The following is a 72,089-nucleotide window of genomic DNA, read 5'->3' on the forward strand; positions in this document are numbered from 1 at the left end:
ATGCTATTCCACTGCTCTGCATCCTATTCCACAACTGTGTATGCTATTCCATTTTCTATTCAACAATTCAACATGCTCTTCTGAATTTCATTTTACAACACAACATGCCATTCCAAATTCTATTTCACAATTCAACATGCTCTTCTGAATTTCATTTGACAACACAACACAACATGCCATTCCAAATTCAGATGATTTTAACGCAGCGTTTTTAGACTTATGCAAAGTTCGCATTTCTCTCTCTGTGCGAGGGGACCATTTCGCGTCCGCCATTTTGAATCTTGTTCGATAGCCAAACACTGCCCTGCTCCGCAGAGCTAGGTCTAGAATGGGATATTAAATTGTAAAATAGGATTCGGAATGGCATGTTGTGTTGTCAAATGAAATTCAGAAGAGCATGTTGAATTGTAAAATAGAATTTGGAATGGCATGTTGTGTTGTCAAATGAAATTCAGAAGAGCATGTTGAATTGTAAAATAGAATTTGGAATGGCATGTTGTGTTGTCAAATGAAATTCAGAAGAGCATGTTGAATTGTGAAATAGAATTTGGAATGGCATGTTGTGTTGTGTTGTCAAATGAAATTCAGAAGAGCATGTTGAATTGTGAAATAGAATTTGGAATGGCATGTTGTGTTGTGTTGTCAAATGAAATTCAGAAGAGCATGTTGAATTGTGAAATAGAATTTGGAATGGCATGTTGGGTTGTAAAATGAAATTCAGAAGAGTATGTTGAATTGTTGAATAGAAAATGGAATAGCATACACAGTTGTGGAATAGGATGCAGAGCAGTGGAATAGCATGTTGAGTAGTGAAATAGAAAACGGAGTTGCGTGTCAAGTTGTAAAATCAAAGTAGTAATTTTGGCATGGATTGGACACCATTCACATTTTTTTATAAACATTTCATTTATGTTTGTCATGGCTACATACGGCTGTGAGCTGTAAAATGCTGTCTCTCCGCAAAAGGAGGGCCCACGATGAAAAGGTATGTACACAACTAACCCCGGCGGAAAGACTTAAATTTTTAGGGCACTGTTCTTCCATAAATATTTATTTTGCATTTAAGAAACTTACCGCGGGAGGCCATCTCCCGACAGACTGGTAAGTACACATCGTAATACGCACCTTTAAAGGTCGAGGAAGGTCAGGTTTCCTGTATCGCCACCACAGTAAGCCTAATACACCTGTTAACTCCACCATAAATGTTACAAAGTTAAAGTAGTTGACCAAAGTTGCTATGTCATTGAGTTGTACCATGATGAGAGTTAAAAGAGCCTAGAGGGAGAATTAATACATTATGAAAGCAATTTTATGCGACGAAAAATATCACATGATGACTACAATCTGGTATATCATAGTCATTAGCCCGTAGTTTATGGCATGATGGTGATGCATTCGTATGTACTGTCATACACTCTACTCTGGCCGTTCACGTTGTTATAGCCATACGCCTTAAAGTTGCAAGCTACGGTCGAAAGCCGAAAACATTCTAGTTACTTTTATGGCAAGTTATTAACGACATATTTCCAACAATATTGTGTTCTTTAATCCGTACTTTTCGCATTCTTCAACATCATACAGGTGATCTACACATGTGCCCAACGACATTGTCGTTACCAAGTGACGGGCAAAGCAAAGTCGTCGGCTGCACAGCGCAGTGCACACGGTAAGCGCACGCACATGACCGGATATGACATCAGTTGATAGCGTAAACATAAGTCAACAATGCGACACAAATAACAAAAATAATCTGGGTATCCTTTTTCTTGATGACGAATGTCTCCGGTAATTTATTTGCGGGTGCTCATTATGAAGTTTGTGGGGTAAATAAAGTTTTCCCCCGACGTGGTTTTGTAAATTTCGGGAATTATATACCCCCGCCCTCATAGAGGTAATACAGTGATGGCTGCCATTTTAACTGCAAATATTGATAAATATTGGGTTATTTGTTTCTCCAGTACTAAAATTTCGACGGTAGTCCTCTAGGTTTATATTCCTGATTTTGAAAGAGAATCGTTGAAAATTTGCTTGAGGAAAATTTGACAAAAAGTTTAAGTCTCTCAATTTCGAGGCACAAACTAACTTATCAAATGAATTCTGACCCAGAATATAATTCAGTCGCAAACAATTATCCCTCTGGACATCATACTAGAGTCTATGATTGTAAAAACACCATGTCCATGTGTCCTGGCAATTCGAATGCTAGAAATTTCGAATATGATCTTATATCGTCTAGAATAACAAAACTGATTTTCCGTACAGAACAAAAGTATCAGAAAATATAATATAAAAAGTTACTGTTAATATAGCTTTACCGATGATATACCTGATCCGAGATAAATTTCCGACAATATCATGGCATATCATCATTTCAGCAGAAAGGTGGAAGATTGCAGCAATCCTTTCTCAAACTACGTATTTTTAGAGACAAGATGGGACACAAATGTCACTCACCGCTTCAGTCGCCCTACGTGCACGTGTTTTTAATAAGGAGCAAGTGAAGAGGGCTCCCATGGGAATATACTCACATTAAGAATGAGAGCTGGTATTGGTGTCAATCTTGTGACGTGTATCATTCCGATCAAATCAGGAAGCTGACCTTCTCGTGCTCCCGAAAAATTAACCCTAATTAAACAGGGAGAAAAGTTATTTCAAAAATTGGCTTAATCTGTGCAAAAAAGACTCGTGTATTTCAATGTATTCTGATAGTAAATTTTGGATGTATAGCAATCGAATGAACATGTTTTGTGGACGGTAAAAATATCATATCAGATCAGATCATAGCTAGAAGGACAGCGAATAATCGATGAAGTTTTGCCACCGAACAATATCATATATGGACGTCAATTTTGAGTAAATAAAAGTGGCCCGTGTAGGGTATAAAACATCACCCCGCCCAGATAAGGACGTTCTTATAAAACTTTGGCAATTGATCAATTCCTTATTGATTTGCTTTTCACTTTTCAATCATAAATTTTGTTTGGAAGTAAAAATAAGCTCAGTCAAAATATAATCAACCGAAGACCTTTCAAGAATTTGTGTAGATGTCACTACGGTATCGTGACGGTGTATAGATCAGCAATTGTGCTGTAGTCATTATAACCCAAGCTGTTGCGGTGTGTGATATATTAAATTGTGTTTGTTCTATTCGATATGGTTCATTGTTAGGCCAAAAAGTGTTTTATACCGCGCTAGCATCGATATGATTCGTCACTCGTAATCAACTGACCTGCCCGAAGAAAAAAATATGGCACCAGCCGAACCGAGGGTAGACAGCGCCACAAACAATGGCATCGTCCATGCCATAACGCCAAGCGTTGAGTCTGCAAATGTCTAGCAATAATGACAAAATATTAAGAGTTTGCTCTATAAGTATGAATGATATAGTATGTATTAATTTACAAAGTATCACTGTGAACAGGTTCGTGCCATAAAGGTGGTTACTACGTTCGATGGTGTGATGCGATACGATGTGAGATATGTAGAGATATAGCGATTATAGTATTTTAAATGTGTTGGGACTTAATCCCTAGGGTCCTGCCACACACCTGTGGAACAGTTTACTTCTTTTCCTGTCTGGTTAGATGCATTTGTCAAAATATATCAAAATTTAAGATTTACATTTTTGCCATAATAAATAATTGGTCGTATAATATTTGAAGGGAGATTTGAATATTTTGATCATTTAGAGGCAATTTGATGACTTGAATGTGAATTTCCTAATTAAATTATGAAGCTTTTATTAACAAGGAAGCCTAGTTTATCGGTTATAACAATTTACAAACCGGAAGACATACACCATTGATGAATAGGACGCGTTGGCGCAAGACGACAAAACGTGTTCTTGTTACCAGAGCCATCCCCCGTTAAAATCGAATTAAACAACGCAAACAAGAAGCTTCGAATACCCTTTTCTCCGTCGAATATATTATGTTATTTTACATCCCCTTTGTACAGAAAAAAATAACCAACTGCCATGTAGACAGTTAAAAAGACAAAATTTTATAAATCTTTGCGTTTCTTCTTCTTTTGATAATTCAGATCAATTTGCTTTTCCTCAGAAGAAAAAAGCTTAAACCACGGGCGCTAACGGAACAGATATACTATCGAAGATCTCGCACCCCAAAAGGGTGTTACCGTCGGCAGGGAGGGAAAGGCGAATCCCAGGTCGTAATGCTATTGCTAAACCTTATCTCCAGGTCAGAGCCTGGTAGCCCCAGCAGGAGACTGTCAGGTCGTGCCTGGGATACGCCCGACTATCGCCAAATACACTAGGTGCTTCTCTGTATTTACATCACCACGTGAACAGCAAAATACTTTCTTCCTTTAAAGACATAAAGTCGGCCATTTTTCATGAACTTTGTTTGATACGAGACACTATTTATATTGTTTGACATGTTGAAAGATACTGAATGAATGTGTGACCATGCATATATTCCATCCCGGGTTAAGAGACGATAAATAAAACCATCACGAGAAGGAATAAATGGTTATGAAATCTCCTACGACAAAATACCGAGATATCTACACTGTATTTATTTATTTATTTATTTACACTTTCTTTAAGGAGGGTGGTCTGATTTACAAACTGATTTTAATTTAGAGCCCTCAGAAATATACATCATCACTAGAAAATAATCTGTCCTGTATACACATGACACAAGCTGTTGGAAAAAGATATTGCAAAATTTTCAAAAAAGGGGGCAATTATTCTCACTGGAGATTTCAATGCACGTACTAAGAATATACAGGAGGTTGCAATTTATGAACAAGACGACTATCATTTATCAAATGCAGACATTGCATTCAAAAAACGAAATTCACAGGATATTTCAATGAAAAATTATTATGGTGACCAACTTTTAGATCTGTGCATGGCCACCGATATGGTAATTCTTAATGGGAGATGTATTGGAGACAGTATTGGAAAATTCACCTGTCACCAAAGGCATGGCAGCAGTACTGTGGACTATAGTATCGTCAGTACTAACTTATTTAGCAAAATTCTATTTTTTAAGGTTCACCCACTTAACATTTCTATATCAGATCATTGCCAAACTGAATTTCAGTTACAAACTAACGCCTACTTAAATAATGTAGATACTAATATAAAAATTAATCAAGATAGACGTAGCAATGATTTTACTTTTGTATGGGATAGCGACTCTAGGTATTACTTTTATGAAGCATTACATAATCCACACATTGCATCACTCATTAATAATTTTAACAAAACAAATTTTGATGCCACAATACAGTCAGTTAATACAGCTTGTGCAATGTTATCAAACATATTCCTACAAACAGCAGGAGCTAGTCTCCATAAACGCATTATAAGGAAAAAAAGGAACAAAAGGGCAAGAAGTTAAGCACCTCTAGGAAACCAAAGTGGTATACCAATGATCTTGGTAATTTAAAAAATGATGTTTACAAATTATCAACTAAGTTGAGCAGAGACCCATATAATACTGAATTACGGAGCTCGTGCTACAATTTAAAGAAACAATATAAACGTCTAGTTAAAACAAAGAGAAGAGAATTTAAAAGTCAGATTTTAAACAAATTAGACAGCTTGGGGAAATCAAACCCAAATAAGTACTGGGAGCTGATTAATGAGTTGAAATCAGATTCACAAAATAATAGCAGTGAACACACACCAATTGAAAAAGAAAGGTGGTACAGTCATTTTAAGGCACTTAATACAAAGGTAGATTTGCCATTAATAGATGAGAATGTCATGATAGATCAACAGAGGCTGGGAACACAGATCTCAGCTTTGGACAAACCCATTTCGAATTAGAAATTCAAAAAGCCATCAGTACTTTAAAGAACAGGAAAGCCCCAGGTATGGATAAAATAACAAATGAAATGATAAAAGCAAGTAGACATGTATTAATTAAACAAATCAAAACTCTTTTCAACATAATCTTAGCTAGCGGTCACTTTCCTGATGCATGGAACACAGGCATTACTGTACCAATATATAAAAAAGGAGACAAAAATGACCCGAGAAATTACAGAGGGATAACATTGCTAAGTACAATTAGTAAACTTTTACTTCAGTTCTAAAACAAAGACTAATTACTCATATAAAAATGAAAACCTTATAATTAGGGAACAAATTGGCTTTATGCCAGAGTTTAGTACATGTGATCATATATTTGTTTTAAAACAATTACTTACAAAGTATCTGAGTAAGGGGAAATATATTTTTGGCTGTTTCATAGACTTTCAGAAAGCCTTTGATTCAATTTGGCATGTGGGGCTTCTACACAAACTAATAAAGTATGGTATCACAGGGAAATTTTATAACATCATTAAGTCAATTTATTTAAATTCGAAGGGTTGCATTAGGGTGAAAGAGGGACTCACTGAACAGTTTCCCATGGAGAGAGGAATAAGGCAAGGTGACGGCTTAAGCCCACTGCTTTTTAACCTATACATTAATGACATAAAAGATTCGCTTAATTGTGTCACCAATGACCCACCAACTTTATTACGGAGTAGTACTTTATCATGTCTACTTTATGCAGATGACTTACTTCTACTATCTGAGACACCTACGGGGCTACAGAATGCTATAAATTCAATAGGGCATTATTGTGAAAAATGGCATTTAGGCATAAACATTCTCAAATCAAAAATCATGGTTTTCAACAAATCGGGGAAAATTTTCAACAAATTTAAATTACTATACATGGTAATGAGTTGGAAAATGTGTCAACATATACTTACCTTGGCATAAAGTTAAATATTACAGGAAAACTAAACAGAGCACAAATTGATTTGAAAAACAGAGCTATGAAGGCATGTTTTAAATTGAGACAGTTACTCTTTGCAGAGTCAAATATTCCAATTAAGGTCCATTTACAAATGTTTGATGCCATGATAAAACCTATTCTGCTATACTGTACAGAAGTATGGACTGCAGACATATGCACAAATGCAAAAACCATACTCACAAACTTAACAAACACAATTGAAAAGTTGCACATTAAATTTTGCAAGCACATACTTAAAGTGAATAACAAAGCATCCAACATAGCATGTTTAATGGAACTGGGTAGATATCCTCTAATTGTTTCAAGCATAACACAAATGGTCAAATATTGGTTAAAAAATAAGTAAGAAAGCAGATACAACACTGACTCGTGAGGCTTATGATCTGGGTTGTCAACTGGACAATGCACATACAGATAATTGGGTGTCAGGAATTAAACAATCGTTGCTGCTCGTAAATATTGGAGATGCCATGAATGTAAAGATAGAAAATGACAAACAGTTTAAAACTAATTTTAATGTAAAAGTTAAACAGCTATTTGAAAAATGTGCATTTGAATTGATTCATGATGATACCAGACAAGGGCACCATAAAAATAAACTTCGCACATACAGAGAGTTGAAAAAAGATTTCTCTCTCGAAAGCTACCTTCATGTTATAAAAACCCAGATCACAGTCAGCCCTGTGCAAGTTACGCATTAGTGCACACATACTACACATAGAAACAGGTAGATATAGAAACCTTGATGTCATAGACAGAGCATGCCCAATTTGCCAAAACAAACAAGTAGAAGATGAGATACATTTTCTTTTTCATTGCAAAGGATACACAAACATTAGGCATGATTTTTTCAGTAAACTAAACATTTGTAAAAACGCATTCAGAGGCACACAAGACCTTGTAAGCATCTTTTCAAGGACAGATAAAGCATCACTATGTGAATTGGGAAAATACATACATACATGTTTTAAACTCAGACAAGACAAAATGAAAAAAGACAAAGTAAACTATTTATGAACCTTTAATATGTTGACCTCATGTATAGATATTTATATTTATATATATATTATATATACTCTTTCATTGTTGTTTTTGCAAAACCTTTATTGTACTTTATGATCAAGATCCCAACTGGGATACGATTTCAATAAAGGCTTACTTTACTTTACTTTACACAAATCTAGTGAGTTTGTTACTTCTGTCTACATATGAAAACTAGAAAGGAGAATCGAAAGGAAAACGTTGATAATAACGTTAAATGAGAAATTTTGGGTCAAACTTTTCTTACGCAGCGTTCATCATCAGCTGAACCTTTGCATACATCTGCATAATAGTCGTAAATTTAGCCAAGACCTTCACACACCGCAAAATTAACACCCAATTATCGAACACCTCGAGTAGGGTGGTGTGGGGACTGTGGGTCAACATCTTTCCAAAAATTATCATTATCATCCTATAGTCAGTATTGCAGGTCTCCGGCCTTTTATACAATAAGTGACAAAAAGTATACAGACAAAAATTATGATATCAAAGGAAAGAAAATAAGGTAAACAAGATCACCATGCGGCCACCTCACCATTTGCATTAACTGCCGATTTATTTACCATAATTTATTATATTTGTAAAATACTCTTGCTGGTTCTAATCCCACACTTATGATAGAAAAAAGTTCTTGTTAGTATCAGAGTTCGTCTTTCCTCATTAGAATTGCTTATTATAAAAAACGCGTTCTATCTGCGTTAAAAAGTAAAAAAAAACACACCAAAAGTTGTAGCTTCTGGCCCATTAATGCTTGGTATTTGAACAAGCCACAGGCGGCCCAGACGTATTGAGTTTTTCTAACTGTTTTCTCTACCAGAGTCTCTCCTTTTCTTCATGCTCTGACTGATCGGAGAAATGATTCTATAACCTATAACTTGTTGATCAACATTGCGGAAGATAGGAAAGTCACTAAAAGGGGCATTTCTATCTTTTGCAATGTTGACCAACCCATAAAATCCCTGATAAGTACACGGATTGGCATAAAAATAACGAGATTTTCAAAAATTTACAGCTGTAATTCAGAGACGAACATAAATGATAACCTTTGATAGAATGTTGAGAATCGAGAACAAACAAACTTTTGACCCTGCATTAGTTTTGATTATAGAGTGGTTTAAAGTTGGCACATAATAACGACGATTCTTGGGGCGCATCAAATACCACAAACACCCGGAAGGCAATATTTGAAACTGATTAAAATACGAGAAACCATACAAGATTGTGATTGTTGACTTTCTCTATATCTACCTGTACTATTATGATGAGTGATTATTTTTGTAAAAATGTAAGAGTTGGACGGTGTTTTTCGAACTATGGAGGATCAAATATATCTAAAAACCAACAATTCACCTTGTCAACAAAGCCTGTTATGATGTATATGCTATTGTTGATGACAATACGGTGTAAAACAAAAGGTCGGAGTTAATACAAAGAGTACGATTTTGACAAAAATCCCAAAATTTTAGTTTAAGATTGTTTGCTTACGTTACGCTAACGTTTGTGATCACACAGAAGGGTGAGACTTGAATTTTTGAGAGTATATTGGAAACTCTAAGACCAATTACGATATAAATCGCGATTCCTCCAGCGACCCCCTCCCCAAGTATCTGGGAATGCAGCCTTATTTGATGTGATGGTGTCATACGGCACGGTATGGCACGGTTAGTTTTACAGTGACATGACGGCATGAAACTGTATAGATGTACTATATTAGTATTTTGCGATTTTTATTGAAATGTGAAAATCCGCCTTTTGCATGTAATTTTGTAAGGCTTGAATTGTGTTTCTACATGGTACTCGAAGTGTAAATTGGAAAAAATGGAAAGTGTACTTCAATACTATGAAGGGCGTCAGTTGTCTTACGCACCTACCAATATTTTCCATCAACGCAAGGGCGGGGGGATGCAGGGCAACAGGGGATATTGATAGCACATCGTGTCCCGGCAGTAAGGAATTTGATCACTACGGGTGATGCCAGACAGAGGGGATTTGACAATGTAGCAAATTGTCATTTTTGTTTTGCGATATTTTACATGTACCAACATCCCCTCCGACGCGCATTGTAAAGTGTAGAGAATAAAACTATGCTTGCAATGTTCCTTTCAGTTCAGTATAAATTACGTCTCGGCATGCACATTCTAGCAATTCGATTTTGGTGCAACAGTGTGATACGATATAATTATAATAGTTGTCCGGTGAGTGTTCTCCTGGAATTTTAGCGTAACGTTGTCGGGCCTGACAATGATGACAACATCCTGTCACTTCACTAGTTCCATACTTCAATCGATTCGGAATTTACATGTGTACACAAATGTACATAATAAAGCCCATCATTCTCACGGTATAAAACTGACTCCGTTTTCTTGGCTTTGATTTAAGCGTTCAAAACATAAACGGTTCATAGAAGTTATGTTGCCCCTTAAGTAATTTGAGATTTCATAGGAAAATACTCATGCCAAATGCCACTCGCGGAAATGAATGCATAATTTCCGATCAAAAAGTTTTGCCTGAGCGATTGCTAGGTCTCATGGCCCTTTGAAAGCTTAAAATAATTCAAATTATTCTAAAAAAATTTGACAGACACTCGATTAGTTCATGGTACCGTAAAACCTTAAAAGACTATTTTTTGTCACATTTGGTCCTACGGTCCACGATGACAGTGACTTTTGCATGTCTGTCGTAAAATGGTATCTGTCGTAACATCAGTAGCCCCCTTTTCGGCCTCTGAGCCACGTAACTGTTACGATAAGGTCGCTTTGTTTTATGAAAAACACGATTGGAACTAATTTGGGATAATTGGATGGTGAAGTAATGCCGATTTAATCTGCAAATGTAATCTCATCTGATTTTCTTTTTACATTGCACACTTTTTTATTCGTTATTTGTATTATAGCAACTTTCAACTCCCTGGCACCTAATACTTTTGAGAAATTTTAAAAATATGAAAATCCAATCATCCAAAATTAGTTCCAATCATGTTGAAATACAAATTTGTTATCACGCCGATACAATCGGACCGGCGAACTTTTGTTAACGACCAACGAGCAAGCAGGATGTTTTAGCGGTCCATAAACAACTGTCGGTTGCTAGTAGCAAAATGCTGTGTAAAATCTGGTCCTTGTATCGGGCGCAGTTCAAAACCATGTTCAAAAACAAACATGTTTTGTCCATAGCGCTCTGTTCTCGTACTAGGTTTTTGTATTAATGTCAATTTATGTAATATGTATACCGTATACTATTCTGAAACGACTTGTATGAAAAAAGTAAGAAAATGTTACCACTTGTCCTTTTAAAAGTATAACTTCATCTGTTTCTGCAACAGAGGCCGCATTTAAGAATATTGTTTGAAAATGTTGAAAATAATCTATACATCATATCAAAATACAATTTTCTCCCTTCTTTATTACATTACAATAAAAGACATAGTGATTAATGTCTACATAAAAATATTCTCAAATTCTCCTTACTTTTTTCAGAGTACTGAGCTATTATACGTTCACTATCCTACCACTCTCGTGGTCAATTTTTTGGAGAGCGACTTTCAGTTCGCCAGGCATTTTCAAATCACATACCGTGGTGTATGTGTACGATTTTACACAGTTATTAGAGAACACCGTCCTCCATAGAAAGTCACTGTTTAAATCTGTGTTGAGACATATTTTCTCACTTTCATCATCCACATGGAGCCAGTGCATAAGCCTCTATCCGCCCCATCCCAGGGTATATGACATCATTTTTATAGCCCAATGAGTGGGAAATTTGACATGGCTAGAAAAAAATGTCAAATTCTCCTTTAAGTCCCGGACTTTCCCCGCCGATGTAAAACATTGATAGATGTACAACTATTTATAGGAATTGCACTATTTGTTGCTAACAATCAGTTCATATTGAAAAGATTTAACGAAAATGCATTGTAACTTACAACAGCTACTGCTTCAGCTGAAAGCATTTCTTCCGGTGTAAGAACAGCAAAGTAAGCAAATGGCGGTTACCAGGGTAACGGATATGATGATAGCTAGAGGCAAATTCCTGAAGCAGAAAAAAGCAAAACAAAAACAATGACTACTTTTGTTATCGGTGTGTGATTGGTGTATATTACCGGATAATCAAAATTGTTCAGTCTGGTATGAAAATGCTTGAACTTTAATTACAGACATTTCAAACTTTGGCCTCTCCTAGTTCTTCCAAATATCCATGTACATTCTTGATAGGGAACCTTACCTCGGAACATTCTTAATCTCTTCTGTTACGCTGTTCAAATTGGACCTAGGGGAAACAATACAACAATGGTGCTGAATCGCAAGATAACATCGTGAAGGCGATAACTGAGTGAGAGATGAGTTCGGGAAAGTCACGATTGAGATATTCCGAAATAACTTTTAAGAACGCGGTATAGGGAATTACGTATGAAAGTTGTATATTCTGTAGTCTTTTCATGGAGTTGTAGTACTGTATAAATGTCTTCTTTCCTAAATAGTGTATAGACACCTGGTATATTCGACCATGCACGTCGATCTAGATGAATTGGTCATACTTTTTCACAAAGTTACCGAAACACACTATCGACAGATTTTGCAACAATTTTAAATAATTTTGACTTCAATTACTGAAATGACGACGGCAAAGGCTGAGAGGAAAATTGCATCTGTATTACATCTTGACGAGAAACGTCTGGGTCCTAGATTTTGGTGTGTGTTTGTATTTTGGTTTGTGTTTGTATTTATAATTGAAGCATATACTGAAGCAGTAAACCTACGATCCAGTGTACGCCCACAGTCCGGAGTACAGAGCCAAGACTATGTTACCAACGGAAGTTGTACTGTCCGCAAAACCATCTTCAAAATTTTCGGTATGACCTGTTAGGTAAATTTAAAAATTGAAATTTTAAACTATTTGTGAGAAGCATACCGTCAGTGCAATCGATATGTCGTTTATCTTTCTTTATCTCAGAAGTGTAAAATGAAGAAAATCAGATCAAAACAAACACGTCAGGTTTCTTGAAATATTAAGTGCAAGAAATGTGTTTATTAATCATTCTTAATTATTTTTCAATTTTGCTTGCTCAGACGAGCAAGTTTTTGAGGGTTGATACCGCCCCTTCAGTGTGTGTCTACCCACAAGGCAGACTTCGATCACACATAAAACTGGACACCTGAAGGCCATCTTGGTGTTGGTTAGGTGAAAAACCATCAACGCGATTGGAACTAATTTGGGAAATTGTTCAAATTTATCAAAAGTGATAGGTGCAATATAGCTGGAAGTAGAGATATTACAAAACTCATAAAAATAAGCGAATTGCAAGAAAAGAAAAGTAGATTGACTTACATTTGCTGATTAAACCAAAATTAACACGATGTTCAAGTATCCCAAATTAGTTCCAACCGTGTTCATTGGAATAGGAATTCAATTGTTTGCAATATTTATCATTTAATGGTAAGATATTACATGTTAGACGTAGCGGGCCGTATAATCATCATTTGACCGAAATTGACCGAGAACTATTGTCCGCTTCACAAACTTTGGAATTTAAAATGATCTAATAACATGGGAAATCCGACTTTTACAAAATAATACATAGAATTGGATAGACCGCACGACAGTGATTTAAACATATTCATATTCGATAATCAATATCGTTCTAATTTTTCTTTCCGGATTATCGTCTCTCATGGAAATAAAGCATATAATTGTCAGTTGCGTATAAACGTATAGTTTTGGCGTGAGAGGCACATAATAAGCACTTTATCCCAAACACGGGGCAACGTACCCCTCGAGACAAAAGACCATTTTCCAAACGTCAGGAGGGCAAATGTTCACCTGCACATAGTCCCTTGTTTTGGCTATAATGTGTACTGTTGACTATTCTCATTATGTGACAGTTACACAATGCAATATCAGCAGAGATTTACCGACACCTCGTATAGCGAAAAGCTTACAATCAAGGTTGTGCCAATCTCAAAATGTGTGTCTTTACGATGGTAGATTAGATCTAATCTATTAACATACCTGTCGACAGGTAGTAAATTCCAACACCGATAATGATAGCGGTGGCAATCAGTTTTGTGTAGGACAAGACGTTGGTTACCCTCGCACTCCATCTGACGCTTGCGCAGTTCAGGCCGGTAAGAATCACTGCCAGAAATATTTGAAAATGTTGAATGAGCAGAGCTGAAAAAATAACAACTGTTTGATGCGAGGAGCGGTAGACCTTCTTATGATTTGAGTTTGTATCAGTGTTTGTAAACAAGTCACGTGATCCTAGCTAGCCAAGACATTTTTATTAGGGCAAAGATCTACCGAACACGTACAGATAACTAACAATGCAACAAGACGACGCTGCCCTTACCTACCGTTCATGAACTCCTATTTAGTCACTATCACGAGGGAAATGCCTGATATTTTAGGATGCCATTGAGAACTGATCAGGTGGGCAGGGCATACTTAGTAAACTAACAAAACTCGAAACAAATCTCATATACGAAATAATGCGACAGACGTTACTGGATCAGTGGATGTAAAACACTGTTCATTTGAAGCTGGCAGTAACGGCATCTTATCAGTGATTTACGAGTCACAGATCTCAACTTGTGTGATGTACCTGCATGTTTCAGTGGTATTCTGTAAATTTTTATGCCCGCATTGTAAAGAAAGCAGGATACGGATAATAAATACTCATTGGCCATACACTGAATATTATTTCAAGTTCATTTACATTGCTAAGTACTGCACAGCTTTAAGTAACGTGAGTCACCCTGAGGATAATTGCGAAAACACAAGTTTCGTGAGTCACTCCGAGAGGAAATTGCGAAAAAAACTTAAGTTTCGTGAGCTTCCCTGAGGGAAATTGCGAAAACAGCGAGATTGCTGCGTCAGAAAGCCAAGGCTAAATAAACAAGCCTCGCTTTTGTGCATAAAGGTTCACATAGAACGAGTTTGCGTCTGATTTTCCGGCGCAACAAAATATCTTTATCGATTTTTTTTCTTTACTGATCAAAACTGCCGATTTGAAACTTACTTATCGCAGCTACTGCAAGCAGGCGGTTAACCATCTGTGGCACAGCGGCACAGCCTCCAAAAATTGGATGAACGATGTATTCAGCAAATACCAACAGGATAATGGCAACTGACGTAGGAATGAGTATGATAATCAACACCCAAATGTACAGGAATGCCAGTAACGGACCAAAAATTTCATATAGGTAGATGTAATGCCCGCCAAACTTCGGTATTGTCGTCCCCAACTCGGCCATACAAAGCGCTCCGAGAAGGGAGCACACTCCACAGGCTAACCAGATAATGAGAGACAGTCCTACGGAACCGGAGTAGTAAAGGACCCACGTCGGAGATATGAAAATGCCGGATCCTATGACGATACAAACGATAAGCATGGTGCTGTCGAGGAGCGACAACTGTTTCTTGATTTTGAACACACTTGAATCTTCACTGGCATTTGCCTCACACGCTTTAGGCGGGCCGGCATCGTGATGGACAGCCTGTTTTCTTGGAGATGAAACGTCAGGACGTCTGGACTTGGCAACCATTTTGTGATTGCTAGGCTTCGTGACACAGACGAGTAAAACGACTCGTGTTCGTGGCGCAAGGTCTCTTTAAGTAAGATTGTGACTATTACGACATGTGTGTGATCTAGGGTCGAAGAGCAATAGAGGTAGGGGAAGGGGCATGATACATGATTCTTTGTGAACTTTGAACCTTCATTTTCTTCAGTCTATACACACTCAAGTACCCTAAATACCCTGGAAAGACCCTGCTGACCGACAAAAGTGATAAGAGTTCTGATCAAAACGCTACCTTTAAGGTCAAGGACTCTACCGGATTCCATATTGAGGGGTCAGGGTTCGTCTTCTCCGTGTCAATTATCACTATAAAATTTTTAAAATTCGTCCTATATATAGCAACTCAACTATGCTTCCCAATGTGTCCTTACTCGTCGATTCAGAACGGGTTCTGTATCTTCAGAATTGGTGTGCGAGACATTTTTACTTTTCGAGACTCTTGAAATCTCTCACATATTTACCAGAACGATTTTTGTCCAAGGTGTAATCTTAACACACTGCGCAATGATCACAACACCAGTGTTAAAGTCGTTCCTCTATACAGCATGACCATGTGTAACATGTACACAGAACAAGATGATAGGCGATCAAAATGTTGCAATTTATTGCTAATAAAAAAGTCAATTTGTTCAATGACTAAAATAATTACAAGAGATATCTTTAATTCTTAACATCCAAAGATTTCGACAAATGCCTGTGTTTGATACATACGTGAGGCAATAAACTAACACTGTGAGTGATAGAACAATCTGATATGTTATAAATAACCTAATATATTATTGAAGTTTATACATTTCTCGCACTTTTAACTGATTGATGAATTTATGAATTAGATAATAAATGAATTCGTGCATGAATTTACATATTTTTAATTTTATCCGTATAGCCATGTAATTGTCAATCTTGCTCTGACTCGACACATCAATCCATGTAGGAATAATAAAGATCCAAGAAATAACACAAAGAGTCAAATAAATTGACACAACATTGCAATATTCTTCCAAAATGAGTTCTTCAACTTTCGACATATGGTTAAAATGCTTGATATAAATCTTCAGTATTTAGTAGCCCGGTATAAATGCTGATTAAAAATTAGATATAGAGTTGGTATGGCTGGCGACATTTTCCTATTGTTTATTCTTTGCTGTTCTCTCTAGCTGTTGCCTAGTACCCTGGACTTGGCGCATGTCATCTCTATATCAGACTGCACGATATATTCGACAGCTTTATTGAGTCAGACCTGTGTTAAATGTTCACTTAGAATACCGTATTTATGCCATAAGACTGATAGCCTTGAACATTATTCTCTGCTGCTTTTCGATGTGTCAAAACGTTGTTCAATCGCAACCAGTCATCCGATAGAGGGCGTTAAATGTTCAAATTCTGAGCATGCGAAAGTAGATGTTTGATATTTATGTTACGGGATGGTCTACTGGATGGAGTCTTCTGAGAATGTATTTCGTGTAGGTCAAGTACAGCAAATCGGCGAAGAACTGCAGAAACTCGACCATGGTGATGAAAGAAAACCCACAGTACAGACCGAGAGTGCCGCCAATATCACTCAACAGACTTTCTTCCTAAAAAAACAAACAACAAACACACAAACGACCGTTTGCTTTACAGCGCTGTTATGAATCACAAAAGTTCAGTTAACAACAAATAACTGGAGAAAATCTCTCGAGTTAATGAAACAGCTTGATGGTCAAACAGAAACAGGCACACAGATAATAATAACTTTATCGCTTTTTAAGGCCACCGGCCCATATACAAGGGGAGAAAAGAGTGAACCAATCTAAGTTCACTTAAACGCTCAGAATCATATAACTATAATATTGAAGACTGTGTAAATGAGTGAAAAGGAAAGAAACGTTGAACACATTATAGCAAGCTAATGTGAAAATAATATATTCTAAATAAGTAAATATATACCTACGTCTATACACTACATATCTTTGAGGTTCGTAGGTCTATTGCTTTGTATACAAATTTACAAAGATTAATTAATATTTCTGAGTCTACAGAATTTACAAGTCTCTGGAATTTATCAAAGTTTGGCTCAGTAAAACTCCTCTGTGGCAGATATTCAATTCTTAAATCTCTGTACAATGGACAGATTAACAGAAAATGGTATTCATCTTCAATATCGTGTGAATTGCACAGAATCTATGTCTAGGATCAATACCATAATGTCGCCCTTCCTCTATTGCCGGAGGAAGTGACGAACATCGGAAGCGAGCAAAAACTTGAATATATTTGTAGTTACAATTCAGCGATAAATATTTTTCAGGGATTAGTAAACTCTTAAAAGTTACATAGGTACGCATTTTTGGCTTATTCATAACATGGACCAACCAATCTTGTTTGCAAATATATGTAACTCTTTTGGTAAAGGAAGCAAGAAACAGTTTCTTATTTCCAACTTCCTGGGCGACACAAGCGTAGCCAAATTCGTTCGAAAATAAAATGTTTTGATGGATGTTGCCCATGTGTGTCGTCCCATGTTGTCTAAATTACATAAAATATTGTAGGCTTGTCATGGCAATCTCTCAGGAGGCATTTCTAATAATTTAAGCCAGTAACTGATGCATCTACGCATAGTTGAAACAGGCACACAGAAGATGAAGAGGAAAGAGTGTCGTATTCATTAACATCATTCATCAGCTAGTCGATCTTGAGGACTACGCAGAATCCTCTGAACTGAACTCTATGCTTGTACCTACCCAAGGCAGCAGAACGATGTAATAAAATCTGTTCTTTGAACATCAGCTTCAAAAGAAGCTATGAGATATTTGATTGTACTGCATTAACAGTCAAAACAAGTAGAGAAAGGTTGAAAGTATGACCTCGGATATTACTGCAGTAGTTAGACATTCTTTTTTACATGTTTAACATTCAGTAATACGAAGTAAAAATATTGCATTGTTTATTGAATTTGTACAAATGTCACTAAGTTTGTCAGTGGTTTAAGTATTAATCCTGGTCCTAGGTATACAACTTAAAAAGAATATATTTGTTCTTTTATTCATAGATGGGCATTGTCCTCTTGGGCAACATAAGTAATGGCAGGACTCATCGTGTGACGACATGCTGGTGTATAGTCATTTCACCGTGACCGATTTATCGTTTTCGTTTTAATAGCTAAGAAAATATTTTCTTGTAGTCCTTGACATCAGGGGAAAGCGATGCGATTAGGCAATATTTTTTGTCTTTTTGTATCCATATTGGTTGGAATATGTTAGTGCACGGTCTATTGTTTTGTTCGCTCTATCAAGTCCTGTCTTTCCCTTTTCAGCAATGTATTGTATGAAGCTAGGCATCTCCACACACTATATGCAGAAATAATTGTTTGTGTGTTATATAGTAGGTGACAAATAGATAAGTAAATAAATAAATAAATAATAAATGGATAAATGAATACAAAGATTAAATAAGTAAATGAAATAAGCAACAATTTACGTAATATGCCGATGTGAAATTACTGAAATTTCCGCTTTTCTTTCTTGTGCTCGATCAAATAGTATTAACAGTTTTGACGAAACGAAGCCGACAGAAATTTTAAATTATTCGTGCCTGGAGATTCTGGCTACCCATGGTGTGTATGACTCAAAGCTTGAGCGGAATGATATGAAAATAATTTGTGCAGGTACACAAGATATATGATAGTAAAGTTCACGATTTTATACCGCCTGTTCGGTTCGTTTAGGAATATTTTAGTGAGAAATTTTGGAAAAGAGAAAAATTCGAAGAGACGTTGACGATGACCGGAAACATTTTTTAAAACTTTATCAGCCATAAGTTTGCGATACCCTATGAAGATACCCTATGATCGGAATAAAGTGTGAAACGTCAAAGATAGAAGTAGTGCCCATAATGAGTCGAAAATCTCGTCTTCAAAGCTTACCGTGTAGGCTGGAATCTCTGTTATGCTCTCATAGTTCAGCTCGTCAAAGAACACCTCAAGTCGAATTAGATTTTCACTGTGAACAAAGAAAATGACCTTCCAATGTCATATCGAATGCAACTACGATTTGACACCAACTGTTGACCAATACAATAAACAGTGTACAGAAACTTTGCCAACCAGTTTTATTGGAAAAGCCCAACTGTGTTGTTTACTGCGAAAAAAAATTATTTAATTGGCAAATGTGCCGTGATACGACTTTTTTGCTCTATTTAGCCGTAACTTTACAGTTTAGAAGCAAAATGCAAACTGCTTGGTAAGCCTGGCGCCTACAAATCACTCAGTCTTTAGTAAAGGAGACTAGAAACCCTTCTTTATGCTACTTGCTGTCTCCAGGTAAATTACAATTAAGGAACGTAGCACAATTCTTCTGAACTTACGCGATGATCATTTCATTTATGATAGAGAAACTAAGCGGTACAAGAGAACATCATGCTTTTTTCATGAGATTTGTATGGCATGACCGGTTGGGCCAACTTACCTTACAGCTGCAAAATCGTTGATTATTCGTGTCTTATTGTTTCTGAAATGAATCTGCTTCAGTAAGTGTTTCTGTTAAGATAGAAAAGGGAATCATGCAGCTATTTGGTTGAAGTTTCTAATTAATCCTTTGAGCGCCAAAGTCAACTTTTGTCACCCTTATAAAATATAACTCAGTCAATTTTTGTCAGATTTTTTACCGAAATTTTGATTAAAACACTGTAGCCAATGAAATATTGTGTACATTTGGTCCAAAATTATCAGAAAATTACAGAAAGTTCATAAAAACTGGTAAAATGTTGCACTAAAGTTTTGGCGGGAAAAAATACAACACTCAAAGGGTTGATAAACCCCGGGTATACTTACGTGTAACAGAGGGTAAAATGATAGCATCATATCAGTGTATATATGGTTCAGTCAAAGGAAACTTTGACTGCAAGATACTCAATCATAATTTCCAGAGGTGGAAAATTTATCAGAATTAGGAAGCATTCGTTATTTACGGGGAGGGGGGGGGTTGGTGGAATTTGAGCGACAAATGAAACGTAAAAAGCGACCCCCCTCCAAATCAGATTTCTAAAATTTGACCCCCCCTCAATTCATCAATTGTAAAATGTGACCCCCCCCCCCATGAAAAAAAAATTTCATCAGATTTGATTCATTAACCCTTCGCACCCTGTGCGGCCCCGGGCTGAAAAAGTTTCCTCACATACTAGAGAATCAACATTTTTGGTGAAATGCCAAAATCAATTTTTTTGCACACACATGAACTTGTAATCGCTCTAGTCTAATCAAGTACACTAATATCAATAATCAAGAGTACATAAATACACAGATTTACCTAGTTTTATATTGGAAAAAAATATTCATAGTTTCCATATAGACAAGATAGTGAATCAACATTTCGGTGACATTCTAAAATCAAATTTCTTGCACAAACATCCACTTGTTGCCACCCTAGTCTAATCAAGTAAATTAATATCAATAATCAAGCGTACATAAATACACAGATTTAACTAGTTTTGTAATGGAAAAAAATATTCATAGTTTCCTCTGACAAGATAGTGAATTAACAATTCGGTGAAATTCCAAAATCAAATTTCTTGCTCACACATGCACTGGTAACTACCCTAGTCTTATCAAGTACATTAATATCAATAATCAAGGGTCTATAAATACACAGATTTGCTAGTTTTGATTTAAAAGAAATTATTCATAGCTTCTCATAGATTATGTATGGAGGACCTGTGTATTTTCTATTTTGCCTGGGAGTTCTTGTGTGTTATCACTGTATACCTAGGGAGTCCAAGACGGGAACTTTCCAGAGAGTGTTTTACGTTGTATGCTGCACTGGCACTGGAAGGTTTGAGTGTCAGCGTGTGCTTTTTAAATCAGATATTTCTCTATTTTGAGTCTTACTCAAGTCAGCAGATATGTAAAGAAACTGGTGAGTGGCAGAGATCGAATTTTATGCGGATCGGACTGTTTATTTAAACCCTACGCCATCCTCTACTTTAGTCGATGGAACGAACATTGCTCACACAAGTGAAAGCCGTGCCGTATATTTGCAATATGCGCACTCAGACCAGGCACGCTCAGATGATAATATCACCACAAGTTGAAAGCTGATCTTTCTGCAGCAATTGTGTGTTAACTGTGGACTTTATTCCGTTTATGAGTTCAGTCAGATGTCTGAGAATTGTCATGAGAACATTATTTGTGACCGTTCCACTGAACTTTTGTCGATGCGCGGAGTTAGCAGAGGAAACCTTCAGATTAGTTCGGAAGTAAACAAAAGATCTGGCTGCTCCCGTGGTAGCTGAACTGGACGCTGCTTAGCAGTGAATTGCGTGTGTTGTCGCTGACTTTCATGTGCAGACATTACACGGGACTTACAATTGTGCTCATCATCGAACATTTAGTTAAAGTCGCGTGTGAACTATTTGTGTTTCCCAGCCGCGTGGTCAAGTCTGAGGTACCTCTGCGGTAACGTTAAGTTTTCCATAGAAATTGTTAAGCATTTAGAAAGGGTTTGAACAGAGTTTTGTTCTGAAAGTGTGTTCGACTCCTGCCGTCGGGAGGTCGATCAGTACGGTTACTGTTACCATGGAGTAATATTTATAGTTTTGAAGTACGGTTTTACTATTTTATATGTAGACCCCGATATTTGACACAATATAGTAATATGCAGAAGTTGTTTGTTACATTATATGACTGTGTGTTGGTTCCTCATTTCATGCCCAATGCTGTGTAGCCCTGCGTACAGGTGTGTGCACGTGTGTTCCCAGCATTATATGGCCTCTACCAAAGCCCTGCAATGGTCTTTGAACAGACTTGAGGTCTCTGCGGCCTGGATCTGGACCGCAATGAAGACTAAAGGGTCTTTTGGCCAAAATTCTGCTCTATTGGGGCAAAATCTTTTCCCTGCCTACCTTTACCTCCTAACCAATCCCAGAAAAGATGCGATTGACTTCTCTTAACTGCCAAAAACGCTCATTTTCTGAAACATAACATTATCGACAAGTTGTTTACCCATGGAGATCCCCATTTTGAATCTCGCTGCAGAGAGTCCCCAGTTATCTCCACAGACCGTTGCAGGGCTGTGGTGGAGCGAGGCCGTATACGCCAGGAACACACAGACCTGTACTCAGGGCTACATGCTCTGTTGCTGCTCTAGAGAGGTTAACGTCAGTCTCGGACTAATGTTGGCCCTGCTAGAGAAATAAATTTGGCTGAGCTTCGGTCGGTTATTATTCTGCCGTCTCGAAACATCGGTTACACAAGCAACATTTCGGTGAAATTAATAATAATAATGTTTATTCCAAAAAAAAAAACAAGTGAAGATCAAATGTAAATTTACAATGATTCGATTACACAGAAGGAGGGAAAAGGAGTACGGAAAATAGTTGTCCAGCAACTAATCAAGTCAATTTTGTTTTCCATAACTCAATACAAACCTTTGTAAATTTGACCCCCCCTTCAATCATTGATTGTAAAACTTGACCCCCCCTAAAAAGCGGTTTTGTAAAAGTCAACCCCCCCTGATTTCCACCAACCCCCCTCCCCGTAAATAACGAATGCTCCCTTAGGAAGGAATCAGAATTCAAACTTACCAGAAATGTCTTAGATGGCCAGAGTGATTGAGAAATCACAGTTTCGAACCAGCTGTCCCTAAAAGTAAACGCAAAAATAGTTTTCAAGGACACCACATTATATGCAGTGGTTCATCACGATTTGCTATAATTTGGACAAAAGGGATGAAGCCAAGCGTACAGAACTACAGAGTAAAATGCCTGCTTTTAAAATTTCAGTTCAGAATAAGGTTTTTGAAATAAATAGGATTATAAAGCATTTTATTGGTACAAAGTTGCAGCTTCTATGTCTCGAGTCCAGCAATCAACACGATTTCTAGCTCGATAAGTAATCCCGGTGTAACATATCATACTTATCTCTGTCTACAGTGTTTTGTGACTTGTATATTTTCCTTCTGAGTTTACTTACTGACAAGACTGCTTGCATGTGCAGCCAAGCTTGTTTTTGTTCATAAGATAATGCATCAACTGTTTGCAGACATCTGAAAATGAAGAAATTGATATTAGAAAGAACACTCGTCACAAAAAACCGTGGCATACACGTCTCATTCCCCTGTTTCTTAATGAGTTTCTTCTTCAGACTGTCTGTCTATCTCCATTCTCATTCAGCCTACCTGTCTGTCTGTCTGTCTTCCTTCCTTTCCCTCTATTTTGTTCGGGGTAGCGGGGCTAGTAAGGGAGGTGCTGTAGGTAAGGTTTGTTGATTGGATAGGACGTTTAAAGAACATATGTGAATTGCAGTGAAGACTGGTAGTTAAAACAAAAAACAACCCAACTCCCGTTGCCCTATTTACAGGTGAAAACACAAGCAGAGTTGCTCAATCTCCAGGCAGAGTCATCATATCGCGTATTACCCACAATTCCTGATGTGTTCGATTCGGCGATAAGTTACTCTGCCACAGGTGTCCTGTTTACGTGGTAAATCACCACATACCGCTCCGCAAATCGGAAGTCAGCTCGAAAACCGACACTGTGACGAACGCGCTGAAAATACAAAGTCCATCCTCCGTGCAAAAATGTTTATCGGTTTGAAAACTAATTACTATAAGTTTATAGCAAAACATGAACTGGAAAAATATAATTAGCATTTGAACTACTTTTAAACGGTGTAATTATTCGGGAAGAAACAAGGCTTTGACCTATTGACCTTTAGGCAAATCCCCTCAGAAATTGTCTCCTGATGATGTATTTTCTTGAATTGTGACCCTTCTGCGCTCTAAATTATTTACCAAAGTCGTATATATGAATACTCAAAAGGCAAAACAATAAATAAACACTGAAAAGAGAAAATGACGTTTTTATTTGAATTTGAAGATAACTGTGCGCGTGCTGGAACGAATTCGAACTGCCGCGCGTTACTGTAGCAATACCATAGCTACAGTGCGCGACAGGTAAAAAAGTAGTTTATTGACGTTCCAATGACCTCGGGGTCACATGAATATTAATCTGCCTGTGCCAGAGATACTTATCAGCGTACGTGCGATAAGAACTCTGGTTCCGAGAGTGAGAGTAGCTTACTGCAAGAAGCAGCTGTAGAAGGTGACTCCATCAGGAATCTCTCCGGTGTTGGTAGTCTACTGAGTCAGTTGCGCGTGCTCAGGGTGACCCATGTGGCCGGGGTATGCATATTCATGTGGATATCATGTGCCTCTCTCTCTCTCTCTCTCTCTCTCTCTCTTCTCTCTCTCACATACACACCTTGTGTCCTGTTCAAGAGCATGCATCGAGTTTCTTCCATCATCATGGTGTTTACGCAGCCACAATATTCAAGCATCTTCATTTGAATACATGTTTCTTCGCATGCCTACAATTGGATTGAAAAGACCACGGTAACCAATTTTGGGTGTTTGTCACAACTTGTGTACAAGAGATATTGCGCATTAGGTAACTACGATTTACATCAAACGTGATCCACAGTCTCATAAAACTTCAATTTAGTTGAACTGCCACAGAATTCTAAAGGCAACCTAAGGAGAGCGAGGTCAGCTAACATGTGCATCATTCATCGTTCATTGAAATTGTGCAATTTAATGTGAACGGTTACAACAACGCGAGAAGTTTAAAATATCACAGACTTAAATCAAGGAAAATACCACAGACATAAGGACTGGTCAACACGTGAATATACTACTACCAGCTTGAGTGAGGGATGATATATGATTCTAGTCATTGAACCTATTTTTTCTGTATTGTATTTAATCTTCCTGTATGTCAGCTTTTTAATTTATTTCCCACTTACAGTTTCAGAATATTTGTTTCCGAATAATGATTCATAAGAAGATTCTTCTCTGCAATCACCGTATGGCTTCGGTTGTCGCTTTATTCGATTCTGAAAAGAAGGAGGAGATAAACTATCGAACGAAACTTTTCATGATTATAAGATGATGATTATCGTTGTCATTGCCGTGAAGACAATGTGAGAGTAGTCAATGTGTAGAGTGAAGTGTGTGCGTTCGCACTTCTTGCATGCTATCCGCAAATGAAGCAGTTGGCTTTTGATGTGCGGTAATGAAGCTGCGCGAAATTACAGTCACTTGTGATCGACCGAGTTTCTAACAGTATCCTTGAGTCATTTTGTGGAAAAACTACTCGAACTTTCAAAATTTGCTCCTTTGTTAAGTTTGCGCTCAATATTTGAAGCGACAATCATTTTACGCCATAAAGAGGCAACAGTCTGATCATGAGAGTTACGAACTGTGTAAATTTTGAAAAATATACAGATGAAAATTGGTATTTCTTGAGTCATCTTTGAAGTATAGCAAAACCTCGGAGAAATATTAGCTCCTCAACTCTGTACTTTGCCAGCTCCAGGTCTTACCTCTCTGATTCCAACAGAAGAGATCATACCGGGCAAAATGGTAAAACCTTCAGAAGATGGTATAGACGGGACACCTGGAGTCTTGATAACGACGCGTGCGCCAGAATCACGTCCGTACGTACTTATATATTCATTCTGCTCTGTGTAGAGGGTCATCTTCAGACCTAGAAATTTAAATCGAAATGAGGGTAGGCTATATATATATATATATATATATATATATATATTCGCGTCTGACAAGAAAACTACTGGGGGCAAGTATTTTAAAGGGTTAGTTACAATTTTAAGCGGAAGTGGTGTTGAAGGGTGACATGTGTCTAAGATATCGGAGATAAATTCACCACGTGAGCTGAACCAATCACACATCGCTCCTGGTTTTGTTTACCCTTCAGTCAATATTGCCATGTCACGTCCATAAAGTCTATACATCCAATTTTTTCAGTATCTCAGTAGGTGACGTACGACAAAATCATATGAAGACTTGGAATTTGTGATACAAATAAGCTGTCATGTGAATACGTTTCTTGTTATAATACCCTGGCGGAGTAGCATTTCTCATTCTGAGCAAACTAGTTATACGATTAGAGTTAAAATAGTTGGACGTTTCCTTACCGTAATTGACACCTGCTTTCGTGGTTACAAGTTTTTCTGTGTCAGCGTAGTTGAATTGAAAGCAGTTTCCATACTTTTCATCCTGGTAAACACGGAAATCCCTATTTTGAGAAATGAGATATGCTAACGATAAATGGATAATAGGCAACGATGAGGCCCATAGGGTGAGAGATAAAGTCATATATACTAACGTTTACTCCATACTATAAATCATCAAAAATGCCGAAGTAATTTGCGATTTGAAACCAAAAATCTTCCATTTAAGCCAAAAAAAGAAAAAGAAATGCTTCTGGTCAGCGCGCGCGTCACTTGAACAACAGCGCGTCACCTTTTTTTTTCTATTTGTGGCCGGCGGCTGTAGCTGACACCAAACCAAAATGGCTGAAGAGAAAGAGAAAATTCTTTGGGGGGCATGATCAGTGACTGCATGAACAGTATATATGTGACTATATTGATAAAACTATAAAACTGACCCTCCTCCCTCCCTTGAGGGAAAAAAATAAAAAATAAAAAAAAATAAAATGCGCGTCGCCGCACCATTTTTTTAAAGAAAGGCCTGACCAGAAACATTTCTTTTTTTTGGCCTTACTAATGATTTGTTGAAGAAAGGTTGTAGATACTTTCATAATCAAGAAAAATAAATCAAGGATCAACGCGCAAAGTTTTGGGTAAGTGAAATTCTAAATGCCCCTGTTGACTATGAAGGGGTAATCACATTTGCGAATGTTACAAAAGCATAAGGGTGAAAGGTTATTTTTCCACAGTCTTTGCAATGAGTCCATTCTAAAATTGGACGAGCGAATTATTGAAAAAATAGAGTGTCCGAAAAACTATCTACGAGGCAACACACACACCATGTACCTCACAATCACGCAGCTATAGAGCGCTAACAACTTGTTACCTTTGTAAATCACATTCGTTACCATCAAACTGACATTCAAGGATGAAGTCTTCTATCTGATGACCGAGTGTCTCGACTTCCTCCTGCTTGAGTTTAAGAACTCCTTCCAGGTCGCTGTAATCAGCGGTTTTGCTGTAAGCGATGAAACCATACCAATCTGGAGGGTCTTCGCTGAGAACTCTCCCGAACAGGTGGTCGTCGTAGTAGTTTTCAACAAAATCTTCGAACAGAGAAATGTCGCCTGACAAATGTGAAAATCTCTCCAACAACTTTTGCGGGTCTGGTGTATAACTGGCATTTCGTCCTTGAAAAAAGTAAAAACGGTGGCGGTGAGACAAGATCGGCATTTTGAGGGACTCTAAATTTCATTATCCTCTCTAACCTGATCAACTGTATGTGCGAAGTTATTCCAGTATATGGCAACTTTGACCAAACATTTACAGATCGTGAATGAGATTTTATCGATGAAAGGTTACGTTGTTCGCTGTTTCACTTATCGTGACTCTTTATATTCTGTATGCAATATGTGCATTGACAATACATGTCGAGCTTGACGCAAACTGCGGATCCTGGAGCGGACCAATCACAGTTGTGTGAAATGGACCAATCGGGTTACATTACGTAGTTACTTTAGGACCAATCAGAGTGACGCTGTAATCTTTGTAGCAATTTTCTCATATTGTTTTGGCTACAATTTTCCCGCCTAACGAGCACTGTAAGTTTTAGGAATTCAATCTTTACTTTGGAGAGTTCAGAGTACCAGTGTTGTTTGTCGTTTTCTATGCAATAAAATATGAGGGCCCGTTCTGGTCAAAATTATGTTTTATTAATTTTAGTATGTTAGAATTAATTTTATGTAGATTGGAATTAATTTACTAGCACCTGGAATTAATTGTATCTTTCTTTTAATTAATTTTTATATGCTTTAATTAATATTGTGTAGTCATACCGAATTAATTTTATGTGTTCCAATTAATTATTTCTGCTTATCTTTGCTGTAATTAATTTTATGTAGTCTAGAATTAATTTTGCTAACATTTCAAATTATTTATTTTATGTGCCGGAATTAATTTTATGTAGTCTAGATTTAATATATTAATTCCTTCAATTAATTTTGGGTTCAAAATGTTTTCACGTGCTGCAAGTTGAATGTTTGCTAGAATTAATTTCTACCAGTGTCTTGAATTAATTTTGTGTTCGGTCTAAGTAATTATCTGTGTGTACGCTCGAATTAATTATATGTGTTCGCTCGAATTAATTTTATGTGTTTGCTCGAATTAATTATATGTGTTTGCTCGAATTATTTTCGGCCGATCCCACAGTCCTTTGCGCACACTTTCTTAAATCAATATGGCGGCTCCTGACCCGGAGTGGTATTATTCAGGCGCGCTCTCGAACCGTGATCTGTAAAAATGGATATCAATAAACTGATCACAAAAACTTTTGTGGTGTCTCCTGTCTGAGGGATCTTGTATGTGATTGCCCATAGAGCCAAGCCCAACCAATTTTGTGTTTTCACCCTTTCTATCGGGCTTTGCCAATCATCATGTACTGTAGTGTAGTGCATTGTACTGTAAGCGTACGCAGCATTCAAGGCGAAAATGAAATCTGCTGAACAGATATCTACGAATATGAAAACCAATAAAGAACTTAACAATGACCACCAGGAAATGTCTCCAAGCTTGATTACTGTCAAATGTCCCTAATTATAAATATAGCATTCGGCAGTCACCCCTATCTGTATATAGGCCTATATACAGATAGACACAGAGAAACTGTCGCTATACGCGAAGCCGGCCTGTTTTCTCCTCCGGTATACAGGCCGGCTTCGCGTAGCGACAGTGTAAGCGCTAGAGGTGAAACTGCCGAATGCTATATTTGTAATTAGGGACATTTGACAGTATTCAAGCTTGGAGACATTTCCTGGTGGTCATTGTTATTATAAGTTCTTTATTGGTTTTCATATTCGTAGATATCTGTTCGGCAGATTTCATTTTCGATTGCTGCGTACGCTTACGGTACACTGCACGACACTTCAGTACACGATGATTGGCAAAGCCCGATAGAAAGGGTGAAGGTTCACGTCTGACGTAAACACAAAATTGGTCAGGCTTCGCTCTATGGGCAATCACATACACGATCCCTCAGACAGGAGACACTACAAAAGTTTTTGTGATCACTTTATTGTATGATTTCCATTTTACAGATCACGGTTCGAACGCCTGATAAACCACTCCGGTCGGGAGCCGCCATATTGATTAAGAAAGCGTGCGCAAAGGACTGTGGGATCGGCCGAAAATAATTCGAGCAAACACATATAATTAATTCGAGCAAACACATAAAATTAATTCGAGCGAACACATAAAATTAATTCGAGCGAACACATATCATTAATTCGAGCGTACACACAGATAATTACTTAGACCGAACACAAAATTAATTCAAGACACTGGTAGAAATTAATTCTAGCACACATTCAACTTGCAGCACGTGAAAACATTTTGAACCCAAAATTAATTGAAGGAATTAATATATTAAATCTAGACTACATAAAATTAATTCCGGCACATAAAAACATATAATAATTTGAAATGTTAGCAAAATTAATTCTAGTCTACATGAAATTAATTACAGCAAAGATAAGCAAAATAATTAATTGGAACACATAAAATTATTCGGTATGACTACACAAAATTAATTAAAGCATATAAAAATTAATTAAAAGAAAGATACAATTGATTCGAGGTGCTAGTAAATTAATTCCAGTCTACATAAAATTAATTCTAACATCCTAAAATTTATAAAACATAATTTTGACCAGAACGGGCCCCCATAATAAAACGTCCAGTGTTTTATATGCTTTACTTCTACTGCTGGTGTCCGAGACTCGTGACTGCCATCAAAGAACCTGCTTCTTCACTCCCCACATCACTAAGCATGCAAAGGTAGGTATATTGTTGAGCTCAGAGCAAAATTTGTGCTGTTTGTTGAACGCCTTTTACCCAAGTCATGCAGTGAATGTGTTTGTTCATCATCTTCTGCAATATTATTAGATCCGATAACGGTAATCTTTGTCCATGAAAATTACTAAATGAGCAATTTTAATTGATTTGTCGGATATCTCAGAAAAAGAAGGCACACATAAAATCTGTTCAAATACGGTTCATCCTAATACTTATCTTTAGTTTTAGCTTGAATACATTATTTTATAGCTCAGAAATATTTACAGCTATTGCTAGAGTATTGACAATCTCCGTACCACATATTTCTTCAGATTAATTACCGTCTATTCTACGTAGTCCGTCATTTTTGGCAAGTCCTTGGCGGCTTGCCGTCTCTCCCAAAATACATCCTTACCTCTTGGGCAGTCAATTTCATCACTGGCATCAACGCAATCCACGACTTTATTACAACGCTGAGACCATTCTAATTCAACTTTATCCGCAGAACACAAAAAGGTTGGAGCTGGGAACAGATTGTGTTCAAAGCAAAAAATTCATGTAACGAAACAGTATTGTCAAAATATTCAATGTATAAAATGTAAATGTATAAGTTTTGCTGCCAAATTAAAGGAATGACACAACTCAAAACAATCACGCGAGTACTTTTCAATTTCACACAAGCCAAAAGACCCATCAGAAAGTCTTTTTTTATAGAAAATATATTTATTGTTCTATTTTCACGAAAAGGTCGAGGAATTCTACGTGATTAAACATGATGCCGAACTTCGCACAAGGATTTTTTTTCTTTAGTCGGAAAGCTCCTTTACCGGATTTTTTGGAAAACTGTTGATACCCCCTCCCCAATAAAAACTAACACAGAGATAAAGTTATTACCTTCGGTCGTTATTTCTGGGTAGGATAACAGAATGTCTGTAGTGTCATCACATCCGATCTCATCAGAGCCATCTAAACAGTCAGCCATGCCATCACATTTTACTGCAGGAAACATGGACCAAGGATCATCTTCGCAAGTAAAATGGTCTGTTCCTGTTGATGCGAGAATGAAGCACACGTTGCTACCGATTCAGTCTTATTTACGGAGTGTTCAATATTTTGAAAGGGAGAGGCCCGATCAAGACATGAATTGACCATAAAAGGTTTTGAATGACTAATCCTGAAAGTACAAGATAAAATATCACCTCCACAAAAGTTTAGGACGTTTAGCATGTACACTGTTTAAACTACCAGTACATGGCTGGTGCAGATGCTATCAAATATCACGCTTCATGAAAAAGAAGCCAACACTGTCGTATCGAATGCGAATTTATTGTAAGTTTTTAACACATATTGCTGTATTTTATCCATGGTCACACTAATTTAGACTTTTTTCAAATTCCTTTATGCTGGTTGTTAGACTGAAAGATCCGTCACCCGAGGACGCTCTCTTGGCTCCCCCTCCCCTAAAGAGGGGAGAGCGTAGAGAACGCCCTCGAACGACGGATCTTTCAGTATGGCTGCTCGTATACAAAATGTCAATAAGAGATCTGCATTGAAGAAATCTACTCATGATGGAATAACTTTTATGCAAGGTTATCTCTGTTCGTTTACCCAAGTAACCGGTTACCATGGTTACACACGTGAAACTAACCAAGTAACCATTCGTCACGTTGGAAGGCATAAGTGACCTTGAACTGTATCATTAAGTCCCTCAGATATTAAGTAAAACACGGACATAGTGGACAAAATACACAACAGAATACATAACAGAGAAAAAGGTTACAAAGAAAGAAGTATGGACAACAAGAATGTGCGTCAACAAATTAACTGGTCCAGACTTTGCCTTTTTCTTTCGTTGTGATTTGTTCAAACGTTCGCATTATTACCGATCCTACCTTCACAGTTTTCGTCTTCACTGAATAGGCAATCGGGAAAACCGTCACATTGATAACTCAAGGGATAAATCATACCGTCATCACATATAAACACATCTGAATCTAAAAAGGATTCATACAGACAAACATTTTGAAACAATTAAGAATAGCTTTTAACGTTTATGTCAGAGTCAGATTACACGATTTATGATTGTTGAAAATCACTATGAACTACCCGACTGAAAAATCTACGACAGGATATTTTTGGCATCTCAGGAACGTTGAGCATATCTTACTTTTGTGTGCTCACACAAAGACAGTAAAACGTACCAATAAATTTTCCTAAGGGTGTTAAAGGTAAGCTTTAATATCATACAACTATGCTGTCGTTTTGAAAGACTGCTAGAAATGTATACATTTGACAACTTACCACCCGGGCTAGTTCCAGTGTCGTCATACTTGCCACAGATTGCACTGTCTTCGTCTGTACCGTCATCGCATTGCACTTCACCATCACAAATAATCGAGTTGGAGTAGCAATCCAAGAAATCGCATTCAAACTCACCCGTTGCACAAACTGTTTGGACCGGAAGAGAAAAAGTGGAGAAAGCGAGCAATAATGCAAAATTCAATCTGTGAAAATCCAGTGTTGTGAGCGCATTTTACCCACTGAAATGAATACAACAGTAGCAGTTACTGAAACTCTCTCTCTCTCCCTCTCCCCCTCCCCCTCTCTCTCAGCTCAGATTGTACAGATTGTATCATTAACTCGAAGACGCTGGTGCAGAATGTAGTTGATCTATAAAGTCGTGTGAGGGCGCAACATCAGCAATAAAAAGTTATGTATAGACAGCAGGGAGGGTATTGTCTGTCTCTGTAATTTTCTAACTGCACGCCATGTCTTCGTTACAATGTACATGCTATGTACACAGTAAAATAGATAGATTCTGTTGTCAAGATTTTTTCACTTAGTCCACAGTTACATGTCCTATTTTGTCTATTTTTGTAACGTGTATAACATTGAAATGACCAGCTTCAAGTTTACTCACAGGAACCCCAACCGCCATCACATGAACTTTCATCAGAACCCGTCGCACAATCTTCTTCCCCGTCGCACATCCACGCCACGGGAATGCACAGTCGAATCGCATCACATAGGTATTCACTGCTTGAGCAACCTTGTGCTCCTCCTGTATCTATGGAAGGAATGAACAAAAGACCAGGTGAAGAAGTGGTGCATTATCTGAGGATAGTTGCTGTAAAGTGGACGGAGGAAAACAGTACGTTGATGCACGAGCTTCTTTTCAGGCTAATGTAAGGCAGCTGCCAATGACTTCATAAAAATTAAATTTGATGATTGATTCCTACTTTCCGAAGTAAAATGACAAGCTACAGCTCAAGGCTATACAGAGCGGGTACTGAAAATGCCTTTAAAGTCCGATTGATTATAAATATGAAAGTATTATGTTTACCAATAAATGTTCAAATTAAGTAGAGAAATTCTCAGAAGTGAAGTTGGTGTTCATTACTTGCGATGACCACCATCAGCTATGGTCGACTAGACGTGGTATGGTCGATATGCTAACGTACTTTTCCGGAAACTGAAATATTCATAATGTTAAACATTGTATGGGCATTCGTCAATAGAAGGATGAAGTGAAAAAACACCTAAATATACGTATTACTTCGTCACTTACACTTTGAAAGACAACCTGCCATCAAATGACATTTTTACTTTTAAACATTGAAGATTGCTGCAATCAAATCGCGTCAATATCGAATGTGGACATACAGTCTCACACACCGCCGCAGTAAGTGACATGGACGATGTCTGACAAATTTTACATGGGCTTTCATTGTGGTGTTCGTTACAGTCCTTGTAAGGCGCTGGACAACAAAACATAATCGACAAAAACACAACAGACACAATTGGAACAAATTTAGGATAATTGGATAATAAAGTAATGTCTGTTTAATCTGGATATGTAAGCTAATCTGCTTTTATTTTTACGTTACACACTAGTGTTTATAAGTAATTAGAAATATTGCAACATTCAATTGTAGGGCATCTAAATTATAACACTCTTGAGAAATTTGAATATGAAGATCAATTCTCCCAAATTAGTTCCAATCGTGTTAATAGCAAACAACACTCTGGGCACTGTTTCCATCCATAGCTAAAAGTCTGCACTCTTACCACCAGGAACAACCGTGCCACAGTCGTGCTCGTCAGTCTGGTCAAAGCAATCATTTGCTCCATCACACTTCCAAGACGGTGGGATGCAGTTCCTATCATTATCACACTTGAAGTAATCCTCAGCGCAGTACATCCCAGAGTCATTGCCTGGAATGAATTACACGTGCCGATTTATTTGCAGTTTATACCATCTCACCAGGTTAATCTATGAAGTGCCATGTCCTACATTGTTTGGATTTGATGATCATGTCTTGCTGCTGTATTTATGGGGTTCCCTGTAAGCTATGTAGATAAACGAGTTCCTCACCCACAGAGAAAAAAAAACTTGACTAGTTTTTAGACGTAATGAAATATAACGAAATCAAGTTGGTTTTTAAACGTTTCTGCCACTAGGGAATTTATTGAGATTCAAGTAGAGATTTTTGCTTAACTCAGGGATACACTTATACATACATACATATATATATATATATATATATATATATATATATATATATATATATATATATATATATATATATATATATATATATATATATATAACTGTTTATCACTCAGAACTGAGCAAGAATGTATAAGAGCTCTTTCGGTGGGGCAGAGGCAATAAAAAATCTTTGGGAGTATGTGTCAGCAAGAGTATTGCGCTGACTTACAATTCATCTCGTCACTACTATCAGGACAATCATAATTGCCATCGCACAAATCACTGATGTCAACACAGCGACCACTTGTTGTACACTGAAATTCCTTCTTGTCTTTGCACACTGAAATGTTAATAAAAACAATGATGAGACATTATTTTTTTAATAACGGCACTAGCGGTAAATTCACGCTCAATCCTTATACCTTAGTGACGATCTTGTGATCCTAATAATGAGATCTTCTGCTCCAATGTCTTTCTGTGTGCTTCTATGAGTCAAATGTATGACACCTGCAAACAATACTGCAGAATGATATGCTTAAACCCAACTTTTGGGTTCCGATTATATTCCAGTGCTTTAAAATCAACCGAAAAGGTCCATTTTGATTCTATTGGCGAACAACTTTGTAGAACCCTAGACACCATCAGGACAATTGTTTTAAACTAAATTTTAGTTACTTCAGTATTTTTTATCTTTCTAAGTATGTTTGCGTTAGCATGACGTAACACGGAATGTTGCCACAAAGCACTGGTCTCTGCGTTTTGAGCAGTAATACCTTGTATATGTTACAAATACAAATATAGACATTCATTTATTCGTTGACAGTAGATACAACCCATCAGCGACTGTCGATAATGTGAATCCTATAAGGGTAACGATGAAAAGAAATTTCCCTCGTTGAGGATTACAGCATGAGGTAATACACGACACATGTCAGAAACAGAACGTTTCACCTTTTGCTACAACTCTTCCACAGGAAGCCTTAAACAAGTCTCTTTCATAATAAGATTAATAATCAGGGATCATCGTAGGAGAAGAGAATATTCGACTTTCACGGAGAGAAGTCTGTAAAAACGTCATTCAGGCTTCAAATGAGTCCAACTGAGAAGAAATCAATCAAAGCTTTGGAAATTGAGGGTACGAAAAACTGACCCGAAGCGCATTCTACGATTTGGGAAAAGGCCAAAGCTGTAAGCAGCGAATCTTAATTTTCACAAGTTCAGTTGGATTTCGAAAATACCAGGTTTACTATACTCACCGCACTGATTTTCATCTTCACCGTCGTAGCAATCCACAACTCGATCGCATCTATACTCCAAATCTATGCACACACCCATATCACTGCCGCTCATACATTTCATCTTACCATTGCTGCAGTTGCCTGTCAGTGTTGGCAATATTTTATACTTAGATAACATCACAGCATATGGACTTGTATGGACTAAGTTGACTTATGTCGTACAACAAAGTAATTTCAAACAATTTCTCACCATTACGGTTCTCAGTTTTATGCAAAAGACTTTGATAAGAGCAAGAGTTAGATTATGTTGTCATGATGACCAGAAAACTACACGTATGAAGTCTGCGTAACAGAGCAACTTTGACAAATTTCATCAAAATCGGATAAATAAACAAAGCCTATTGAGTTAATCAAACTAAAAACTGTTATTTTAAATTGAGATTTTCTCTTACTTGTATTTCACAGTCTAAGTTAACACATGAGGCATAAAGCTTTCACGCACCTGGAAACAATGTTTTTAACAGCCAATCTTTGCTCAAATTTTCCTAAAACATTATGCCACCTTTTTATAACCATTAATGAAAAGAATGAACCATGCGAAGTTTGGAATAAAAGAAACAAATTATCTAAAATTTACCGATATCTGATATTTAAAAGGGCCGCCGGATCCTGAGTTAACTGTTCGAGGTAAACTGTTTTCGATTTTCACAAAACAAGACAGCGGAAATTTCATTGTCTCCGCAGGCTTTGTAATGACTCAATACTGGCAGCAGACGGGAGAAGTAGTTATAATTTTGAGTTACTCCAACACCGTCCCCGGGGAACATTTTACCTTTCTGTCGCCGCTTTAACTTTGATACTGAAGCTAACGATACCTGAACAGAATATTAAAGTGGACTGAGTCGACTGTGTGAGCGGTGGGACCTTTTTGTTAGTGTATGTGTTTGTTGTTGCTATGGGTGTATATAAGAAAATATTAAATTTAAAGTTGACCTGAAGCACGTATAGATTTCAACAATGGACAGTATTGCGCGATATAGACACCTGAAGGTAAAATTAGTGTATAATTTATTGCCGAAAATGAGATCATCACCTAACCATTGATTGCTCTTGGTTACAACCTCGCGTGACTTATCGTTTCGCAAAGTAATCTTCGTTGTCTAGGAAAAGGTGAAGGACTATAAAATGTATTGGAGAGTGTTCCATGATAACGTTTTGTAGCTGAATGCCTCTTGCTATATAATTAGTGTCGAAATGACCGATGGGTTAGCAGATTCATGGCTGGTAGACAGTGCTATTAAATTGTAAATGTTTCCGAACTATGGCATGACAGTAACAGGATTGTTACGCATTTTATACCATTACTAATTTCCTTATGTAGCAATTGAAATTACTTTAGGCGAGCGGCAGACTCACCTATTTTTTACACTAATGTACCCACCTCATATACAGCCAAATCATACATCATTTGAAAGCTTGTTATCTTTACTTCACGAAATTGACAATAAGGAGCTGCCAAATAGGACCATAATCCCGTAATTTGCATAATTCACATGGGTAACCAATTAGCATAAATGCGATATAAAATTAGAAAAATTCATTGTTAAATACTCTAAACATACTTTTTAACTATCGAATGATAAATCAAATGGAAGGTATTTGCATGTTAAAGACAAAATTGATATAGAAAACAATATTTTTCCCTTTGAAATAACGGTATTTTCAAAATGTGTAAACATCCAGCCACATCATATAGTCACAACATACGTCATTTGAAAGCTTATGATCTTTATTTCAAGAAAATTGACGATGTGGAGCTGCCAAGTTGGGCCATAGGCCCAAATTTGCATAATTCACACGGGCACCCAATTTGCATAAATCCGATATAAAATTAGAAAATTCATTTAAGTACTCTTAACATACTTTTAAACTGTCGAGTGGTCATCAAATGAAAGGTATTTACATGTGTAACACAAACTTGATATCCAATGAGATATTAAGAGTGATTTTACTAAACAATTTTCATGTTTATATTTGAAACAATATTTTCCCCTTTTGAATAACGGTATTCTAAAAATTTGTAAACATACGGCCACATCATACAGCCACATCATACATCATTTGAAAGCTTATTATCTCTTCTTAAAGAAAATTAACGTTGTGGAGCTGCCAAGTAAGACAATAGTCCCCTCTCATTTGCATAATTCACACGGGTACCCAATTTGCATAAATCCGATATAAAAATTAAAAATCCATTGTAAAGTACTCGAAACATACTTTTAAACTATCGAGTAACAATTCATTGACTGTTTTCTCAAACAAATCGTGAAGAAACAACAAACGTACATCAAAGATACAACAGATTTTATACGAAACACTGAAACAACCTAGTTCCGGCCAGTGCGCCATTCGAAAGCTCTTCTCTAGAAACCATATATTTAGAACTATAAAGGTCATCAAGGGAACAAAGAGAACATTCTTGACATCAGAATACATACAAAACCAACTGATGCATTCCAGTTCTTACACAGAAACTCATGGCACCAACAGCAACATTCAAGGACCTTGTTAAAGGCGAAACATTAACATTATGCACAAAACTGGAAGGTTAAAATATTTCATCAAATAGGCCCTAAACATTTTAATCTTTAAAATTTTGGGAATAAAATCAATATTCCATTCAGTCCCACATTTTTTCATTTCTTTACTGTTTAAAATTTTACTTAAGATGAGAAAATTGTAAGATTAGGATGTGAAAATTTTGAAAATTAAGCACGGTGACCCAATCATTTTTCTTTAATATTTGATTATTCTAATATGCCAGAATTCAAAAATTTCTGATGACTGTCAAGTCTCCTGGTCTTCTATGTGTTGTTTTCTGACCTGATATCTAGTGTACAAGTGTGTTTCACTGTCATGAGCATCGTATGACCCGAACTCTTCTTCACCTACTTCAAAGTCAAAGCTACAGTATCTCTGTCACTTCTGGTATGCAGTGAGAGTGACACTACAAGTAGGCAGTAGCAGGGCGGTAGCTGTATCAACTTTGTATTTTGACAATCTTTTTTTCAGTTCGCACAACTGCTTCTTGTTCTATATCTTACAGCATGTTGAACTGTCCAGTATTCAGGCTGTATATGTGTACTGTGCATTTACATCATTGACCAATGAGTTTTAGTGTGGACTCTAATTCAATTAACACCAATATTTATATGCACATGTTTTTGTCGACAAACTGAATATTGTGCGTTTCAGCATGCTGCACGGACACAGCAAGAAACTGTATCTGATATATTTCATAGAAATATTGAAGAAAGTGTCAAAAGTTGTAGCTTCTGCCCCGTTACTAGGCCTGCTTATTTGGTTTTCGAAATGTATACATTTTAAGGGTTTTTTCCGAGATAAAAGCGATGAAATGCAACTAAATGGCTTTAAATCTTGTAACTTATTACTTACTAAAGGAAAATTAGATGCCATTCAAATGTTATTCAATTTCATTGAATGAATTATCATTGAATTTATCAAACTTTGGAATTGGAAAAAGCAAAAACGAACCAAAACATTTTCAGTTTCCCTCCACAGGCAGAGCAAACCTTTAAGTCCCCCTCATTCCCCCCCCCCAAAAAAAAATCAAATCTACCCTGAATTTCTCCACCTCCACCGTTATTTGTTAACGCAGCCTAATCGCATACAAAAGAAATAGAAATATAAGCGTTACACTTATATATGCTAAACTTCACGAAACCTACAATAGCTTGAACTCCCATTTACATGGGCGTACATAAACACAACCAGACCGAACCATAGACATTCTAGCAACCCTACTTGAAGAACAAACTGACCTTCAGTGGAACAAATGGTAAAACATGCAATCAGTCAATCAGTCCACATGTTTCACCGACCCAAGTTCCATGGTCAATTGTCAGCAGTTCTGATAATATCACTGATATGTTAGACACATGGAATAAGTCATTTTTAGGTGTTGTGAACAAACATGCACCAATCAAAGAAAAACGTGTAAAATATCCAAAAATTCCAGAATGGTGGAATGAGGATATTGAACTCTCAATCAAGATTAGAGATAATCACAAACAAAATAAATCATTTGAATTACACAAGGAATGGAGAAATAAAGTCACAGGTTTAATCAGGGCAGCTAAACGTGATTTTTACAATAGTATGTTGAATAATTGCTCAAACGATTTTTGGAAAGTTTTCAAACATCTCGTTCCACGCTCACAATCACAGAATCCTACATTTCTTATCAGAGAAGGTAATGAAATTTCTGACAATAAAGACATTGCTGACACTTTTAACAACTTTTTCACAAATGTAGCTTCAGAATACATAAAACAAGCAAACAACAACGATGACCTTCTCAACAAATTGACAAATTTTATAACAAAACACCTTCCGGATGATGCAAAATTCAATATACCATTGCTAAAAGATTCAGACATTTTGAAATATCTTATGAATTTAAATTGTAACAAATCCACTGGTTTAGACGGCATCAGTTCAAGATTTTTGAAAATTGGCGCAGGTCAAATCACACCGAGTCTCACAGCTCTTTTTAATTATGTAATCACAACAAGTACTTTTCCAAGTCAATGGAAGTCCGCTAAAGTAACTCCTCTGTTAAAAAAGGGTATCAAAGATAACATCTCAAACTACAGACCTATTTCAGTCCTTCCTGTTCTGTCAAAATTGTTAGAAAGACATGTACATAGTCATTTTTACAATTTTCTTTCATTTCACAATATACTGTCAGATAAACAATCCGGTTTTCGTACGTTTCACTCTTGTCAAACAGCTTTGACTAACATTACCAACTCATGGTATCAGGCAATCGATAGTGGAAATCTAATAGGGGTTTTACTCGTTGATTTTAGAAAAGCCTTTGACCTAGTTCATCATGGTACTTTACTTAAGAAACTCAGACTTTATGATTGTTCAGAGCAGACAATGGGCTTTTTCACTTCATACCTCGCAAACAGAGCTCAGTTGGTGTCCTTTAATGGAACCCTGAGTGATTCTCTTCCTGTCAGTACAGGTGTACCGTAGGGATCTATTTTAGGGCCCCTGTTGTTCCTACTTTTTATAAATGACCTCCCTCTGGCTTCTGAAAATTCTGATATGTATATGTATGCTGATGACACAGCAGCTCAGGTGATCAGTCCCAAAATCAACGAAATTGAAACCAAGCTGAGCAGAGATATGAATCTGATCACACGCTGGTGCGATCAAAATAGCATGTGTGTTAATTCACAGGAAACTAAGGTTATTGTCATTGGTACAACGCAGAAAAAGCCAGAACGAAAAATCACATCAATGTTATGTGTGGCAATGATCAGCTCGATTGTGTAACCCATGAAATATTGTTGGGTGTAACCATTGACGACACCCTAAATTAGGAAAAGCAAGTATATTCAGTTTGTAGTAAGGTAGCCTTTAAATTGCTGCATCTGAAACGTATTCGTCCCTTTTTAACTCAGAGAGCTAAGATGATATTTTACAATTGTTTTATATTACCCCATTTTGACTATTGTTCTAACATATGGGGTCATTGTTCCAACAAACTTTTACTTCGTGTTGAAAGACTACAGAAAGCTGTAGCCAGAGTACTTTTAGACTCAGATTTTAGCACTCCTAGTCGTAATTTATTCGACGTTTTAAACTGGTTACCATTTAGAGAAAGGATTGTTTTTAATGAATCAGTCTTGATGTACAAAGTCCAAAATAATTTGGCTCCTAAATATTTGAATGTTTTTAGAAGTGTCCAGAACGTCCACAGTCGTAGTACAAGATCTGTAGACAGAAATGACTTGTATATTCCAAGACACAGAACTCAAATTTTTAAGAGGAGTTTTACGTATAGCGGTGTAAAAATATGGAATAGTTTACCAGCAGATGTCAAATTTTGCTCTACTCTTCACTCTTTAAAACGAAATGTAAGTCTCATCTTTTGGGCAAAATGTAATTTTTAAGCCATTTTTGGCGTTTTTTATATTTTGTCGTCTGTTTCTTGCTGTCTTAATGTTTTGTTTTTCTCTGTTCAGTTTTTTATATTTTTAATGTACATATTGTATATTTCTTGCATCTCGACACTGTGTTAGAAGAGCCTTCGGCTCAACAGTTTATCGAGTTTAAATAAAGTCTAATAATAAATAATAATAAATGAATGTTAAGCAATTGACGAAGAAAAATCTGTCCTCGAAAGGAAACATCAAAGGATCGCCGTTTCACATTAGTCTTTCCACTCCAGTGCGGGTTTAGGGCAGCACACGTAGATTAGGGTACGTCTCGCCATGGCAAATCAACACTTTACACAAAACAGCCAAATATAATAAACACTGACAATGTACACAATATCATACACAAGACGCAAACGAATGAGATATGCACGCTGAGTGAAGTTGCTTTCTCTTATTAAATGTCACCAATTGTATTTGCTGTCAAATTAATCTTCCTTGCGCAGACATTTGTTCCTACCAAGGCAGCGATAACTGTGGCAACCCTTTTACTCATGACAATACTGGTGAAGAAGAGGATGATGAATTTGTAGAATTGCTAGATTTACTATTGCCATGAATTAAATGGATAATGAATCATGCCATTACTTTGATAGCAGCTTACGCTGACACATTCTTTCGATAACAGAGTAACTTTTTCACAACTATAAAAGTGTGGGTCATGTGGATCATTCTTTATGTTCGTACTTGAAAGTAATTGGTGATATTTTCCAAACATATCTTTATGTAAAAATGTTAGGGTTCAAATAATTTACCATATATGTTAAAATCAATATTAATATATTTATATTGTACATTCCTGTTACCATGGTTACGACATTACAAGAAGTTGATGGTATTGTTGAGTGTCATTAAAAGGTTTTCATATGCTGTGTATGGGTTTATTATACTCCTAAAATAAGGCTTGTTCGGAGAAATAGCCTCTGACCAATAAAAACCAGACATTGGTATCGGATAATATTGCAAACAAGAAGAGGTGATCGTATGTTTTAAAACACATTCAACCAAAAAACCTGTTTGTCCTGCAAGTTCTAAGGCTTTGCATATCATAGTGTTTGTGGTCCAATTGATAATGCTGTTAAATTTTAAACTACCGTTATCCAAAGGGGAAAATATTTTTAATATAAATAAGAAAAATGTAAAATCACTTTCAAATATCTCTTTGGATATCAATTTTATTATTAACATGCAAATAACTTTCATTTGATGTATCACTCGATAGACTATGTTTAGAGTACTTCAATGAATTTTCTAATTTTATATACATAATTTATATACATAATAGTAGAGGTAATAAGCTTTCAAATTACGTATGATGTGGCTATATGTGAGGTGGGTATATTAAACTCCTACAATAAGGCCTTTTTGTTGACTTGCCGCTCGCCTACTACACGTTGTCTGATGACATAAATTCATTTCTGTCCATTTTGTTGATAATTTAAAGAATTACATACAGTTTCCTCTTGAATGGAATTATCACTGAGATATCGCCAAAAGTCCCCGTATTGCAGAAAATTCACTAGTTTGTGACCGTTACTCATGATACTCGGAGGATGAAAAAAGAAAAGATTTGTTGTAACAGCTGACTTCTACAAGTAAATTTAAAGGAGCAGTTATATGCATCCACAGCTGTACAACAATTTTGACAGAGACGATTCTGATGCTTTGACACAGCTGATAAGAATGGATATTTATATGGAACATCAATCTATCTTTAAATGTGCCCTGTGCTCTTGACACATTGAAACGAATCTGACGGAATGGCTTACCGTATGTACATCCCATTTCATCACTTCTATCTCGACAATTATCATAGCCGTCACATCGCAGATAACTCTTGATGCAACCGGAATTCATGCAACGGAAATCTCCCTCCAGACAATCGGATGCTGAGAAAGGAAAAAAAGAAAACACCATGAGAACTTTCAATTTCTGTGGTTTGATTTGTGTAACTGTGATCTATTGTTATTTTAATAACACCTTAGATCGTCAAATGACACTTAAAAATAAAAAATTATGGCAAAAGGTGCGTTCAGCCCAATCTCGAGTTTGCAGGTGTTACCTTAAAAAGGATAAACGCGGACGTCTATCTGAGAGGACCACTGAACAACTACGGCGAAATAATGTTGGACAAAGCGACATACGAATGACCAAAAAGGCATTTCCCGAGGCTTTGATGACAGAGCGAGTCTTCCATTACGCCCTTGAAATCATCGACTTTTAAATCCTGCAAATGATATCTTGAGTGTACAACCACTTAAAACTACATGCGAAAACGCGTTGTTGTAGATGGCCTTCTAAAACCGTAGTAAGCTTGAAATTTCCTGTTTGTTGTACAGACACATTGCAGAAGGACGATATACCAAGACTGAACACACCGTATATCGATCAGGAATTATTTACAGGGAGAAGGTAAACTTATGATAGTTTTTACAAGAATGATAAGAAAATACAGCCGGTTTGGTTGTAATGCTTCGGAGAAGCAAATACACTATACTGCGTTGCAGAATTGCATCTTTGTTCAGTTTTTGCCTTGGGTCTAGTAATTAAAACGCCCATCAGAGCAAAACGAATTCATTATATGTCAATTCTTGCCCACATGGTTGATGATGATTGTAATATTCATCAGAAAATGAAAACGATAAATTTAAATTTTTAATTTCCAGTTTCGTTGGTTCACATAAAAAATTGTATTCCTCGTGTCCTTTTCTGTCATGGTCACTGGAGTTAATTATGACTTTGATAACAATCACCCATTGCAACGAGTTACTTCTCGACACTGTCACAACCTCAATACAGCGCACAGCTTATTGCGATCTGCGCAATGCATGTAGAAATTTTGACACAATGTGGCACAAAAAACAAACAACTGTTTTTAAGATAAAATAGGGTTTAAATTTAGAAGATTTAATGAGATCATGCACTGAGTAAGAGTGACCTTGGAAAATCATACAGTTTACATTTCGCTCAGAATTGTATAAGGGATGTTGGGATGTTAATTCATCTTTAAGTTCAAGACTTGAGGGTTTGAGTTTACGTAAGGAAATAAGCACATCGACACTGAAACAATTGAACTTTGACTAGAACGTTTCTAGAAGAAACTTTCAACCACCCTCCAAAAATAAAAATCCGGTGTCATCGTATATAAAAGACAAATTTCTTTCGGTTGTGATTTTATTAGGGCCACAGATGTTAAAACTATTAATGTGGCTCCAAATAGACATATCCTATAGACTTCCTCGCAAGGAGCTGAGATCTGAGATTTGTCTTAACTGGCACTTACAAAGCACAGTATACACCACCCTTCATGTGCATATTAAAAATTTCTTCTACGCGGCCCCCGTGCACATTCATGATAAATTAAACATGTGACCCTAAATGTTATTAATTTCTCAACTGTGAAATGGAGAAATAATTCAGATCAATTTGCAGATTAAGGTTACGGAGGAAGACAGGGTTTCACAATTTTTTCAATTATAAACCTTATCCTACAGACAATATCACTTTCCCATCTAGAACCTAGAATTAACCCACTTGACTTGGTCTGTTACAGCAGCTTTAGCATGCACATCATGCTTACATTCTCAAGGGTCTTCAAATATTCATTTTCGTTGTTAAAATGCATCATATGGGACATTTACCAATTCGGCCTGATGGTGAAAAATGAGCTTGGTGGGATAAAGGTTAAGAAAGAACCCAAATCTTTAGTGTGGCACAAAATACAACCGAGCATAGGAAAGATTGACATCAAATTATGATGAGAAAGCATCTAGAAACATGTGCCCTTGTAGTCAGATGCGCTCTCGCAGAAGTTTGGAGCTATCCTTTTGGCTTGAATTCCAAATTGTTGTCCATGGGGTAGGAAAACACCGCAATATCAAAAAAGTAACCAAGGAAGAGAAAGCCGAAGCACATGCTTTGAATGGTGCTAGCCAGGACTGCTGAATCCTGCCACCCACAATGCTTAGATACTCGATTAGCAGTAAGATAAAGTATAATAATATTCCATTTGCAGCTTTTACAGATGACAAATAGGCCTCTTATTTGTAGCGATCACGCTATTTACAGATAATGCAAGTGGACTGAGGAAAAGAGGATGGCGTGAAGTCAAATGCCATGCAGATGAAATTGTAACGTAACACTTTAATTCGTTGAGATGTTTAGACCGTGTAGGGAACCAAAAATAAGTCTTTTTTAGTTTCTTCAACGAAATAACAGGAAAATACTTGGCGCATAATACATTGAGTCTGAGGTTAAATGCGCCTCGGGGACAGATATTTGGACTCAGACTTTTACAATCTTCTCTGATCTACCACTAGTAGGGTTCGCTTTTAAGCTCTTGGAGTAAGAAACGCTTTTACCGTCTCATTTTTCCAAAATCGAAAATTCAATTTTCCCTCATAAAGTTGCACGGGGATGGTGGCCATTTTGAGCTATAAATATCCGTAATTGTTAGGTAATTTGTTTTTCCAGAGCCAAATTTGCACGGTGACCCCTGGTATTTATTACTGATTTGGTAAGAGAATGCTTGAAAATCTCATTGAGAAAAGTTTGAGTAAAGGTTTAATTAAGTGTTTCATTTTCGAGCGCATGCTACAAATTGTATTCATAAGAATGATATTAAAATGGCAGCGCTGGCATTTTAATTTCGAGCTCGATTTAGCTTTGTTCGCCTCGTGTGAAACTGATCTGTCAGAACAAACATACAGAGGTAGAAACAGACACATACAGACAGTCTGCAACAGAGATACAAAGAGAGAGGCAGAGAGACAAAGAGAGATATAGACAGAGAGTGTGTAAAAGACTTGGAGAGTCAGCGATAGAGCCCAGAGAAGCAAAAACGATTCCTTCACAATACCTTACCGAAATATGGCCTGACTATTTCTGTATCGACGGCGAGAAGTTCTCGATGCGGTGAATCTGCAACAGCTGATTTTCGAAGCTTGTTTGTGTTGCATATCGACACGGATGGAAACATCAGACTCGGTGCTGTAACCACTTCGATCTAAAATACATATTCATAAAAGTGATGGGTCATAAACGTTTCGCATACATATTTTTGGCAACATCGTTGGATGTAGAGATAGGATCGTTTGTGAAAAAGCAGTGATGTGTTTCTTGTGGCTTTGTTCGTGAGTAAGAAGCAATGCTACATGTGTTTAGAATATCGCTTTCAATCGATTATGTCAAAATGCAACCTAAATTTTCACTAGGCACTTTCCGGGACTACCCTGACGTGCACATTTAACATGCTAAAATTCATCGACTTTCAAAATACATCTCTTCCAATGAATAGTTGAAAGTTATGACTGGGCATTGTGAAAGCATGATAATAAGAAATTTTAATGAGCGCGATTAGGACCGAGTACAAATTTGCTTTCAAATGAAGCTGTGACGTAACAATTGAACTTATTGGGAAGTTTACAGATTGGAAACCAGAAATTAAGTTTTTGGAGTTTCTTCAACGACATTAATGGAAAAAGTACAATAAAATTTATTCTCATGGATTAGCCTTACCCTAACAGTAACATCTCTCAGCAAGTACTGCTTTATCAACCGGTAACCCTGCCACATGGATACACTCATTGCGGTGAAAAATATGATGCCCCAGAACAATGTCAGGATAAAATGCCGATCTTCAAAGATTCTCGGCAGTCCGTGCGCCGTTGTGCTGCCGATGAAATCCTTGATGACTTTTCTGTGCGTCTTCAATGCTTTATTGGCGTCACTTTTCTTCTCATCATGGTGGTGCCTGTCACTAGCACTTGACTTGGTCGCCCAGAACTGATCGGAAACATGTCGTACAGCTGCCGGCTCGTCGTCAAGGTTTACCAGCATGGTACCGTCGGGAGAACGATGCATCTTAATGCGTGGTCCCTCAATTGATGAACGGCATGGAAAGAGCCAAATTTATGGCCAAAAATCTTAGTTGCAATCAAACTATTCTATACTTTGTATTTGCGTCCCATTTTGCTCCGCATTTTGTACAGGATCAGTTGAAAGACGGACTTAATAATATAGAATAGCTCGACGCTAGGTCACTAACCAATTCTTAATAAGAAGTCATGCCTTTACGACAACTCGGAAGAGGCCTGAATGTCATCAAACTAGATAATCAAATGGCATTGTTGCGCCTGGCTGTATGAGATGATTCATTAATTATATATTTCATTCGATGCGTATCGTATTATGTTTGTTCGACCAACCAGAATGACCTAAAATATCAGTATTACATACGGGTGACATCGTGACAATGGAAATACGATACAAGTTTCAACTACCCGCTGCAAGTAAATAAGTTCTTTGCTCAAACTACTTGCAACTACTTTGTGTCACAAGTTCTCTCAGAAGCATTGGGTCCACTTAAAATCATCAAAAAGTCAAGTTCCACTTTTCCTGTCCTTGAGGAGACTTTTAATATTAAAGTTTCTTCATAATAATACATGTATTGTGGGAGATTCCAACGTGTTACTGAATCCGCTTATACATAAGAAGGGAGTTGCCAAAGAAAAAAAGACAAACCAAGAAATGGAACCCACCTCTTAAAATTTAAGTTTACACCTTCTAGATATATTCAGACATTGTAATCCCAAGTCCATCAAATGCAAGAAAGTTTCACAAGGACAGAGTACTTGTAATCTCACATAGCGCAGTAACAAACAGAAACGAGATCTCCCAAGAAGTATATCATCTTCCAAACACAAAACAAGCTCAGGTATGTGATGATTTATATTGAAAATACTTCCAATCGTTTTTTTGACAAAAAGCATATAATTTAGTCTCACATATTTGTTGAACATGTTGCAGAAAAAACGAGAGGAAAGAAAAAAGCAATTTTTACATGAATCACAGACTAGTCTTTGTTAAATTAATGTACCATATAGTGTTTGCCACTTCACTTATCTTCTCGGCAAAAATCGCACAATTGTGTTTGACCCAATTTTAAATGTTCGACTTTACTTTTAGCCCAATTACAAAGTAAGGTGACATCCTTTCCTGCAGCTCTTGGTACCTTTAACGCAGTTAGCAGGCATGGGACTACATCCTTAAAACTAGACATTTAGGCGTTAACAATTCTAAAATCGAGAGAGGGACATATGTCCAAGCCGACAACCTGTATTGAAGGAATTTACGTCGGTGGAAGTCTGAAGAGACACGTTTTGATCTGTTGAGCTTTACTTACGAGTGAAGTTTACCATATTAGTAATAGTAGTATTTGCTCATAAACTGGATAAATGTCAATATGACAAGTAAATTATTACACCTCTTTAGGGTCTGAATATAGCATAATTTGGTGAAATGTTTCAATATTCACTTTGTTGAAACACATCGGTCATTGACAAACGTTTTTCTTCAATGTGCAGAACGACCTGGAACACTACATCTTAGATGTATCGGCGTTTAGATTTATCTAACCACTCATGGAAAACAAAGCTGTGCATAGACATACATAAAACGTTATCGTATCTGTATTCAACTTTTGACTTTTCCAAATCACGTCCAGTTACCTCACGACGTTGTCGTCACTTAAAGGTCCAGGGAAATTTATGGAGTTCGAGCAGAATTTCAAAATATGGGAAATACGGTATATCCTTCTACAGGCTGAGGGCGCGTTTCGTTGTGAGAACCATACGTTTACTACAAACACGATTGGAACTAATTTGGGATAATTGGATGGTGAAGTAATGTCCGGTTAATCTGCAAATGGAATCTCATCTGCTTTTCTTTTTAAGTTACACACTTGCTTTTATGAGTAATTTGTAACATTACAACTTTCAGCTATAGGGTAGCTAACACATTTGAGAAATTTGAAAAATATGAAGATCCAATTATCCCAAATTAGTTCAAATCGTGTTTACATCTATATAGGGAGAAATTATTGTTGATGCTGAATGTTACATGCAGAAAGGGGCCAGGATAAACTGAGGAGTGGACCATTTGATTTTTGGGAGGCAGCTAGAGGATTTTCGAAAAGAACAAATTGTTGCTGGTCATTAATAGGAAAAGGGGCCAGGATAAACTAAGGAATAGAGGAATTTGTCCCCAGTGAGGCAGGACAAACAATGCTTCAAAGAAGGTTGTGACTTTTTTACCATGCATCTGAATACAGAAGACTGTCTTCAGTAGTCTATGGAGCTGCCGCCCATGGTGGCAGATTATGATCAAACTTCTACAGATAGTTTGGTAATTAAATTTATTGCACACGACATATGGCATGAATGGGCAAGTGGAAATATACAATCAGACACCTGAGTATGCATGTACTTATATTTAGTTTATTTGCAAGTTGTTCACAAAAGCATTACTGCCAAGTGTGGGATAATACATTGTCAATGTTTTTCAAGTATCAGTTTGATATGTTTATGTATGCTAAAGTTTAACATTTTCTCTTGAACCGCACTGGTAACTCCAATGGGATATATGTTGTATGTCATTCGATAAAATGTTTCATAAAGAAAAGAACTTTCACATCTGCAACTAAAATCTCAGAAAATAATTTTGTTTTGTGATATTCATTGCATATGTAATAGCATTAACTCCAGTCTTCTGTCACACATGTTGACATTGACTTGAGTTTTTAATACATGGTGGAAATTGTAAAAGATATGACACACCTGACAACCTGCATATATTACTCTGTATCATAGAAACACATCTTAACAAAGTTAACATAGTGCATAATACAACACTGGTGAAACCTGAAGGCAATGAAAGAACAATAACATTCATAAATCAATACCCCTTACCATAAAGTAGAGCTTTATATGAAAGTGAATCTTGCCTAACCCAAAGACATTTTACATGTTTTTTTGAGTAAATGTTTTAAGAATAAATACACAATACATAAACCTTTGTTGAACTCGAAACAATTTTAAAAACTTTCTTTAAACTTAAAAAAAGCTAACTGTATCTCATAAAAAATTAAAAACGGGGACTTTGTCCCTTTAAAACTATTGCTTAGCAATTTTCTACAAACGTTTTATAAAAGAGCTAATTTCTTGGTGTGCTTGGTATCTAACAGCAAACTTCAAGCAATCAGTTAAGCATTTTCTGCAGAATATGTTTCGTTTATTTCTGAAAAACTATCTTAAAATCGACACAACTAAATTTGTCACAAATTACAAGTTATAGTATTTGAATTTCAACATTTTCTAGGAACAGCAAAGTGAATTACATAATTTGCAATTAGGAAGATTGTATGACTACCAATTAAAAACAAAACCAAAGAACATATGGAACCCAAATAAGTAGATAAAAAGTGTCAGGATCTGTTTAAGGAAGGCCTGTATGATGCAACCACACACTGAACATTGGTCCTGGTCGTTTCCAAATCTAGCGATGCTATCACCATGGAAATTACAAGAGAAGGTAGTAGTTTGCAGCATGGCATAGCCCAGTCATCCCCTAATGCATTTAAAAAGGCCATGTGCTGTACATCAAGCAGGATATTGACTTAACTAAATGCATTTCTGAATTCATCTCGGAAGGTTGTGTACCTTTGAAGTAAAGTCTGTGATGTGCACGTGCATATTTTCACATAAATTGAATAATTAAATGTTAGAGAAAAAAAGCTATAACTTATACTGTTTTTTTTCCAAGCATTTTTGTTCTGTGTCACTGCAGTTTCTTCTTTTACTCTACATGTTGCCACACCAATAAAAAAGCCATTACATGTATAATATAAAGCCATTACATGTATACACTGCATTGTTATTGCATGCAATTAAATTTTAGTCCCGACTGAGATCCACTTGTACGCAATATCACTACACTTTACATATATAATTTTTCGTTATCAAGAATAGAACGAGAAATAAGTACTTGTTACACCGAACATTCAACAATAGTTATAGCTAGTGTCTCTTTAAGACTTACAAAGACTGTATAAATGCTTTTGTTTTTTGATGGGAACAATATTACTTTGATCTTACTGGACAAAGAATGTTTCAAGGTTACCATTAAAAATATTCCTGAAAGTATGGCAAAAAACCAATTTGTGACCACATACATTTCATGGAGCCCCCAGAAATCAAACGATCCACCCTAGAGAAACCGTTCAAAAAAGGTGTTACTGGAGCAGGGTGATATTAAAACACTCGTTTGTTCTTTTCACATTCTTATCTACTTGGACAAAAAGCAAGCGACGTCCGCGTAAAAAAGCACACTATTTGCGGCTACAACAAAGAATTTTACTGCCTCCGAGAGTTAACAGCTGATTTCGAGAAATTGTCAGTACGGATGTTTTGCTATGAATATGTACTGTTCAAGGGTAATGTTAACGAAATAAATATTTACGTAAAGTGGAGGCTACTCTGCAACCACAGAAGCTTTTTATATCAAACTTACTGGCGGAACCAATGACAAGTTTTTGACGAATGATTTGTGATGCCGTCGACGATTTACGTCTTTGAAATGTAGCCATCTCCTCCCATGACTCACAAATTGACATTTGTGGATGCCACATCATAGCCCAGATGTGCTCACTCATTTCTGACACCTGATACATGACCGGGAGCCAATATTACATCATTCTTTCGTTTTTGACTCTATAATTAAGATTTTTAAGTTTCCTGAGCAATGTCTCACTTCTCTCAAGTCCTCATAGCGCCTTATTCCAAGACATATAGATTCAAATGTAGGCGTGACGTCAATCTTTTAGAATATCTGACTATTCGCCTGTAAACCTGTCAACCAAATGAACTACATTGTACGTTTTGCTATATATTAATTACAAATGCACTATTGTATTGACCTCGTTGTTTTGACAGCTTGTCGAGGCACAGAGGTTCACAGCTATTCCCATGTGTAAGCAATGCTGATTGCTTATCAAAATGTTGTGTTATCGTCATAAGCGTTTATCACCTGTGGTTGATTTGATGATGGTTAGAGAGTGAGCAGAATCGACAATGAGGGCATTGAACAGGAGTAGCAATCATGGTAATGACGATATTGTGCATGTGGATGATGGTTGTTATGAAACCAAGAAATAGGTTAGACCATAATCTGTCTTCATCGTCATCATCATCATCATCATCATCGTCATTGTTCTTGTCTCCATCGTTTTTGTGACGCTGTTGTAAGTATTTTGCCGTGTATACTACTGCCCATGTACGCTGGTAATTTTCAAATTCCTTTGCTTCGACTTAGTTTTATGAAATGTTCACTGACAAACTCCCCAATACGAGACACTTTATTACACCTGTAAACTGATACTCTACCGCCACATTAATGACTGTCAAGCTTCACTGACGAAGCAGGGTGTCATATGACATCACCTCATGTCTACCAACATGAATATGCTGATAACATTTATCTATCTGTCAATCTCATGACAGGATAAAAGTTCATATTCAATCACTCATTTTAAGCTACAAAATAACTTCGGCGTAGCTAGTGAAGTTGCAGGTAAGCTTGATCAGCGGAAAGGAAAGACGAGAACAAGAAACAACATTGAAAGCATTTCAGTATAAGTTCAAGAGCGATGATGTCCGTTAACATTCAAATTCTCACACTGAATTATGCACATACATGAAACATATTTTGTGTTTGATAATTTTAAGGCGACTTCTATAACAATTATAACATACGCAGATGCAAAATTATGCAAAATTATTTCACGTGAATATAAATTTTCATAAAGCTGTCACTGGTTTGTGTTGGCTAAAGTAAGTAACGTCAAAATATTTGAAGTTTTTATCGTAATAGTCTTCAGTACAATACATTTTAAATATTGTTTTGTTCTGCACACTTGTTCTAACAAGAAATTTCATTCTGCATATTAAATTTGCTCGCAATTGTTGCTGTGTATTTCAATTATGCGGAAGTAGTTGATTGGGAAAATAGTGCGTATTATACACCGAGTAAATACCGATATACTATTGAAGATTGGTGAATGATCACTCAAGTAGGTTCAGTTGTTGTTCGATTCATGGCCAAAGACTATCTGCAGCATATTGTCCCGGTGGATCAGACAGATCAATTGCTCCGATTTTTCTATCGTTATCGACGGCGGCTATCATTGATGAATCAGTCTGCAATTGTTGGAGTGAGTCGTCGATGAATATATTTCATGTACGTCAAGTGCATCAACTCGACGAAGAATTGCAGGAACTCGACTATAGTTATGAAGGAAAACCCACAGTAGAGACCGAGAGTTCCACCAATATCACTCAACAGACTTTCCTCCTGTCAGAATGATCCAATAAAATAAAGGACATATTCACAAAACCATTTAAACGACCGAAAAAGACTAATATGAATGCTTCTGGTAATATAACTTAACCTGATTAACAACTTGCCGATAGCTATAAATACTTTTGATACACATTGAAGGGCCAACTAATCATTTAAGTTTTTTTCTGGAGAAGCTCACAAGAAATGGCAATAAGCCAGATAATCTTTTGCTTTTTGATGCTTTGCAATGTCATATTCTATAGTTATTTATGTATTCATTTACATATATATCCATTTACTGATAGTAAAGTAACCACGATATTTCAAAACTAACTCACAAAATTGATACCACTGTGAATACATATACAACATATAAATGCTGACAATCAGAACATATGTTATCCAAATTTCTTGGTTAGTTTTTAACGTGAAACAAGAATACATATAAATTTACATCTACTTTGTTTTGATTCAAATGTGTAAACATATTCCATTTTAGTGTCATTTTTAAATTATAATATTTAGCATTGTTTAAAGGAGTAACATTTGTTTAAAAAAACTACTAAGGTAGAATGCATCTTGGGGACAGATTTTCGGACTCAACTTTGTCCAAAGCTTTCCACTTCTACCGGTTGTGGGGATTCATTTAGAAGCTCTTGGAATAAGAAGACATCCCCGTCGAGCTAACATAGGGTTGGTGGCTACTTTGAATTTCAAATGTTGGTAAATGTTCGGTAATTGGTCTCCCTAGTACGGTAACTAACCTTTGCCAGGTCACCCATGATTTTTATTCTTGTTATGGTAAGAGAATGGTTGAAAGTTTCTCTGAAGAAACTCTGAGCAAAATTTAATTATTTTACTTTCGAGGCGCATACTTCCTGAAAAGCATAAATGTGGCGGTTGCAAAAAGCAATTTTTGTTTACCGGTGCATTAATTTTTGAAATGAATACATAAAAATAGGTATGCCAGGAGAGTTTTGTTTGTTTCTCAAGTCTTTGACCACACTTTTTCAAACACTCACCTGTGCCGTCTGCTGAGTACTAAGCTTTACGGATAGCTAGGCCACAATTTTCACAGTTTCTAAACAACACCTCTAGCCTTGCGAAATGGAAACACTTAGTTTGTGAGCTGCATGAGGTTCACCCACAGTTGTAATCTTTTTTTCAGAATCTCGCTGGTATAAAGAATAATTGTAAAGTAAAGGGTCAGCTGAAAGGAATTAAGATGGGCCAGATAACGAGATATATGGTTTTCCATGCCTGACAGGGTTTGCTTGTCGTCGGTCTTTTTACAGTTTAACTCATTTCCATTGAAAATATCGATATGTTGGATGTCAGCTGCAACTTACCGTGACTGCAGGTATTTCTTCAATACTTTCGTAGTTCAGTTCATCAAAATACACTTCAAGGTATATTAAGTTTTTTCTAAAGGAAGATAATCGATGGAGGTGTTATACGATCAACCAAGACAATAGTTTGCGATAAGCATTATGTAAAGTGTCTGAAGTGATCGTCAAATGAAAGCCTTTTTCGGTCGCCACGTCTTCGAAGCCAATCTAAGTTTTTGTTTAGTAAAATCATTAATTTTCATTTGAATTTATGTTCACCTTTTTATGTTTGAGACAATTTCACAGGAATTTAAATTCTCCGACTTTGTACGTAATGACACCTACTGTCATTTAACATTTTCATGGGGATGAATTCAACAGATCTCATCTATGAACGGAAACTAGCGTGGACGAAAACGACACTTCTCCCCGCACTGTTTGAAATTTCTCTCCACTTTTTGAAATTTCATTTCTCCACACTGCTTGAATTCCTCTCTTCTCTTTGAAATGTCTCTCTATTGTTTGAAATTTCGCCACTGCTTGAAATTTCTCTCTACTGTTTCAAATTCCTCTCTAATGTCTCAAATTTCTCTCTACTGTTTCAAATTTCTCTGACCTTTAAGGACCTCAAGGTCAAGGTATGAAGTTTTACCGATAAACGCAGGGTATTGCATTCCTCGACAGATGTTTAAAGTTTACGTTCTGTTCCTGTGTAAAGCATAAAAATGTCATCTGTTTAACGTTAATATACGGACTGAAGCTCGAAGGAATATTTGATCATAGTGGAGATTAAATACAATTTTCTCCGTTTCATGGGATGTGATGTCAACTATTCCTGGTGTGGCTGGTGAGCCCATGCTTCATCCACAAACTGTTTGTAGTATTTGAATTCAAATATGTTGTGTTTCAGAATAAGTGACAGTAAACGTTTTCATGTACCTTGTTGGTGGTCTTTTTATATCGTATATGTTGCCTGGTGCAATATCGGCGTTCACCGCTATGGCCACGGTGTTTATGACTTCATTTTGATGGCATGTTTGTGTACAAAGATACCACGTCTGATGTTACAAGAATAGAGTTTTCTAGCATTTTTATTGATTCTAGCTTGTTGACGAAGTCTTTTGTGTCCTCGACGCATACTGTTGGTTGCCTTTGAACGATTGGTTTTATAAACTAGTTTAGAAACTCCGAGATTTGATTTGTAGGGCAGGAGCAGTCACAAATAATCGGGCGTCCGACAAACAATGTTCCTTCCGGTGTGGTTTTGCGTATTTTATAGGAGATACCATCGTGGTGTGCGCATGTTTGGTTTAGGATTGAGGAAGCTGAAAGTCGCCTCGTTAATGATTTTGTCGTCGCACATGTTTCAGTGATTTGGTTAACTGAATCCACCGTACTACGGTTATGTCGCCCTGTGTTATTCATATTTGGCAGCTGCCTATTATTTTCTTTAATGTAATCTGTCGTATTCGCAATTGCTATTGCTCTTTCTCTCTCGGAGGGCTTTATTATGATCTGTTTGTTTTCGGAAAGATTATTCAGAGCGGGTTTTTCTGCTCAAGTCATGTTGTTTCTGACGTGGGTTTCAAACGGAATTTGAGCTATCTCAATTTAGCTGCTTAGAGATAGTTTTCAAGCTAAGGGTTATCTGTGTCACAATTGAAGTTTTAAACAGTAGAGAATTTTTAACAGTGGAGCGAAAATTCAAAAAGTAGAGAAAAATTTCAAACAGTAGAGAGAAATTTCAAACAGTAGAGAAATTTAAAACAGTAGAGAGAACTTTCAAACAGTAGAGAACTTTCAAACAGTAGAGAGAAATTTCAAATAGTACAGAAAAATTTCAAACAGTATACTAAAAAATTTCGAACAGTAGAGAGAAATTTCAAACAGTAGAGAAATTTAAAACAGTAGAGAGAAATTTTAAACAGTAGAGAGAAATTTCAAACAGTAGAGAGAAACAGTAGAGAGAAACAGTAGAGATTAATTTCAAACAGTAGAGAGAAATTTCAAACAGTAGAGAGAAACAGTAGAGAGAAACAGTAGAGATTAATTTCAAACAGTAGAGATTAATTTCAAACAGTAGAGAGAAACAGTAGAGATTAATTTCAAACAACAGAGAGAAATTTTAAACAGTAGGGAGAAATTTCAAACAGTAGAGAAATTTCAAACAGTAGAGAGAAATTTTAAACAGTAGAGAGAAATTTCAAACAGTAGAGAGAAACAGTAGAGAGAAACAGTAGAGATTAATTTCAAACAGTAGAGAGAAATTTCAAACAGTAGAGAGAAACAGTAGAGAGAAACAGTAGAGATTAATTTCAAACAGTAGAGATTAATTTCAAACAGTAGAGAGAAACAGTAGAGATTAATTTCAAACAACAGAGAGAAATTTTAAACAGTAGGGAGAAATTTCAAACAGTAGAGAAATTTCAAACAGTAGAGAGAAATTTTAAACAGTAGAGAGAAACAGTAGAGAGAAACAACAGAGAGAAATTTCAAACAGTAGAGAGAGACAGTAGAGAGAAACAACAGAGAGAAATTTCAAACATTAGAGAGAACTTTCAAACAGTAGAGATAAATTTCAAACAGTGGAGAGAAATTTCAAACAGTAGAGAAATATCAAACAGTAGAGAGAAATTTTAAACAGTAGAGAGAAACAGTAGAGAGAAACAACAGAGAGAAATTTCAAACAGTGGAGAGAAATTTCAAACAGTAGAGAAATTTCAAACAGTAGAGAGAAATTTTAAACAGTAGAGAGAAATTATAAACAGTAGAGAGAAATTTCAAACAGAAAAATTTCAAATAGTAGAGAGAAATTTCAAACAGTAGAGCAAAATTTCAAACAGTAGACAAATTTCAAACAGAGAGAAATTTTAAACAGTAACGGTAGAGAGAAATTTTAAACAGTAGAGAAAAATTTCAAACAGTAGAGAGAAATTTTTAACATTAGAGAGAAATTTCAAACAGTAGAGAGAAATTTAAAGCAGTAGAGAGAAATTTCAAACAGTAGAGAAATTTAAAACAGTAGAGAGAAATTTTAAACAGTAGAGAGAAATTTCAAACAGTAGAGAGAAACAGTAGAGATTAATTTCAAACAGTAGAGAGAAATGTCAAACAGTAGAGAGAAACAGTAGAGAGAAACAGTAGAGATTAATTTCAAACAACAGAGAGAAATTTTAAACAGTAGGGAGAAATTTCAATCGGTAGACAAAAGTTATAAACAGTGGAGGGGAATTTCAAACAGTAGAGAGAAATTTCAAACAGTAGAGAAATTTCAAACAGTAGAGAGAAATTTTAAACAGTAGAGAGAAACAGTAGAGAGAAACAACAGAGAGAAATTTCAAACATTAGAGAGAAATTTCAAACAGTGGAGAGAAATTTCAAACAGTAGAGAAATTTCAAACAGTAGAGAGAAATTTCAAACAGTAGAGAGAAATTATAAACAGTAGAGAGAAATTTCAAACAGAAAAATTTCAAATAGTAGAGAGAAATTTCAAACAGTAGAGCAAAATTTCAAACAGTAGACAAATTTCAAACAGAGAGAAATTTTAAACAGTAACGGTAGAGAGAAATTTCAAACAGTAGAGAAAAATTTTAAACAGTAGAGAGAAATTTTAAACATTAGAGAGAAATTTCAAACAGTAGAGAGAAATTTTAAACAGTAGAGAGAAATTTCAAACAGTAGAGAGAAATTTAAGGCAGTAGAGAGAAATTTCAAACAGCAGAGAGACATTTCAAACAGTAGAGAAATTTCAAACATTAGAGAGAAATTTCAAACAGTAGACAGAAATTTCAAAAGTAGAGAGAAATTTCAAACATTAGAAAAATTCAAACAGTAGAGAGAATTTTTTAAACAGTAGAGAGAAATTTCAAACAGTAGAGAGAAATTATAAACAGTAGAGAGAAATTTCAAACAGAAAAATTTCAAATAGTAGAGAGAAATTTCAAACAGTAGAGCAAAATTTCAAACAGTAGACAAATTTCAAACAGAGAGAAATTTTAAACAGTAACGGTAGAGAGAAATTTCAAACAGTAGAGAAAAATTTTAAACAGTAGAGAGAAATTTTAAACATTAGAGAGAAATTTCAAACAGTAGAGAGAAATTTTAAACTGTAGAGAGAAATTTCAAACAGTAGAGAGAAATTTAAAGCAGTAGAGAGAAATTTCAAACAGCAGAGAGAAATTTCAAACAGTAGAGAAATTTCAAACATTAGAGAGAAATTTCAAACAGTAGACAGAAATTTCAAAAGTAGAGAGAAATTTCAAACAGTAGAAAAATTTCAAACAGTAGAGAGAATTTTTTAAACAGTAGAGAGAAATTTCAAACAATAGAGAGAAATTTTAAACGGTGCGGAAAAGTGTCGTTTTCGTCCAAGGGAGAAATCAGTCAAATTAAATCTCAGTGAATAATAAATCCATCTACAGTAATTTGACATCAGCAGTCGCAAAGGAGGACAGGAACAATACGTCGGAGCCATGGCGGACAATTAAGTCGAAAGTTGAGCCCGCGATACTGTTGAGTCTACGGTTGTTATCTGACTCAGCATAATGTCTCCGTCATTGTTGTAATGAGAATTGTTAGAAAAGTTTCATATTTACCTCACTGACTCAAAGTCGTTCAAATTGCGTGTCTTGTTATTCTTGAAGTGAACCTGTTTAACCAAATGTTTCTGCAGAGAAATATTCAGAATAATACCTGGTAATACATATAGACCGTATATTTCAGTAATATGAGTAAATCGATGAACAATGTATTAAGAGTACGAAATTTCGGTTGATCTATCAACCAACTTGACAGGTCACATTTATTTGACTTAAGGTGAAGCTGCATATTGCCAACATAGTTTTTTTTGAAAGCAACATTTTTTATCAAAGATGACAAGGAAACACCCTCATACTATATATTTTCAAAAAGCAAAGACTCTAAAGTTTAGTATGGTAACAGTAGTTTAATCGAAGGATGAAGTGGGTGTATATGGGTTAAAAAAACCTCAATTTTGGTATTAATGATCAAAATCAATTTAAGTCGGAAACCTGACTCTATTTTCTGAAATGTAATATCTCACTTGAAAAAAGAGTATATATATATAGAAAAAAACGACAATTTTGTTTTGCATTATCTATCCTAATTCTAAAATGACATAAGCTGAAAGATTGACACTCAAACAGTGACTAAAATCATGATTAGCAAAATTAAACTTCCCCTTATTCAAAATGTAAGGACTTAAATAGTCGCTTTCTTATATAGCATTTAAGGAACATGACATGAAAATTTCAGAAAATTCGACCTAGCCAGAGTGAAGCTAAATTCATTTGAAATCCTGAAATTGTGAGAAGAAAGAAGTCAGAAAATCGGGTGATTTGCATACATTTGCATAAATCGACACTTCTTTATCAGGCAACTTATGACTGCTTGACAAACTAAAAGGTGAACCCAACCAATATTTTAATCTTTGGTTAACAAATTCATTAAAATTGAACGAGTATTTGCTAAAAAGTGTGATTTTTGAGTGAAATATGCTGCATCGGGTGCAGCGCCCCCTTAATATGTTTTCCATAGTGAAGAACGAAAAACACCCTAACAATAAGCCCCTTTACAGTTACTAGTTCCGAGGACCAGCGTTCTATACCCACGATGCTTTGCAAAAATGAGGCTTCGAGGGTACCACTTTGCGCGTATCGCCTAGGCCAAAGTAATTAAATTCTTTGTTTTGCGTCCACTCTAAATGGGAAAAGGTACGCGTCTAAGCGGCTGAAAAACAATGTACTTTGATTGCAGCAAAAAAAATTGTAACAAAATTTTAGTTCAGAAAAGCTAAGCGGTCATGTCCTAAAATTTTCTATTCAAATACATTGTGTGTTTGTGAGAAAATTCTGTGAGCTACGCAGTAATATGTTATTATGTTGATGTATTTATAGCTGTCCGATGCAATAGTTTGCCAATTGTGTATCAGTTTTACGGCAATCTGGAAAATGTTTGTGGGATTCGCGTTTGTTTACATATGTGTTCAGTGCGGATGTCGCAAGCATTCTTGATTTTACCTCGGCAAAATTAGATTTGTGAGGTTGCAACGAAAACCTTACACGAGACACCTTCAGGACATGTCTCCTTCAACTAACGTCGGACTGATGGTATTCTCTTCTCCGGTCCAATGATTGCCGCTGTGTCTTATCAAGTTTTCCGTGTTTATTTGCATAAGCGGGGGTTTCCATTTGTCTCCCAGCCAAAAATTTTGATCAATAGATTTCTTCTGTAGATAATAAAATCACCATTACTTTTTGTACGTAATCTTTGCATGTTCAGTGCAGTCTCTACATTCAATTTGACGGCAGTAATTGTACACTTTTGCGTGAAATCCCTTGTCAAAAGTAACAACCGATTATTGTGATCAACATTCGTATGTAAATAAAATAGAACGACAAAAATTCCCTCAAGATTTCCATAAAACAGTAAATAATTGGCAACCTGTTATATTCAAGAGCTTTCAAATAGATTGACATATACAAAATGAATAATCAGCTTACTTTTTTCGACAGAATAAGGCGGATAACAAGCAAAAATTGATTCTTGTTTTAGGAGACCTATGTTAAAGAATATGCGATACGCGCCAAGTGGTACCCTCGAAGCCGCTAGTTTCGAAAGGCATCATGGGTATAGAACGCTGATCCGCGGAACTGTGAAGGGGCTTATTTAGATGGTTACTCACAAAGTATGTATCAGACGGCCAGAGACCCTGGGAGATAGTATGCTCAAACCATTCTTCTCTGAAAAGTGATGAAAAATTGCAAAATGCTTGGGTTAAGCAAAGACAAGATTAAAAATCATTGCACAGTGAATATTTTATCGACTAAACCTTCTCTGTAGCACTCTTAATTACTTATGGCACAAGGGAAAAAACTGAAAGTACACAGAAAACAAATTGCCGCAGCGGTACGAGACGGTACAACAACTTAAAGGCAGCTGGTCTGGAAAAGGGAATAGCTTTGCCGTTGTTCAGTTAAATTTAGCATGAACGTCATATCCAAATATATTCAACTTGTATATTACATAAAATTCATAGGTTACTTACGCACAGGCCTGGTTGCAACCGCAGTCAAGTTTGCCTCTGCTCTGCAGATAATACATATATTGCTTGCAAACATCTGCAACAATAATAAACCAGTTGAATGTTAGACATTTACAAGCCGTGCTGGATGTCTGTCTGTCTGTAGCTATTCAGCTGTCTATTTCTCTGTATTTCTGTTTGTCTCTGTCTGTCGTACACCTCCCTTCTTTGTGTGCCTTACCTTGTTCTCGGTTGAGCAGCATGCACCGCGTTGCATTTTCCAGCATAGTGTCCACACAGCCACAGTTGTCAATCATCATCACTTGGACACATGTTTCTTCACAGATCTAGAGTGTATCATCGAGAAAAAAAACCACAGATAAAATAGTTTAATAAAACACTGCACTATGAAAAAAACTGTCTTACCAATCAGTTAACCTTGATGTCACGATAACCTTACAAAGATCTTTGTAAATCACTTTTAACTTCCGTATACAATAGCACAACTCGAAAGGCAAAAGGCCTTTAAAAATGTATTCAGGGAACCAAACAAAAATAATTTTATCTTGTTTAGAGTTTCAAGAAAAGAGTCATGATAATCTTACCATTTGTGAATATTTGTCTCCGTAGACCGAATGGAACTTCTCTTCAGTCCTGCAGTCACCGTATGGGTCTGGTTTTCGCTTTATTCTTTTCTGAAATTGTTAAAAGATGCATAGTCACGTACATACATAGGTACGTATAGCCTACATGCATAATGTATGTGTGTATGTTTGTGTTTGTATGGCGTACACACTGACAGGCACACCAAGTAGAAGAACGGAGTGGGTCTGACGTGCGTAACGCTTATAAAGAATCGCACTATCTTGAGAAAGAAAAACAAGAAACACCGCTTACCTCTCGAATTCCCACTGATGAAATTGTACCGGGTGAAACTGTAAAACCCTCACTTGTAGGGATGGCGGGTAAGCCAGGTGGTTTTATTACAACACGCGCCCCAGAGTACCGTCCAAACAAGCTAATGTATTCATCTTGTTCTGTGTACAATATTAATTTCAGACCTGCAGAATTGAAAAAAGAACACTCTACACAATCTTGAGATAATATGCAAGATGCTTAACTTGCAAATTATGAGTAAACGTATCGGTAAAACGACTAAAATATGAGAGAGAGGGAGGAAGAGAGGGAGAGACAGAGACAGGGACAGAGAGACAGAGAGAGCAAAATCACTTTTCTAAGAAGCTAAAATGTTTTAAAAACCAAACACAGTCTATTCCATTCAATTATCGAAAGTTTATAACATATGAAAAATTGCCAAAACGTACAGAAGATATCACGCATGGCTTTCCATAACGATAATGTTATGGGAGACGCCTTGTTGCATCCCTTTAGTCACAGCAATAATCAACATACGAAATCCGTTCATCCTATCACGATATCGATCCTTCAGTCCGCAATGATTAACATTTCAATTAGTGTGTGCCAAAGGGAACATCTTGATTTAAAGAGGTAATAACTGTAATTTTTATTATTATTTCGTTTCATTTGTCCGATAACAAATCTTTGAAACGTAGAAAGTACCAGGCTAATTGACAGGATAAATTGTCTAAAATAAGAAGTATTATTATACACCTGCGTCTGTAACCTATGGAGTTTTGTCGTACAGTAAATTTCGGTATTAGAGGACGCGGAGTCCAATAACTTTGACGCAGAGTACAATAACTTTTGGTGTTATTGGACGCTATTTGACCTTTGACCTCAAAACATCTTACATCAGCGCGGGAAAAAGGAGAGATTATTTTAAGTTTTTAGCAAAAAATATACTTCTTAACACTCAGAACTTCACAACGTTAGTAGTGGTGAATCAGATCGGTGAAATTATGCTGCCGACCAACAATTTCTATCACGCACGCTGCGCTGCGCGGGTTTGAAATTTCGTTCTGTGCGCTCAGTGGACGCGCTGAACGCGTTCTCAGTTTGCTCGCGATCGCTGAATGCAGTGCGGGACGGGCATCCGAAAAACGTTTTAATTTTCACTTTTTCGCGGTAAAAATTGAACCAAAAAGATGTATCATAACAAGGTTATAAATCCTGGTATTTCGGGAATAACCTTATATTATAGGGATTTCGACATGATCTGGGAATACGAACAAAAACTGCAGATCACAAACAGAACGAAAATTATATCTAGTACCGTCCGTTACTTAGTTTATTTCCAATGCTTGGGCCTCAGCTCATCGCAAAAAAGCATACATCAGAACAGAGAGATAGGAAAATACAATGCAAAAAAGCGTACTTGTTAATTTTTCAACAGTTAATACTTTTCAGAAGAAACTCTTCTCGAACTTTAAATGATCTGTGCACATAAAGAGATAATTTGTATTGAACAAACTGGTTTTTTGACGTTAACAGAGCAATGACTTTGTCATGTGTCGGATACAATCGGAATCTTTCTGGAATCAATTCTAGTCTATGCTTGTCATATACAGGACAAAACCATACAAAGTGGCATTCGTCCTCAACAACCTTACGACATTTACTTTAGCAGAAAACACAAAATCTTTGTTCCACTGGAACAACTAGTTTAGAGTGACGACCTGATTCAATGGCTAGATTATGACTGGATGTGCGAAGTCTGGCTAAACAAGATTTGAATTTCATTACACTAATAGAGGATAAATACATTCCAGGCTCTAGTAGAGATTTAAATTTTACATAAGTACACAGTCTTCGTGATTGTTGCATACTAGCAGACAACTCTTGCTTGTAGCAGTCCTGAAGTCTTAACTGAAATAAACGTTAAAAAGCCTTTTTATCACCGACCTGTTGTTCAACCCACGCAATTCCAAAGCCATATTTATAAAGAAGATTTTTAACCTTTGTTACCCAATTACTCCTTCCTGCTTCATCCAATTTGGTTAACATAGTGTAACAAGCTTTGGGATAAAGGGTAGAGTCCATTTCTAAAAGTTTTAACCAATAAGATATGCAACGTTCCATATATGTACATGACAGGGGAAATCGACCACATTCTCCAAGGAGTACCTCAAAATATACACTTGTCTTTACCCCATCAAAAAGCGACAAAATCCAATTGAACTCTTTCTATCTCTAAAGAATAATCACACCCCCAGATTTCAGCCCCATAACAAAGTACGGGTAAAACTGACGTATCAAACAACTTAAATGCTTCCCTTAAGGGGAGACCTCCTAATTTCTTTATGAAAATTTTTATTTGGTGCAAAGCTCTCTTTCCTTTCATGCCTAATTGATGTTTTGCTGGTGACTAAGACAGTCTAGATGAAATTAAAATCCCGAGATAATAAAAATGTTTGTCTGTATTGATTTTTGCACCATTGTAGAACCAACGTTCATAATGTTTAAGGATACCACCGTTTCTAAAGACAATGACTTTGGTTTTATCTAAATTAGCAGACATGCGCCATTGCTTGCAAAACAACTCAAGTTGATTTAACTTTCTTTGTAAAGATGTCGGTAAATCAGTAACATCGGCAACGTCATCTGCGTACATCAAAATTCCTAAATTTGGGAAATCGTTGTTAATAAAAACACCATTGTTCTGATTTATATCCATATATGAAGCTAACTCGTTCACAAAACACAATTGGAACTATTTTGTGATTATAAGATGAACAGTAAAAGTCACAGAATGTGCTCTCTAAGAGAGGGTTTACTCAAAGCATTTAGTAATTATCAATTTTTCTAGTGAAAACATCAAAACTGTAATTATTGAATTAAATGTTAAAGTAGTATTTAAAAAATTGTAGTATTTAAAGCCATCTGCTTTTCAAAAATTGTAAATTTATCCTTTTTGACAATTTTTTAAGGATAATTCATCTCATTGATACACATTCTTGAAAATGTCAAGATTAAAGGTCAAAACTTGATGATTGCCGTGTTGTTTAGAGGACCTGGATGCATTTTAAGGTTTCGGGATCATATCTGATTGGTTCTTTACTATTTCAAAGTGCCTCTCTAGGCCAGTCCTTAAAAATGTTTAGGGGTCATATCTAAGTGGTCCCTTAAAAAGATTAAGGGACACATCAGGGTGGTCCCCAAAAGTTTCAAGGACTCATCTGGGTGGTCCCTGAAAGTTTCAAGGTCACATTAGGATAGTCCTTGAAAAATTCAGGGGCACCTCAGGTTGGTCCCTGAAAGTTTCAAGGACTCATCCGGGTGGTCCCTAGAAGTTTCAAGGTCACATCAGAGTGGTCTCTAAAAGATCCAGAGACACATCAGGGTGGTCCTTGAATGTTTCAAAAACTCGTCTTGCAATGGCGGTTTTTGAAAGATTCAAGGTAACATTAGGATAGTCCTTGAAAGATTCGGGGACACCTCAGGTTGGTCTCTGAAAGTTTCAAGGACTCATAGTCTTAGTCGTGTTCACGCTACAATCACAGTTGCTGACATCATTGTCGAGATCGGGAACAGCACTGTCAGTGTCACTCCACAAAGGACCGTGGTAACAGACATCAAATTCGTCGGAGATATCCAGTATTCCGTTGCTTTCCATGTAGTCCTGTCATTAAATAATTGGGGTAATGGACGTCCAACATTCAGAATTGGCAACCTTTCCCGCTCGGAATTAGTGCAGTAGTCAAAATCCATTCGAACATCACGCTGTTTACACACTCGACTTGAAACAATGCAGAGCCTCACAACAATGTGACCCGTGACCTTTACTATGTAAATTGGCAAGGACCATATTAGTTTGTGTACGATTCAGTGTGTCGCTTAATGAGAAAAGTATCATTGACTATATCTCCAAATTAATCATGAAGACTGTAACATACTACCATAATAGTATTTTAAATGGTGTGGAAACTTTACAGCATAAAAGAGCAACATGTACCTTACCCGGGACCTTACACAATCGCACAATCCTAGATGCCCCTGTAGGTTAAAATGGAATGTGCCATTATGAACTGATTGTTTGCGAATAATTAATTGTTTACTGTTCAGACCAGCGGCGCGTCGGCCAGTAACAGCATACTTCAACCAGCGAGTAAATTACCATTAATCGTCAAGGCTTGCTCGTCTAAGTCGACTGAAGGTTCAGCCACTGCCCAGTTTATCACATTTATGCCGGGAAGAACATGCCTTGTAGATCTCGTCGCGTGATAAATATGCAAAGACGTGTTTTGGAGCCGGCCGACCAGTCACACATGGGAGCGATGAGGACGCTGTGTTAAGCCATTACATAATCTTAGCTTCGACCGTCATGAATATTGACGCTGTATGTGCAGGAAGTTGGACCAAATATTTTCAGTGATTCGTCTGCCTGTCAGCTTTACCAAGTAATGCTTGTGAATGCACAAGCTGACGAGCGAAGGTCACATCAGGATAGTCCTTGAAAGGTTCAGGGTCTCATCTGGGTGGTCCCTGAAAGTTTCGAGGTCACACCAGGATAGTCCTTGAACGATTCAGGGTCACATCTGGGTGGTCCCTGAAAGTTTCAAGAACTCATCTGGGTGGTCCCTGAAAGTTTCAAGGACTCATCCGGGTGGTCCCTGAAAGTTTCGAGGTCACACCAGGATAGTCCTTGAAAGATTCAGGGTCACATCTGGGTGGTCCCTGAAAGTTTCAAGGACTCATCTGGGTGGTCCCTGAAAGTTTTAAGGACTTATCTGGGTGGTCCCTGAAAGTTTCAATGTCACATCAGGATAGTCCTTGAAAGATTCAGGGTCACATCTGGGTGGTCCCTAAAAGTTTCAAGGACTCATCTGGGTGGTCCCTGAAAGTTTCAAGGTCATGTCAGTGTGGTCTCTAAAAGATTTAGGGTCTCCTCGGAGTGGTCCCTGAAAGCTGCAAAGACATCTCTGCACAGTCCCTAAAGATTCCAGACAAAAACTGTTGGTTTTTGCCGTTAAAATTTTAAGGTTCAACAGACAGATGATATTGATTACATTTCTTTGAATCTACCAAAAAGAGTTCATTTTTAATAGAAGGGCTGAAATAGTTCAGTGATTTTTAAAAATTTCCAGCATTAATTAGCACAAGCACAAGAAAAGGGTAGTTTTATCAAATTTACCAGGTCTCATTTCCTTGTATATGAAATAAATAAATGTACAAGTCATTTTCTTAACATCTACCAAATCATTTCAAAGAGAGATCACCAAAAAAACATACACTACAGCAGAACTGATTTGGGTAGAGGTAGAAGGCCATTTTACCATCGAAAATTTAAAATTTTATCATGCATCGTTCGGTGAGAAAAGCAAATGCCTACAAATCAGCCTTGGAAAGGAAATTTGTATTTTCACTTAAACCTAAACAAAATTGACAAATCAGTTACATTTAATGGGTTCTCCTTTCCTGAGAGTGCGAAAAGCTAGACAAAAATGTAAAATTTGTTATAGGTGTATTTGATGATTGTGCAATTATCAATAATTTATAAAATTTGCCCTCGTCTTCACACAAAAACACTGTTAGATTCGTGATTTTTAAATAGATTACTACAAAATGCTCAAGATCTTATAATCACAAAATAGTTCCAATTGTGTTACAAATAAACCAAATAAAAAGGGACTCAGCATACATCCTTGCCTAGTACTTACAGTACAATCAAAATATTCTGTTAAACCTCCATTACATAAGACACATGACTTTAAGTTATTGTACATTGAGCGAAGGACAGTTAAAACTCTACCGTGAAGACCATACGAGATTAATCTATGCCATAAATAACTGTGGTTTACTGAATCAAATGCTTTCGAAAAGTCTATGAATACGCAATACATTCGACCTTTCTTTTGAGATAAATACTTCTGAATCATTGATTGAAGAGAAAACATATTGTCAATGGTACAATATTTTTTTCGAAAACCAGCCTGGACTTCAACAATAATTCCAGATTCGTCTGCCCATTTTACAAACCTGTCGTTTATAATTTTTGTAAATATTTTACTCATCGCAGAGAGCAAAGAAATCCCTCTGAAATTATTTACATCAGATAAGAAGCCTTTCTTATGTAGGGAGAATATTATTCCTTTACACCAGCTCTTAGGAAAATTTCCTTTGCTCAAAATATAAAGATTAAATAAGTCACACAAATATTTACACATTATCTCAGTACCATGTTGAAACATTTCATTGACAAGTCCATCTAAACCGGGTGACTTATTCCTCTTTAAATGTTTAACACAGTTCACAACTTCTTGAGGAGTAATATTCTTATTTACAGAGATGGGAAGATCATTTTGACAACTGTCACAATATAAATCTTAATTTTCCAATTCACTTGAGATCTTATTATCGAAATCAGCGTCAACAGGATTACAACGAGTGTTGAACAAATCTTTAAAATAATGATACCATTCGGCAGATGCAATTTTATTTTGACTCGTAACTATCCTTTTCGTCTTAATCCCCTTTATCAAACTCCAAAATTTGGAAGGATCGTTCACACTTTCTAGTAAGTGTATACATTGCTTCGACTTGTGAGCTTTAATTTTTGCGGCACACACTTTCTTGAAAAGATTGCGAGAATCTATATAACTTTTTAAATCATCTGCACTGTTTAAAGCACGGAATCTATTAAGATATTCAAATTTCTTTTACCTAATATTAACACATTCATTATCCCACCAGAGTCTTGTTGATTCTGTACAGTCATTATTAATAAACTTTGTGGGAATTTTCATATTTTTACCAGCTCTTTGCAAAATATTATTCAAAAATTTGTATAGCATTATCTACACTACATTGTTGAATTGAATGTTGGAAGTCAGCAAACCCCTTCCGTGAAACATCATCCTGTCACAAAGATTACCAGTCGCGCTGGTTGTAAAATTTTCATTTTTGCCTTAAATGACAAAAATCTGACAATAATCGGGCGTTGGTCTCCGACCTCGGGTCTAAAGTTTAGTCGGTGCGCTCTTTCTATCCGTATTTCCTGTTCGAGCTCTTCATCCGGTATTTGTAACTTTGATTTTAAAATTTCACGTATAGCTTTTTCAGTCTTCCCAGGTTTCATTTTGTTGTTCTTTAATCCCTCTGAAAACCAAATTGTTCCGACATGTCTGTGAACGAAGATTGACAACTTCCTTTTCTAGTTCATCAATTCTTTCTGACAGTCTTTTATTTTCCCTTATCAGATCGTCTTGTGTTTTCTGTATGTTTTCAACGGTTTTTGTTACGTGTTTCATTTCTTTCTTCAAATCTTTCATATCCACCTGTATTGCTTTCAAAATCGGTAGAACTAAGTCCATGCTCTCGTCTTCTTGTTCCTCGGTATTAATAAGGTCTCCACCAGCTGAAAGCTTCATTTGTCGTGTTTTTGGAAGACCCGGGTTCACGTGCCCACCAAGTTGTAGGAGGCAGGGGACAAAAGGCAGGACAGCAGCATCCACATTCTTGTCGCTGAATTTTACCTGCCTTAATGCGTTCAATGTGCTGGTTACGTAATTGGTATGCCATCCACGTAGCAAGTTCAATTCCTTGCAGTTTTCTTCTACATTGCGGTAATTTTCATTCGAAATCTTACAGCTTAGTTGTATCAAATTATGAAATTGATCAACTGCGTGCAGTAGGGTAAACGTTCCAGCAAGTACGAAACCAATTACTGACATAGTGCAAAACAGCCGGTACATCAGGTCATTGAATGGTGACCATACAGTGAACGGTGTGTATCCTTCGAGTGACACATCTCTCCAACTTCTTGGGTGCAAAAAAACTGCCGATTTGTAACCTCCACGCCGTTATACTCACAGTCATGATGTTATCCTTCTATATACGACTTCGTTAGAACTGAAATTACCAGATATCAAGGTCGTTTCGATTTGTTACCTCCACGCCGTTATACTCACAGTCATGATGTTATCCTTCTATATACGACTTCGTTAGAACTGAAATTACCAGATATCATGGTCGTTTTGACGAAAAAATTCAGTTGAGAGACGGAGCGAAGAGAAAGCATTGCTAACGCTTCAGCAGCACGTGACCAGCCTCAGAACGAAAATTATGGTAACACACAAGTCATCAACGAAATCTACAAATAAGAAGGTTTTACGCTGTACACTGTTCCATCATATGCAACACATATCACACCTCATCTGGGCAATAATGACGACTTCGTTTGTCAGAAAGCGCCATTATTATACTTGGCTAATCCATTAAGTTTCACTTCAGAAAATTGTACTCCTCACGAAGATTCCAAAATGTTTTTCTGGTTATGATCGTAGTAGCCGGGACAAAGCTTTAATATCTGCAATTTTGATATTGTTTTCATTGTCTCCTTTGCGGTGTTTCTGCACTCAATACTTACATTATGATACAAGAAGCGTCTGTGTGTTTATCATATGTATATTTGCTTATGCCAAGCTTAAGCAACCAGCCATGAACTGAAAATGCCTCCGTGTTTCAGTATATATTGCAGTTGTCTGAAAATTGAAACTTTTGCCACATGTTTTAATCTTCATTGAAAGTGTTATGATCAACATCGACATCACGAGCAATATCCTCCGTAGATTTAATCCGGAAATCATAAACTATACAAATATGTAATTAGCTGAAATGAAATACTGACTTTCTTTGACTGCTCTCATTGTATCACCACTT

The 72,089-nt window shown here is 36.6% G+C and overlaps 3 protein-coding genes across 3 annotated transcripts in view; all 3 read right to left on the reverse strand.

Moving 5' to 3' along the window:
• Positions 1-11,758: 11,758 nt before the first annotated feature.
• On the reverse strand, positions 11,759-15,419 carry LOC139148586 (Y+L amino acid transporter 2-like). Its single transcript, XM_070720071.1, has 5 exons — positions 14,839-15,419; positions 13,830-13,955; positions 12,580-12,679; positions 12,045-12,089; positions 11,759-11,852 (listed from the first exon to the last, which is right to left on the reverse strand). The coding sequence occupies exons 1-5, from the start codon at positions 15,362-15,364 to the stop codon at positions 11,759-11,761; spliced, it is 891 nt and encodes a 296-aa protein (XP_070576172.1). The 5' UTR covers positions 15,365-15,419.
• Positions 15,420-15,976: 557 nt separating this feature from the next.
• On the reverse strand, positions 15,977-48,063 carry LOC139148270 (uncharacterized). Its single transcript, XM_070719620.1, has 21 exons — positions 47,483-48,063; positions 46,829-46,970; positions 43,735-43,854; positions 35,952-36,074; positions 34,925-35,035; positions 34,272-34,418; positions 33,124-33,270; positions 32,505-32,651; positions 32,096-32,197; positions 31,098-31,250; positions 30,619-30,726; positions 27,262-27,565; positions 26,361-26,461; positions 25,749-25,912; positions 25,170-25,259; positions 24,629-24,734; positions 23,340-23,412; positions 22,952-23,009; positions 19,840-19,910; positions 19,299-19,374; positions 15,977-16,974 (listed from the first exon to the last, which is right to left on the reverse strand). Exons 1-21 carry the CDS (start codon positions 47,825-47,827, stop codon positions 16,810-16,812), a joined length of 2,853 nt encoding a protein of 950 aa, XP_070575721.1. The 5' UTR covers positions 47,828-48,063; the 3' UTR covers positions 15,977-16,809.
• Positions 48,064-60,059: 11,996 nt separating this feature from the next.
• The window catches only part of LOC139148587 (amiloride-sensitive sodium channel subunit beta-like), a 17,006-nt gene continuing 4,976 nt past the window's right edge, over positions 60,060-72,089 (reverse strand). The window contains exons 7-12 of the mRNA XM_070720072.1: positions 63,408-63,571; positions 63,116-63,205; positions 62,752-62,857; positions 62,535-62,607; positions 62,172-62,229; positions 60,060-60,134 (exon numbers count right to left, since the gene is read on the reverse strand). Coding sequence (XP_070576173.1) covers positions 60,060-60,134; positions 62,172-62,229; positions 62,535-62,607; positions 62,752-62,857; positions 63,116-63,205; positions 63,408-63,571 — 566 coding nt within the window. The remainder of the gene's footprint in view (positions 60,135-62,171; positions 62,230-62,534; positions 62,608-62,751; positions 62,858-63,115; positions 63,206-63,407; positions 63,572-72,089) is intronic.

Source organism: Ptychodera flava, chromosome 13 (genome assembly GCF_041260155.1).
Source record: "Ptychodera flava strain L36383 chromosome 13, AS_Pfla_20210202, whole genome shotgun sequence".
Classification (NCBI taxonomy): domain Eukaryota; kingdom Metazoa; phylum Hemichordata; class Enteropneusta; family Ptychoderidae; genus Ptychodera; species Ptychodera flava.

Coding starts and splice junctions, on each gene's coding strand:
- LOC139148586 (XM_070720071.1), bottom strand. CDS start 15,364: ATGGTTGCCAAGTCCAGACGTCCTGACGTTTCATCTCCAAGAAAACAG. Junction 13,956..14,838: donor GCTTGCAGTAGCTGCGATAA/GTAAGTTTCAAA, acceptor TATTTCTGGCAG/TGATTCTTACCGGCCTGAAC. Junction 11,853..12,044: donor GAGATTAAGAATGTTCCGAG/GTAAGGTTCCCT, acceptor TTTCTGCTTCAG/GAATTTGCCTCTAGCTATCA.
- LOC139148270 (XM_070719620.1), bottom strand. CDS start 47,827: ATGCATCGTTCTCCCGACGGTACCATGCTGGTAAACCTTGACGACGAG. Junction 23,413..24,628: donor GCTCTTGAACAGGACACAAG/GTGTGTATGTGA, acceptor CTTCATTTTCAG/ATGTCTGCAAACAGTTGATG. Junction 23,010..23,339: donor ACATGCAAGCAGTCTTGTCA/GTAAGTAAACTC, acceptor GTTTACTTTTAG/GGACAGCTGGTTCGAAACTG.